The 65585-nt window shown below is 45.0% G+C and overlaps 1 protein-coding gene across 5 annotated transcripts; it reads left to right on the forward strand.

Annotated features, from left to right (window-relative positions):
* Positions 1-22259: 22259 nt before the first annotated feature.
* Positions 22260-60746, forward strand: CARHSP1 (calcium regulated heat stable protein 1). 5 transcript variants are annotated; one of them, XM_032230406.1, is made up of 6 exons: positions 22260-22351; positions 34438-34541; positions 36558-36650; positions 42560-42739; positions 47418-47540; positions 59551-60746. In XM_032230406.1, the coding sequence occupies exons 4-6, from the start codon at positions 42582-42584 to the stop codon at positions 59711-59713; spliced, it is 444 nt and encodes a 147-aa protein (XP_032086297.1). In that variant the 5' UTR covers positions 22260-22351; positions 34438-34541; positions 36558-36650; positions 42560-42581; the 3' UTR covers positions 59714-60746. The 5 variants fall into 5 exon arrangements, with proteins under 5 accessions (XP_032086297.1, XP_032086295.1, XP_032086296.1 ...); XM_032230404.1 differs by lacking the exon at positions 36558-36650; XM_032230405.1 differs by lacking the exons at positions 34438-34541; positions 36558-36650.
* Positions 60747-65585: the final 4839 nt, after the last annotated feature.

Below are 65585 nucleotides of genomic sequence, written 5' to 3' on the forward strand. Positions count from 1 at the left end.
GGTACTTGGTTCCTGTGGTCACCAGTAGTCAGGATTAATTTATGAGCCACAACAACAACAGGAGTGTGTTTGCTGTATTTTTCTATGCGTATCTGATTGTCCAAGATTATAAATGAAAATATTCCTTTTATTGGGTTGTGACACAGAAACTGAGAGTGCAGATTGGCCATTGCGCACTAAACCTGTTTGCCATCTCAAGCAGACTAGCTTTTTCGCAGCGCTTATGTCCATCTTAAGCTGCCACTTAATGAGTTTTTAAAATAAAAATTACTGGGATGTGTAGATTGCTGCTAATCTGCATCAATTCATTTCAACCGGATGCAAAGACTGTAATTGAATCATAGTTGATTCGTTCAACCCTTTTAGGGCAAAAATGTAATTCCAGTGGAGTTGATTTCTTTCTCCATTCAAGTTCCTTCCTTCCTTCCTTCCTTCCTTCCTTCCTTCCTTCTTCTTCCTTCCTTCCTTCCTTCCTTTCTGGCCAATGGCTAGAATGCAGGATTGCAGGCTAATTCTGACAACTTCCAGCAGTTCGATCCTGACCAGCTCAAGGTTGACACAGCCTTCCATCCTTCATAGGTGGGCAAAATGAGGACTCAGATTGTGGGAGGCAAGAGGCGGACTCTATAAACTGCTTAGAGAAGGCTGTAAAAGCACCGTGAAGCAGTAGATAAGTCTAAGTGCATTTCCTTCCTTCCCTTCCTTCCTTCCTTCCTTCCTTCCTTCCTTCCTTCCTTCCTTCCTCCTTCCTAGTGATTAAAATGCAGTTATTGCAGGCTAATTCTGCCCAGTGCCAGTGGTTCAATCCTGAGCTCAAGGTTGACTCAGCCATTTGTCCTTCCAAGGTGGCAAAATGAGGACCCAGATTGTTTGGGGGTAAGAGGCTGACTCTGTAAACCGCTTAGAGAGGGCTATAAAACACTGTGAAGCTGTATAAGTCTAAGTGCTATTGCTATTCTTGTGGTCACAGGATCAAAATTCAGGGACTTGGCATGTATTTGTGATAGATGTAGCATCTGGGGCTCACATGAATATCATTTGCAACATTCTGAAAAGCCAATTCAATGTCGGAAGCTGCTTAACCACCCCATGATTCACAACAACTGCAGCAGGGGTGGGTTTCTGCCAGCATTACTGCCGGTTCGGCACGCAAAAACTTTTGCGCATGTGCTGTTGCTTCGCTCATGCACATGGCAAACATGTGCTCTGTGCACATGCACATTTGCATCTAAAATTGTCTGCGCATGTGCAAAACATTAAAACAGGGGTAAAATACCTTTCTGCTATGAAAATTGTTTTGCGCATGCACAGAACCAAAAATCAAGATGGTGGCACTGTAGGAGAAGCAGTTTGGGGGTGTTGCAGGTCTAAGTCGCTACCGGTTCCAGCGACCCAGGCCGCCAAGTTACTACCTATTTGGCCGAACTGGTAGGAACCCACCTCTGAACTGCAGTGATTCACTTAGCAACAGCACTATGAAAGAGATTTGGGGAGACTCACTTAACAACGGCCTTGCTTAACAATGACAATTGTAGTCATAAATCAAGGATTACTTGTATTGGATTTGAACATCATCATCTTCTTTTAATGACCCCCATAATATCTTGCAAAGTGGAGTCTGGGCAACTGAATGAATCTGTGGGTTTACTGGCCAGATGCCCTTCTTGTTGCCATTGCGGAGTTTTGTTCAGCAGACATATTCTCATTGTGCTCAGAGAGGGAAATATCTGCCTCTACCTAGGATCAAACTCACAGCCTCCTGATCTTATTGGATTTGATGCTGAGCCAAACCAGTTCAGAAAGTCTCTCACTTGGAGAGAGTTGATTGACCTGTCTTTGAACGGCTTCACCTGAATGAAACCATCATCAATTCTGGGCAGGTTCAGGGCTGAGAGTGGGAGCCCTGAAGGGCTGATCACTCACCTCTCTATGTTTAAATAGCCTGAATCACCTCTGTCTGCTCCGGCCGATCTTTCTGAGCGGTGATGAATCTCAGCCTCTAATATATCAGCCTCCTCTGGATTATGAATTGGCCCTTCGAATCTAACCAGGCCATACATGTGATTTGTGTCTTTGCCATTCATTTTTGGAAAGGGTAAGCGCAATAGAGAGCCAGCCCTTCTTGGTCACTATCTGTTCTGACTGAGGCTTCCCGAGAGCATGAAACAAACTCCTTGTCCCGAAAAAAAACTTTTATTAATTTGCTGCTCAGCCAAGGTGGCGCAGTGGTTAAATGCAGCACTGCAGGCTACTGCTAGATCAGCAGTTCAGCGGTTCAAATCTCACCGGCTCACGGTTGACTCAGCCTTCCATCCTTCCGAGGTGGGTAAAATGAGGACCCAGATTGTTGGGGGCAATATGCTGACTCTCTGTAAACCGCTTAGAGAGGCCTGAAAGGCCTATGAAGTGGTATATAAGTCTACTGCTATTGCTATTGCTATTGCTATTTACATCCAGCAAAGTCTTTCAAGGGAGGATTTACAGTCACAGACCTTCTCTGGCTTGGAGAGCTGCCAGCCCGATATCTGCAAAACTTGTCAAGGAGTCTCGGAGAGTCACAAACCAATTAAGCGAACTAATTGTCTCCTGCAAGCTCCACTCCCCTTTCACTCCTCTTTTTTCCCTATGGGAGGGGCCATTCATCGTCCACCTGTGGCCTTACTCCCAAGTTGATCCCTCTTCTTTAGCTGTTCCCTTCGCCTGGCCACTCTGTGCATGTGCACACTGGGAACAGGCTCCAGCTGTTCTTCTGCCTCACTGATCTCTGACTCTGAAGGTAGCTGATAACTGGCATATGGCCTTGTCCCCCTCTCTGCCTCCGACACAGAGCCCTCATCAGAGCCTTCTCCAGTCTCCGGGACTGGCCCATGTTCCTCCCCAACCTCCTCACTGTCCGAATCTTGCAGGCCACCACACTATCTTTGCAGAGAGGGAGGCAGAACCAGGTTGAGGGGATAGCAAGAAAGGAGAAGAAATTCAATGAATCTCAGTCTGAAAATCTAGCCTTCTCCAATGTGAGATTCTATCCCACGTGACCTCTGAAAACCAGCCTGAAAGAAAAATACATTACAAAATACAAAGTACAGAGGAAAAATGGCTCCCGTGTAAAACAAGGGTTGGAAGGCCATTGGGACTTGGGAGTTAGGACACAAACCAGGAGGAGTCACCAACGGTTCCAATATCTTTTATATATAAATAGGGCTTGTTCTTAAAACACAGAAGTTTGTTAGAACTCTTTTCTTATGGCTTCCTGGCTTTTCTCCAATAAAGGTTCCTTATCAGGAGTCCCTGTTTTGTATTCTTGTGGATTTATTGAGTGGGTCTGGCCCTGCCTGTTGTGTTGGGTGCCTCCTGACACCCAAACTAGTTATTGCCAAATGTCCATATTCATTAACTAATCGGAGCTGTAATCCAACAATTTTTGGAAGATCAGGTTGGGGAAAGCTGGTTTTGTTTCTTTTAAACCAGAACCAGGAAACATTTAGCGTTTTACACAAGCAAACAATAGCAGATGGTTTTCCTTATAATAGATGGCATTCCTCTAATTCCTCTCTTATGTAGGCTGCCCAAGCCCACACACATGCCTTCATCTTTACTAGTAAACTGATCGGCATTTTACTGATAATTTATGGAATCACCTGGACTGCTTGTTGTTAAAAATGTTTCTGACAAAACTGTTTCTAACATTACGCCTTTCTTCTTACACCTCAAAGATAAATTCATTTACATTCTTCAATCGCCCAGCTCCCTCACAGAGGGACTTATGGCGGTGTACAATTAGATTGTATTTACTTAGAGACGGAGTAAAACAAGTCCTAACTAACTTAAAGAACTCTTTAACCTATGATTCAGGGCATCTAGAAGACATCACATTGCTTTCGCTTGGCTGAAAGACAGGTAGTCCTCGACTTACAACCGTTCAGTTACTGACCATTCAAAGTTACAACGGAACTGAAAAAAGTGACTTATGACCATTGTTCACACTTACGACCATTATGTAATTCCCATGGTCATGTAATTAAAATTCAGACCAGAGGTGGGTTGCTCCCGGTTCGACCCGGTTTGGCCAAATCGGTAGTGATAATCTGGCCGGGGTTGCAGAACCGGCAGCAACCCAGGCTGGCCATGCCCCTGAATTGGTTCCCCGGTGTCCATTGGCATTGGTGGCATCTTCTTTATTAGCTTTTAGTAGTCTTCACGCATGCACACAGCCATTTACAGTGAATTGCACATGGGCAAGCAATGCACGGCCGGCGAGCGAGCGAACTGGTATTGGTTTGCATAGGAACCTGCCCCTGATTCAAACCCTTGGAAATTGATTCATATTTATGACGATTGCAATGTAAGTATGATCAAATTGTAAATTGGGGCAAAACTCACTTAACAAATGTCTCACTTAGTGAAATAAATTTTGGGCTCAATTGTGGTCATCCGTACTACAGAAATCATTCAGTTCAAGTGCTACCTAAGTAGGTTCAGAATCTCTCCCCTCCCTTGCCTTTACAGGTAGTCCTTGACTTACAACCACAATTGAGTCCAACAATTCTGTTGTTAAGTGAGTTTTCCCTCATGTTATGACCTTTCTTGCCACAGTTGTTAAGTGAATCCCTGCAGTTGATAAATTAGTAACCTGGTTGTTAAGTGAATCCAGCTTCCCCATTGACTTCGCTGGTCAGAAGGTTGCAAAAGGGGATCCCAGGACTCTGGGACATAGCAATGGTCATAAATATGAGTCAGTTGCCAAGCATCTTAATTTTGATTATGTGACCATGGGGATGCTGTAAAGGTCGTAACTGTGAAAAATGGCCATAAGTCACATTTTTCAGGGCTGTTGTAACTTTGAACTGTTGTAAATCAAGAAGCTGAAATACACCAAGTAAATGAGATGAAGAGTGTGAAGTAGAGGAGAGACATAAGGGAAGAAGAGGGACAGGAGAGAGGGCAGGGAAGGGGAAGAGGAGGAGAGAAGAGAAGGATGACAGAGGGAAGAAAGGAGGGGGGGGGAGGAGAGAGGGAGAAGAAAGTGATGGACAAGGTACAAATAGGGTAGCATTCCAAATATCATCCAGAATTAAATCAGAGTTCAAGGCATAGCTTTCATAAAAGTTCCATGACATGTTGGTACAATCTGTGGGAACCCGAATCTGAAAGCTTCCTGGGTTTCCACCCAGTTGAAAGTTCAAAACCTTGCCCCCACACCCACAAGTCCATCACATGGTCCAATCTTCCTCTGCCACGCTGGCATTTCCACCCATCTAGTTCCCATCAAATGCAGAGGTGCGGAGACAAAGAACGACCTTGGGCTTCTAAAAAGGATTTTTTTATTTCGAAAACATACATTCTCCTATTCTACTCCTTACTATCCCCCCTCCCAATTACCCACTAATGAAACAGCATAGTAAAATAATAGAGAGAGTGTGACAGGCCAAAGATCCGAAAAAGGAATATGACTGCAGGCCTGACATATGGCTTATGGAGAGCAGAAAAGCCAATAATTGTTTTCGGGAGTTGATGGTAAGACAAATTGATGTAAACATTTAATAATACAATACAATGTTGGCTATGTAATAGTATACATGTGGTATTTGTTATGAAATGAAAAATAAAAAACTTTAGAAAAAATGAACTGTTGTAAATCAAGGGCTACCTGCACTTCTCAGAGAACGAGGGAAAGATGTTTTCTCCAGCCCTTTTGGTTTGGGGCTGAGATCTCCCTTCTATGACCATTTCTAGGCCAGTGATGGTGAACCTTTTTGTAAAGGCGTGCCAAAATTGTGCATGTGCGTGCATGCACCCCACCCACCTGCGCATGTGTGCACAACACCCCACCCTCCCTTGGAAGTCAGAAAATCAGTTGGATGGCGCACACATGCCTTCTGGAGCTGACGGTTACATGCCAGCAAATATGGCTCTGGGTGCCAACACGCATCTAGGGCACGGGTGTCAAACTGAAGGGGGAGCCGGATCTGACCCATGGGGTGCTTAGATCTGGCCTGTGGGGGTGCTCTGGAAACAGGGAAGGATCGGCCCATGGTGCCTCTGCCAATAAAAACGGAGTTCAGGAGGGCCGTGTACAGCCCTTCCAAGCTCCATTTAGACTGGCAGAGGACTGCAGGAGGCTGTTACAGCTGAAAATGGATGCCCCTGACACAAGCTGCCCACATCCACCATCACCACCCCGAGGTCAAACATGACCCTGATGCGATCCTCAATGAAATCGATGTCAGTGTTCCAAATATCATGCAGAATTAAATTAGAGTCCAAGGCAAAACTTTCATCAAAGTTCCAATTTAATAAGACAGACATTTTGGCACATCTGTGGAAATCCCAATTCTAAAAGCTTCCTGGGATTCCACCCAGTTGAAAGTTCATGATCTTATGCCCACACCCACAAATCCATCACATGGTCCAATCTTCTTCGACCATGCTGGCATCTCCACCCAGCTGGTTCTGGTCAGATGCAGAGGTGCGGAGACAAAAGATGACCTTGGGCTTCTAGAAAGGAATGACAACAACAAATTCCACAATTCTACTCCTTTCTGTTCCCCCTCCCAACTACTACACTAATGAAACAGCATAATGAAATAATAGAGAGTGTGCCAGGCCAAAGATCCTAAAAAGGAATATAACTGCAGGCCCGACATCGAGTTTGACACCTCTGATGTAGGCTGCAGCTCTTCCTCCTACTCTCAAGGTCCTTCTCCCAGGCCATTAAAGCAGAACTGTTGCTGGAATGTGGAGAGTTGCCTGAGAGAAATTAAGATGGCAGACATCTGTTCCTGAAGTCATTTGTACACTTACATTTGTTTTGACTGAATTAGCCAGGCTAATGACAGAACAGGCAAAGCAAGGACACATCAAAGGGTAGATGAAATCAACGCTAAGGGCTTTTGCTGTTTGCTTGTGCATGCCAAGCAACAAAGGGCAACACCTAGATAAGCGCCTGAAGAAAGGATACGAAGAGAAAGGCAGCTGTTTGTTTGGGGATTGGGAGGACCCTTTAGCACAGGCCTACAGTCATACGACAAGCTAAATCATTACAGATTACAGATTACCAGAGTTAGAAGGGGCCTTGTAGGTCATGTAGTCCAACCCTCACCCAAGCAGGAGACCATACACTGTTTCTGAGAGATGACAGTGCAGTTTCTTCTTGAAAGTGGTGAAGCTCCCACAACTTCTGAAGGCGGTTTTGATTGATTGTTCTGTCAGAAAATTCCTCCTTATTTTTAGGTTGAATCTCTCCTTGGCCAGTTTCCATCCATTATTTCTTGTCTGGCCTTCAGATGCTTTGGAAAAAAGATTGACCCCCCTCCTCTCTGTGGCAGCCCCTCAAATATTGGAAGATTCTCTCATGTCTCCCCTGGTCCTTCTCTTCACTAGACTAGCCAGGCCCAGTTCCTGCAACCGTTCCTTGTATGTTTTAGCCTCCAGTCCCCTCACCATCTTCCTTGCTCTTCTCTGCACTCTTTCTAGAGTCTCAAAATCACAATCTGGTTGGCTTCCTTGTGGCTTAGTATGTTGTGTGAACTCAGTCGTCATGATTTATTTTGGGAATCCAGATATCATTCAACCAAAGGAACACAGTGAAGGAATCCATGGTTTCATGAGTTGAATGAATGAAGTTGGCCAATCCCAGTACTTTGTAGCTTCTTCTGAGCAAGAAAATGATTTATAGTGAAATTCTGTTTTTTAATCAGTTAGCAAAAGGGAGAGGGGACATGAATTCCTTCTATTCCAACAGTCATAGGAGGAGGGGATGGGCGAGCATTTGAGCGAAAAATGTTAGGCTGTTTTTAAAATTGAATAGATGCTTAATTCGGTCTAATGTTTCCTTTGCATGCTTTGGTCCTTACAAGTCATCCTTTCACCTGGCAAAAGAGGAACGATGTTGCACAGAGATGTTTGAGCCGAGGTGGCGCAGTGGTTAGGGTGCAGTACTGCAGGCCACTTCAGCTGACTGTTATCTGCAGTTCAGCGGTTCTAATCTCACCGGCTCAAGGTTGACTCAGCCTTCCATCCTTCCAAGGGGGTAAAATGAGGACCTGGATTGTTGGGGGCGAAATGCTGACTCTGTAAACCACTTAGAGAGGGCTGAAAGCCCTATGAAGCGGTATATAAGTCTAACTGCTATTGCTATTGCTATGTTTGTACCCAGACGACACACTGCATAAGGAAAGATGGAATGTATATTTTTGTAAGAAAAAAATAATAAAACACTTTTTAAAAAGTCATCCTTTCACATTCTGATTCTGGAGGCATCTCCAAGGCTTGGGAAGGATCACCGAGAAGACCGTCTTCCTTCTTCCTGTGAGTGGGAGAATCAGCCAGGTGACTGTTGACCAAAAACCGGCCCTGTTGGGGAAGAGGCAGATGCTCTCAGCCAGACGGCTCCACAGCTCGTCTGATGTTTCTCCAGCTTGCCATGACTCAGCTGGGAGCTCCAAAGGATCCTGTCCCAATCAGGAATCCTCCGCAGTGAGCTCAGACACCTGGCGTGAGTCAGTCTTTGTGCCAGTGGGATGAATCAACCTTCTATGACCAAACAGGATCTGTTTCACAAACAGATCCAGATAAGCCAGCAGCAGCCAGGTGGGCCTCCTTGTCCCTTCTAGCCAGGGAGATCATGGTCAGACATCAAGATGGGGATCAGCAGAAGTCAGGCAAGGAGGTTAGGGTGTTGTCCTCAAATTACTTTGGGAAGCCCCCACCCCCAAATGTTCTGCTGAAATGGTAGCACTGGTTCATAGCAACAGGCACGATGGTGAACCTATGGCATGCCATATCTGGCATGCGCAGATATGAGCCATATGATCTGCCAGCATGCGAGCCATCAGCTTCAGCACGCATGCATGTGCTGGTCAACTGATTTTCGGCCTTCTAGAGGGCCAGGGTAAGCTGTTTCGGCCTTCCCCAAGTTCCAGGAAAGCCTCCAGAGCTTGGGGGGGGGTGGAAAACAGGCACAACAGGCCTACCCAAACTTCCAGTAGGCCCCCTTGGGCCCATTTTTTGCCCTCCCCAGGCTCTGGAGGCTTTCCTGGAGCTTGGGGAGGGTGAAAACAACCTACCCCGCCCCCCCGGAGGTAATACCAAGCTCAGCTTGGAGGCGAGCAGTGCCGCATGCATGGTGGGGGGAGGGGGTTGTGCATGCATGCACATGTGATGGCGTGCTTTGCATTATGGGTTTCGGCACATGCTATCGTGTGTGCGCGCTTGTACTTTTGGCACCCAACAACAAAAAGGTTAGCCATCACTGGTCTAGGCTTTGTCTTTTTTTGCCCAACCATCTAATTTCCTGAGTTATAGTTTCATATATAGCCCAGGTTCAAATCCCAGTAAGGGTATGGCTAGCTGATGAGAGCTAAATAGCTTGAAATAGATCTATACTAGTCTCCCTTTATTTATTTATCAGCACAAATAACACACACACACACACACACACACACACACACATATATATACACACATACATATATATATATATATATATATATATATATATATATATATATATATATATATATATATATATATATGTTATACGTGTGTTCATGTTAATAAATGTTAAATATTTACAACAGTATTAATAGAATCATAGAGCCTCAAGGGACCTTGGAGATCTTCTAGTCCAGCCATTTGCCAAGGACATATTACATGACACATTATAATTTGAATTTATTATATTAGTGCATCATAAAACACAAGGAAAGGATGAGATAAGGATTGAGGTAAATATGAAGACACATTTTAATGTTTTCTTCCTGCTCCCTAATGCACACTCCTTGCACACTCCTGGGGTGCAGCAGGCATCCCATTTTGGAGACCATTGAGGTTAAAAGCCATTGTTGGAAGAAATGTCCTCTGGGTTCAGCGCCAAGTGGGAAAAAGACACTGGAAACATGGAGACTGCTTGGAAAGATGGCTTAATGCTGGGTAGGATCACATGGCTTGAGCTCCTGAGCAGAAAAGGGGGATTACATGCTTCCAGATGTCGGGTGAAGAAAGAAAAGAGAGAGAAGAAGGGGCTTGCTGGGTTTTTATACTCTGTTTGGCCCCACCTCTCCGTTTCCTGTTCCTGTGTAAGAAATGTATTCTGATTGGTTGTCAGACTCCCAAGGGGCCATGCAGGGGCAACTCTCTAGGCTGTGTTTGAGTCCAAGTTTGGTTGAGTTCCCAGATGCCATGTGGTGAGTTTCTCTAGACGGCTAATCCTATCTCTGTTATATAGAATAGATTGGCTCAGGCCTTTTAATGGCCCATTAACAAAGGTGGGGGCTATTAAGGGTGAGTCTGTTTCCTGCCTAAACACATGTTTCTCCATTTCTGATCCAGGGAAATATAACATTCTGCCTTTTCAGTAATTCGTAGGATATTTCATTTTTCTAGGAGATGGGGTGGGTGGGTGCTACCTTTCTACACCAAAACCCCGTGTTACAAGCCATAAGAGCTGAGGCTGCCCTGAGCAAAACCAACCATCTGCTACATGGTTTCACAGACTGTAGGATCACAACCAAGTGAAACGGGGGCCATGGCTATGGCAAGGCCTAGGCTGGAGGGAGGGGGATCGGGTGGGTGGGGAAGCATATCATAGCAGAGGCCATGGGTTTATGTTTATAATGTCCCTGTGCTATTCGGTCACGCCCAAGGTGCAGCTAATCCCTCTAAGACTTTTTATTGTGCCCCAATAAAAAGGAAGGAATTGTTTTAATGGGGAAGATTAGATCAGGTGACTCACAATCCGGTGATTCCTTCCGGTCTGATACACAACAGGGCTTGTGTCACCAATTTATATGTGTGTGTTTGTGTGTGCGTATGTACGTAGACTGTGGGATTCAAACCTCTTTCTGCCTCCAGCTCCTTCTGCTCTTCCTGTTCAACAATGATCTCTTCTTGGTTTCTGATTTATAAGAAGCCAATGACCAGAATCAGATTAACATATTAACAGAGTTGGAAGTGACCTTGTAGGTCATCTAGTCCAACCCCCTGCCCAAGCAGAAGACCCTACACTATTTCTGACAGATGGCAGTCCAGTCTCTTCTTGAAAGCTTCAAGTGATGAAGCTCCCACAACTTCCCAAGGCAACTTCTGTTCCACAGGTTGAATCTCTCCTTGGTCAGTTTCCATCCATTATTCCTTGCCTGGCCTTCAAGGGGCTTGGAGAATAGCTTGCCCCTCCTCTCTGTGGCAGCTCCTCAAATGCTGGAAGACTGCTCTCATGTCTCCCCTGGTCCTTCTCTTCACTAGACTAGCTGTGCCCAGTTCCTGCAACCATCCATCGTATGTTTTAGCCTCCAGTCCCCTCATCATCCTGGTTGCTCTTCTCTGGACTCTTTCTATTGCCTCAACATTTTTTATAGTGTGTTAGTGTTAGTGCCAGGAAAAATTTGGGCACAATGATTTTGTGATTTCTGTTCTGGAGTTGTCCAGGAAAGAGTCTGATCACAACTCAGCAAGTGAAGACATCTAAGTCACTATGAAGTCCTGGTAGGCTAGATAGGGAAGTATAAAGAACAATTCCCAGAGAAAGTGTGGGCAGGTCACTTCTATGCTGTATAGGAGGACAACCTAAGCAGGGGGTTAGACTAGAAGACCTCCAAGGTCCCTTCCAACTCTGTTCTTCTATTGTATTCAATAGAAGAGAATATTTGTTGTCAGGGTTGAACTGCACAGCTGAGCACTGCTCCAGGGAGACCTTAGCTACTCTGAAAATATGCAAGGGGGGGGGGCTTCTCTGGACTTTTGAGCTGGCGAGCAAACCATCATGCTCAGAAGATACCAAGAACTCCACAGTTCAACCCGGAGCTGCAGATATTCTCTTCTGTTGGGACCGTCTTTATTATTCTCTGTTGAACCTTAGCACTGAAGACCATTTATCTTTCCACCAGAAAGGTGAACGGGCCGGGCTGCATTTTGCTGCCATCTACAGATCTTGGGAAATGTCTTCATCTGATTTAAGGAGCCAGCACAAGAGTGTCCAGAAGAGGGCAGAGCTCAGGAGGAGGGGAGGGGGGGCTGAGAGGGCTTATTCTGCCCCACCTGACTGACAATTGGCCATTCATAATTTCTCAGTATTTAATATATGGGTGGGATACACAGATATTATGCAAAGTCTAAAATTAAATGCTGAATATGTTTGCAAGTGTCTCTCTCATCCATTTCTCTATATATCTATATACGAGATATAGATATAGATATATCCCTCTTTTAGTGTTCTGGAGCCTACTAAAGATGAAGCTTTTCTTAGGGGGGGCGGAGCCTGTTGCCGAGGAGGGCTCAATCGAGCTCCTCTCAGAGATCTGGTCTGTATATCTAAATAAGATCATAGATATCACCCCTTTTTGGCTAAGAAAGGGGCAGGGAGTAGCTCTGTGTGCTAGGGTCTATTCGTAATCCACAGCCCTTCTCTTTTTTTTTGGCTGTGGACAGAGATTAGACCCAGCGTGAGCGGAGCTTTTATCTCCAGCCAGTTTTCTCAGCTGCCTTTTTTGCAGCCCCAGACAGGCGAGCCCCCCACCCCCAGGACAAAGCAAAGTTGTTTGAAGCTAGGATTAATACGGGCGGGTCCCACTCCTGTGAGATTTATGCTTTTATTACTATCTTAAATACCAGCACCATTTGTCTTAGAGGCTTCTTTGTTTAAACGGACTTCAAAATGGCGATTTCTCTCCGTTGGTGACTGATAGGGGATGTACTTAGCCGGTTTTACCTTCCTGCAGACCGCTCCTTAACAAAATAATTTTTTTTTTTTTTTTTTGGAAACAGAGGGGAGCGAAAGCGCTGTTTATTTGTTTATTTATAATGGCACCTAGGTCAAAATCGAAGCGTCTCTCTGCAAATGTGCCTAAAGAATCTAAAGAATCTATACTGGAATCGCAGCCCTTGTCTCCTACGCCCTCTACTGGAGAATTTTTAACACAGGAATTTTTCTTTCAAATGCTTAATGATTTTAAACAAGACATTAAGGAATTTGTATTGGAGCTATATGATGATTTAAAGTCTAAAATTGACCAAATGAAGGCGAATACGTTTGCAGCCGTGTCTGCCCTGTCAGATTATTCTGCTGAAATAGAGAATAAATTGGAAAGCTTGGAGGAGGCTAATTTTAATTTGACTACTAATATTCAAATATTACAACAAAAAATTAGAGACACTCAAGAACAGCTCGTGATGATAAATTTTAATAAGAAGGCATTCGCAATAAGAGTCAGAGGATTCCGCGAAAAGGAGCGAGAGAATCTGAAACAGACCTTTGTTGAAGCCTTCAGCCATGCGGTGGGGAGCCCGGGACTTAACTTTGATTGGCAGATTCGGAAAATCTATCGCCAGAACTCATTGGTAGCGGAACAGCGACAGCTCCCGAGGGACATAATTATATATTTTTCCACAAAAGAATCCAGAAACGCGATTATGCAAAAGTTTCATAATAACAGTCTGCGAGTTGATGACCAGGACTTGATTGTCTTCAAAGAAATACCTTTCCAGATGTTGAGAGCAAGAAGAGACTATGCATTTTTAACAAAAGAGCTTAGAAATCAACAGATTCAATATAGATGGGAGGCCCCAGCCGGCATTACGGTCACATTTGAGAATCAAAGACTTCGTCTTAACTCTGTTTCGGAGGCTCGAGATTTCTATTACAAGACTTTGAAGGCGGGACTTCCTGATTCACTTGGGAAAGAGGAGAGACAAGCTGAAGGAGAAGGCAAGCAACAGACCACATGGCTGCAAGATGGAGGGGGTAGCCTTTCCTCCCTCGGAGAAGCAGAAAAGCGGAGATCGAGGATTTAGACATTTTAAAATATTTGCCAAAGTTGTGGACTGAATGGGGGTTTGCGACCTCTCTCCGGTAGAAAAAGCGGAACTTATTGGTGGGGTGATACTGATTGTATATATGTAAAATGAATGCGGAATGATCTATGTTGTTTAAATTCTGTTAGAAGGGATTACTTTAAAACAGAAGGTAAACTGATTCTTGTTGAAAGTATTATTTGAATAGTGGAATGATCCATGCTATTTAATTTTTATTAGAAGGGAAAGCTTGGTGAAATTATTTTGAGTTAGATTTTAAATTAATGTCTGCATAAATTTGATAGTGGTAAATATCAGAGAAGCAAGGGAGGAGGGTAAAATGCATGCGGAATGATTTACGTATATTGGTGGGGTGATATTGAATGTATATATGTAAAAGGATGCAAAATGATTTATGTTGTTTAAATTCTGTTAGAAGGGAAAGCTGGACGAGATTATTTTTTTAAAACAGAAGGTTAACTGATTCTTGTTGAAAGTATTATTTGAATATGTGGAATGATCCATGCTATTTAATTCTTATTAGAAGGGAAAGTTTGGTGAAATTATTTTGAGCTAGATCTTAAACTAATGTCTGCATAAATTTGATAGTGGTAAATATCAGACAAGCAAGGGATGAGGGTAAAATGCATGCGGAATGATTTACGTTGTTTAAATCCTATTAGAAGGGAAAGCCGGTCGGGATCATCTTAAGATAGAATGTAAACTGATTTTTGTGTAAAGTAATACTTGATCCACGCTGCTTAAATTTACTAAGAAGGGAAGGTTTGGTTAGATTATTTTGAATTACTGTTTGAAAATAAGGTTAAGAAAGATTATTTACGCTGTTTAAATCCTATTAGAAGGGAAAGTTTGATTATTCTTCTGTAAAGTAATATTTGAATAGTGGAATGATCCACGCTGCTTAAATTTTACTGGTAGGGATTACTTTTGAGTTAGACTGTATATTGATGCCTATACAATTTGTATAAATGTTTATCTGAATACAAGGTTAAGGAAGAGGAACGGGAGAGTCTACAGGAGGTTGGGGTAAATAACAAAGAAGCAAGAGACGAGAATAAAATATAGATAGAATGACTTACACTATTTAAGCATAGATAAAGATGGGGGGCTGAGCTTAACACAAAGAGTTCTTTTTCTTTTTTTTTTTTTTCTTTTTTCTTTTTTTTTTTTTTTTTCTTTTTTTTTCTTGTTTTTCTTTCCTTTAATATATTACTTTTATTTTTAATCCATACGAACACAAGATACTTTAGATAGAAGGCAGTGCCAGGTGTGGGCCCTGGGAAGTCGGGAGGATTAGGGATGGGGATTTATGGGGGGTGGGTGGGGGGTGTTAACATAGTCTCAAGAACAAGAATGCACTTATATACGGTTGTTGTTTTTTTCCTGTTTTTTTCTCTTTTCTTTCTTTATATTTTTTCCTTGGTTTATTTTACTTTTTATCAGATTAAACAACACTTGAATAAAGGCATACACCAAGGAGGGAGGTAGAGGGAAAGAAGAGGGAGGAGTAAGGAAGGAGTAAGGGAATGTAAGGAGGGCGTGTTGGATAAGGGGAAGGAAGAGTTTGAGGGGAAAGGGTAGAGGGGAGTGTTAGAGGGAGGAAAGGAAGTTGGAGGGGTAGATGGGGTGTATGGAGGATGGAAGTGTCAGGTGGGTTGTGAATGATGAGTTGTGTTTTCTTTTATTTTGTTTTATTTTTTTTATTTTTTTTTATCTTTCTTTTTTTTCTTATAGCAAATACCCTGTATATAAGTGATTGTAAAATGGAATGTGAAATGAATAAAATTATTTAAAAAATAAAAAAATAAATAAATGAAGCTTTTCTTGAGAGCTTCTGGCTTTCTAGAATTTTACTTTGAATTCCTTACATTCGTTTAATTGTTGATATTGTTTTACTTGGTCTTGTTCTGACCCCCCTCCCTTTTTCCTTATTGCTTTTATTACAAGTTCACCTTGTTGCAAGACTGATTAGCTAAAAATTTCTATTTGCTATGGATGTTGTAACTGTTAGGGATGTTTGGGAAGGAAGGAAGGAAGGAAGGAAGGAAGGAAGGAAGGAAGGAGATGAGACTTAGAGGGAGGGAGGGAGGGAAGGTAAGATGGAGGAAAATAAAATAAAAAAAAGGGAACACATAACATTTTGAGTGACTTTTGCATGTAATAAAATGAAGACTAAATGTATCAATGAAAATAGAGTACTCTCAACTGCATGACTGTGGGTCCATCTTCAGCCTGGAAACGGATGCTCTCAATATGACCTCTCAGCCCGGCCTACCTTGCAAGATGCTTGTTGTGTAGGAAGTTGGACAATGAGCTGGAGTAGAAGCTGGGAGGCCATCAGGGCCGTCTTGTCTATGAGCCAATGATAATCTTGGCCCAATCCTCCTCTTGGGAAGAAGGTGTTGGCCAGCATTTCCAGACACTTTGCCAAGGAAACTGCATTCCTGTAGCTGCCAGAATCAGGGTGACCAGATGGACTTTTCCCAACAACAATGCAAGGAAATACCACTGGCCACCCTAAGTAGCAAAGGATGCTGGGCAGTCTGTCCCTTTTGCTGCAGGACGTTCTTAATCTTCAGTCTGCAGGCTTGGACAGAACCAATCAGCACAAGGGGAACAATTAGAGGATACCGACAAACAAAGCAAAACCACACTGATGTCACTGGGAGCAAGTGAAGCAAGGCTATCTCCTGTTTGTACTGACCCCCTCCCTGGAAACAGGTTTTAGGGGAGGGGGCACACAGGAGACACAGGGACATCCGGTGGGTTTTGGGGATTAGTACATGGAGGGCTGGTCCATGAAATGGACAAAACAAAAAAACAAGAGCCCCACATTTAATGAATAAAAGATTGGAAGGGACCTTGGAGGTCTTCTAGTCCAACCCCCTGCTCGAGCAGGAAACCCTGGCCTGAACCACTCCAGACAAACGGCTGCCCAAGTTAGTTTTAAAAACCTCCAGTGAAGGAGCGCCCACAAGTTCTGAAGGAAACCCCTTCTTCCACCGATTAATTTAAGAGATCAACAGAGTTGGAAGGGACCGTGTGCATGGATGCACACCAACCAGCTGTCTTTGGGTTTCCAGCACACTTGGGTGCACATGTGCGCGCGCGCACGCGCACCCGCACACACACACATGCATTACAGTTTGGGCACTCAGTGCTGAAAAGGTTGGCCATCACTGCTCCAGGTCCTTTGGCTCTCATTGGCCCCTCGAACCAGATCTGAAAAAAATCTGCTTTTATGCAGAATTTTATTTCCTCCCCTTTCCCTTCCATTCCATAGAAGCCCCATTAATTTAACCTGGCCGCCTTTTACCCTCTTGCATGGCATCTGGCACTCTGTCTGGGCTCTTTCGAAAACCATGGGCTTCTTTGTTTTCCCTGGCAGACGGCAGCCCTGCTTTGGATCATTCAGGCCTTCTTCCTAGAATTTGCTCCTAAAGCCGCCTGGGAAAGCCCTGCAAACAAACAGCAGAGATATTAAAAACAATGTTTTTTTTCCCTTTCTTCCTGCAAAAGGGACAGACGTTTAGCGTCTGGAACTGGCCTGAATTGGCCCCACTGGCTGTTAAGACCTGCGAATTCACAACCAGAACTGGATTCTGAGCAGTGATAAGACTCCAGATGAAAGGTTTAGTTGCATGGAAACATTTGGAGGATAGAACCAAAAGCTCTGATTCCTTGCACTGCTAATTTCGTTCTGATGGATAAATTAAAGAGCACAACACAGTTGTCTAGTAAACCGTCCCTAGCTGCACGTTGCAGGTTCAGTCTGTTTTTAAAAAGTAGATGTTCCTGGAAGCCCTTTTAAGGAATCCTTCTGAAGAATTAAGCCTTCTTTTATCAAGCTCATGATGGACCTTCCTTCCTTCTGTCCCATTTCCTTCCTTCTGTCCCATTTCCTTCTCTCCCTTCCCCTTCCTTCCTTCTTTCCTTCCTTCCCCTTTCTTACTTCCATCCTATTTCCTTCCTTTCTCTCTTCCTTTTTTCTTCTGTCCCATTCCTTCCTTCCTTCTCCCCTTCCTTCTTTCTCTTCCTCCCTTGCTTCCCCCTCTTCCTTCTCCCCTTCTCCTTCCTTCCTTCCCCTTCCTTCCTTCTCTCTCTCCCCTTCCCTGCCTTTCCTTCTTCCCTTCCTCCTCTCCCTTCCCTCCTCTTCCCTTCCCCTTCCTTCTCCCCCTCCCCTTCCCCTTCCTTCTCTCCCTTCCCTTCCTCTCCTTCCCCCTCCCCTTCCTTCTCTCCCTTCCCCTTCGTTTCCTCTTTTCCCTTCCTTCTCTCCCTCTTCCTTCCTCCCTTCTCCCCTTCCTTCCCTTCCTTTCTCTCTCCCTCCCTTCCTTCCTTCACCTATCTTCTCTCCCTTCCCCTCCCTCCCTCCCCCCTCCCTCCCTCCCTTCCTTCCTTTCTTTCCTCCACTGTTCCTACTGCTTCTCCTCCCAAGTGAAGTATCTAACAACTAACATGCTGCTTTTCCATCCATTATGTGGAATTCAGTGATAGGCTGCCTTTGAACGAAGCTCCACTTAACCCAGGACTATTATTAATCCAGCTTTTCAGTTCACAAACGTGCCGTTTCCCCTTTGATGTCTCTCTAAGTGGTTGCAACCACATCTTTCAGCGGGTATGAATTATGAACAGCGAAACAAACCCAACAGTTTCATCTGACTCTTTTGTCAAGACAGTTTCACAGCCGGGTGGAGAGCACAGAGAAAAACCTTTCTCTCTGCTTTTCCAATATAATGTATATTCTATTTTTAAACAAAATTCCTGAAATGCCATTCCTTGTATAGAAAATACAAAGAGAAGAGGAACCGGGCTAAACAAAGTGGCCTGCGATCCATCAGGGCTGATGTGAGGATGATAATCTGTTTTTAGCACCAGAAACACAACTGGATTAGCTTTTCTGCCTGACCCTCTGTGCTTTCGCCAGCAAATTCAGGATGGTGTTTTGGTATCTCAACAACCTGTGAAGCAAGATGGGGATAAACCTCTGAGAGATCCGTTGGAAGGAATGTCCATCTAGGTTCAGTTCCAAGTAGGGAGAAAGACACTGGATTCATGGAGGCTGATTGGAAAGATGGTTTAATGGTGGACAGGATCCCATGCCTTGAAGATCTTGGGTGAAGAAAAAAGGGAAGAGATGCTGAGAGTGCCTGGGTTTTATGTCCTCTCTGGGCTTTTGAATTTGAGCTTGTGTTCTGATTGGTTGTCAGACTCCCATGGGGCAGTTCTGTAGGCTGTCCTGAGTCCCAGGCTTGGTTGAGCCTTGCTGGGTGATGGAATCTTCCCAGGTGGTGAGATGGATAGAGGGCTAATCCTACCTTTGTTGGATCTTGGGTGAGGACATTGCCTATGAATAGACCTAGCTATCTCTTTTCCTCTTAAGTGCAGACATCTGCTGTGGGCTATTGAGGAGGTGGGGGCTATTAAGAGTGAGTCTGTTTCGAGGAGAGAAGAAAGATAGGAAGAGAGGGATAGGAGAGAGGTAAGGGGGGAAGATGAGGAGGATAAGGAGGTGGAATGAAGAGAGAGAAGGAGAAAGGAAGGGGAAGTAGAGTAGAAAAGGATGATGGAGGGAAGAAAGGAGGTAGGAGAGAGGTAGAAGAAAGAGGTGTATGGAGAGCAGAAGAGCTAATAATGGGTTTTTATCTTTCTGGGCGTTGATGACAAGAGGAACTGATGAAATTACTACTTAATACAATAGGATAGTGGCTATGTAATACATGTGATTATGTTATGAAAATGGAAAATAAATATATTTTTTTTAAAAAAAGAGTGAGTCTGTTTCCTGCCTAAAAACATTTTTCTGCATTTCTCATCCAGGGAAATATAATATTCTGCCTTTTTAAATATTTCCTAGAATATTTTCATTTTTCTAGGAGAGGGGTAGGTGCTAATTTCCTACAGATCCATGCCATAATCCAGGACCAATTAGGGTTATTATTTGGGTTGATTTGAGATTAAACAAATGACAAATAACAAATAACAGTCTATTAACAGAAGGTTTTGGAATTTCAGTCTTGTCTTTCTTTGATTATTGACAATTTTATTACTTTTATGCTTTTATATAATATGTTCATAATTGCTATTTTTTGTTAACTATTTTGTTATTAATATAGTTTATAGATGACTGGCTAACAATTTGTAGGTAGATTTAGTAGCTTAACAGTTTAAAATTCTTTTGGTCTGTTTCGCAAGGGGTGGGAAACTAACATTGGTGTATAAAATCAAACAGCATTCAGCTGGGTAGCTGTTATGTGTGATGTGTTCTTCTTTTTTTTAAGACACTTTTTCTTTTTAATGTTTTTTGTTGGGTCTTTTTTTACTCTTTTGTCCTTTCTGAATATTTTGGCATTTTGTGCTTTAACCTTCTTCGAAAAACTAAAAATCTAAATTTAAAGAAAAAGAGAGAACCGCTCCATGGAAAAAGTTATTCAAAAGGCTGGTGAAAACCTAACTTCTGTCTGCATCATGAGTTATGCTGAGTGACTGCAAAAGGATCTGGAAATGTTCTTTGTTTGCTAGGCTGACCCTGCTAATCGGGTGACCACTGAATGTTTTCAACCCCTTTGGACTAACAAAGACAGCTTCACTTTGCAGACTAAGGTTTATGCAACATGCTGACCTATCAATCGTGCTTTAGAAATCAGGTTCAGACACAATGTTGTATAAACAGAGGCACAAAATCAAGATCATGTGAAGTATTAGTGCCGCTTTACAAAACCTCCAGTAAGAATACTGCTTACTGGAATACTGCAACCGATTTTGGCCACCACACTACAAAAAATGTTGAGACTTTGGAAAAATTTCAGAGAAGAGCGACGAAGATGATCAATGGTCTGGAGACTAAACATATGAAGAATGGCTGCAGGATTTGGGTCTGGCTAGTCTAAAGAAAAGAAGAATTTAGGGGGTTGGACTAGAAGACCTCTAATGTGCCCTCCAACTCAGTTATTGTTATTCTGATGAAGTTAGGAAAATGTATATGCCAGATACAGACTACAACCCTCAAGGTTTCCAAGGAAGCAAAATCTATCTATTCTGGGGTGAATTCTAGAATCTGGAGTCCCAAACACATTTGAAGGGAGATAAGAGGTCTACCTGCAATGAACAACTGCTAGGGGGAATGGCCAGATCTATTTGCAAAAGGACAGAGGGCCACTTGGCGATAGCAGAGAAAGAGGATATGTTTGCTTCCTGCCATCTAGAGGTCATGAAGTGCACTGCGGGTCTGAGAAGTACATGGCCCATTTTTCTCAGGGCATTTAGCAGTGAGTAACGAAGGAATAACTCTGTGGTTAGTAAGGGTTCTTGATTGGAGAATGAGCTTATTTTGCCATTTCACCAGCGGGAACACATGTAGCAAACATTCTGCTTGCAAGTATTATGTTGAAAAGAAGCGAGTGCTAAGAAGATCCCCACCGTCCTTAAAAAAAGATCCTTCTGAACTCAGAACAAGCGTTCATTCAACAGCCAAAATAAATCACTCGGCTGTTGGGGAATTCAGCCGATCCTGAACCTCCAAACCAAAAGAGCAAAGAAAAAAAAGTTGAAGCAAAACCCAAAATTTCCAGGATTCCAGGATGGCTTAAAGCAGCCAAAAAAGCTAATACTGTACAAACCTGTATTATGAAGACATAAAATGAAAATCATGTCAAGTATTAGTGCCGCTTTATAAATCCTAGTAAGGCCACACCTGGAATACTGCATTCAGTTTTGGTCACCACATTACAAAAAAAATGTTGAGACTTTGGAAAAAGTTCAGAGAAGAGCAATGGCCTGGAGACTAAAACATATGAAGAACGGCTGCAGGATTTACGTTTGGCTAGTCTAAAGGAAAGAAGAATAAGGGTGACATGATAGCAGTATTTCAGTATTTGAGGGGCTGCCACAAAGAAGAGAGGGTCAAATTCTCCAAAGCACCAGAGAGCAGGACAAGACACAATGGATGGAAACTGGTCAAAGAAAGAAGCAGCCTGGAATTAAGGAGAAACTTCCTAACAGTGAGGACAATTAAGCAATGGAACAGAAGCCTCCAGAAATCATGGGTGCTCCATCACTGGGGGCTTTTAAGAAGACTGGACAGTCACTTGTCTGGAATGGTATAGGTTCTCCTGTTTTGAGTAGGGGGCTGGACTAGAAGACCTCCAAGGTCCCTTCCAGCCCTATGCTATTCCATTCCATTCCGAGAAGCAGCTCTGTCCTTGTGCACAGGCACTTTTAACCTTCCCAGCCTGGGCATGCTTTACTGCCCAACCCTTCCTCTGCCAACACCCCCTCTCCCCTGCCCCTAGGGATAATTGAACCCGCGAAGCCGTTTCGCTTTGCAACCGCGATGGCTCCAGAGACCTTGCAACGTCTTGGGGGCTGAGCCTTTTCTCAACCGCCTCGAGGGCGCTCTCTGCCGGCCGAGCCCGGGGCCGCAAAGGGGGCTGGATTTTCCCTGCAAGCTCCACCCACTGACGGTGAGGGGAGGGCCTGAGCAGCGGCAGAGGGAGTCGTCTGGCAGAGGGAGCCGCGTTGACCTGGGAGCCTCTTGGACGGGGACTCGGTGAGTGGTCGGGGCTTCTTGCTCGCCCCGGGGAACCAGCTGTCGGGGTGCAGCAGCTGGAGAGGAAAGAGGGCGGGGAGGGGAGAGGAAAGGGGCCCGCTCCTCTTGCTGGGAAACTGGACTCGGAATTTGGGGGGGGGGGGATTTGTGTCCAGGCAAACTTGCAAGAGCAAGGGGAGGGGGAAGAGCAAGTGGGAGGGGAACAAACTTGCGAGAGCAAGTGGAAGGGGGGGGAAAGTGGGAGGGGGCGATAAAGAGCAAGTGGGAGGGGAACAAACTTGCGAGAGCAAGTGGGGGGGTTGTACGGGGGAGGGGGTAAAGTTTGCCGAAGGGAAAAAGGGGAGGGGGCGAGAAGACCAACTCAAGAATCGAGAGACACAGAGATCAGGGCGACGTGCTTGGGTGTGTGTGTGAAATTCTTCTGGGGGCTTTTGGGAGACCCTCCCCAATGCCCTTGGTAGGGAGGGGCTCCGTTCGCTTTGCCCCCCCCCCGTTCCCTTTCTTGCGGGGGGGGGACTGGGCTGGTTTGGCTTTCTCTGAACCCCCCCCCGGAAAAGAGGGGGAAATGTGGGCGGGGGGAGGGCTCGGGGTGGAGACCCCGGCTGGTTCAGTGGGGAGGGGGGTCCCTGGCCTTTGCAAAATCGGAGCACCGCCTAGAAATGGGGAGCGGGGCACACCAAAGTTATTCCTTTGCAGAGCCTAGTGAGTCTCTTGGGCAGCCCTGAGGTCTGGCCACCACAACAGCCCTGCCAGGTAGGCTGGCAAAGGGAGAGGAGTCGCCTGTTAAGGTCCCTGGAGGTTAAGGTGGACTGGGAGGTGGCCTCCCCAGGGCAGCAGGCGCCTTCTCTGCTATGCCAGAGAGGCTGATAAGCGTCATTCATCCTTACAGGTAGACTTATAGCCATTCGCTTAGTGACCATTCATAGTTACAACGGAGCGGAAAAAAGTGACTTGTAACCTTTTTTCACCCTTGCAACTGTGCCAGCATCCCCACAGCCAAGCCAAGCCAGGGTTTATTGCAAAGAGCAGAGCAAGTTAAAAACACTCAAGGAATATCTAGTTAAAAAGTCTAGAATAAAATAAGTAAAGGTAAAGGTTCCCCTCACACATATGTGCTAGTCGTTTCCGACTCTGGGGAGCGCTGTTCATCTCCGTTTCAAAGCTGAAGAACCAGACCTGTCTGAAGACTCTGGGGTCATGTGGCCAGCATGACTCAACGCCAAATGCGAATGGAACACTGTTCCCTTCCCACCAAAGGTGGTTCCTATTTTTCTACTTTCATTTTTAAGTGCTTTCGAACTGCTAGGTTGGCAGAAGCTTAGACAAGTAACAGGAGCTCACTCCATTACGCGGTGCTAGGGATTCGAACTGCCGACCTTTCTGATCGACAAGCTCAGCCTCTTAGCCACTGAGCCACCGCGTTCCTGGATTAAAATAATAAACAGCACATAGAATCTACATGAAATCACAATTTGGCATCCAATCTTCCAGTTGCGCGTGATCAAAATTTGGACTCTTTGACAATGGTCCACCTTTATGACGGTCGCAGTGTGTGTGTGATGTGATCCCCTTTTGTGACGTTCTGACAAGCAAAGTCCATGGGGAAGCCGGATTCACTTAACGTCCGTGTGACTCGTGATTCCCTTAAACAACTCCGGCAAGAAAGGTTGTAAAATGGGGCAAAACTCACTTAACAACTGCATCGCTTAGCAACAGAAATGTTGGGCTCACTTGTGGCTGGAAAGTTAAGGACTACCTGTATTATCCTTATATGTAATCATTATTATTATTTAAGGCAGCAGGTGGCAAATATCAAGAGAAAGGACAGATGTCTTGGATTTAAACCACCTGTGAGGTTGGGGGGGGGGGGTGGAAGCTGGGCTTACTTAACAAAACCTCTTGAGGGGGGGAGTTTGTTTTGTGATAAGAGCCCCCCTCCCGTTTGCCCAGCAGATGGCAAAATGTGCTGAGCTTTTATTTATGGCAGGTCTGCCCAACTTTGGCAACTTTAAGACCCGTGGACTTCAACTCCCAGAATTCCCCAGCCAACATGGAATTCTGGGAGTTGAAGTCTACAGGTCTTAAAGTTGCCAAAGTTGGACAGACCAGGTTTATGAGCTTCTTGTTGAAGCGCCTATTCTCTCCATTCATGGTGGGGCTCCAAACAGCCTAGCAGAGCTGCCCCCTCCCCCTCTACAAAGCGCAGAGAGGCTCCCTTGGGAAGAACCTGGGGGGGGGGGTTCAAACAGGAACCCCCAGAGACAAAGCTCTTCTTCTAAGGCGCCTTATAGACCTGGGCAAGAAGTAAGAAGGAGTCGGTCAACCCTTGGGTTCTTCTCCTCTGCTTCTGGGCTGGTGGAGTCTCAGCCCTCTGGAGCTCCATAGGAGACTTTGGTTCCCATATGGCTGGGCTGGCCCGTGAATTGTGAGCCTTGGCTTCCACCAAGCTGATTTTCAGGTCTCTGCCGCACATGTGGGACACGTGTGCGCATACACGGGGGAGGGGGGGTCACATGTGCATGCGCAGGGAGGAGGAAAAATGAGACCTGCTAGGCCCAAAACGGGGCATGGGGGTTCATGCGCACATGCATGGGGGAGTAGGAGGGGTCGCAGCGGGCTCACATGTGCATGCACAGATGGGTGCCGTGCGGGACCCATTGGGTGTGGGCACACATGTGCGTGCTGTTGCATGCGTGTGCATGTTTTTGGCACGTGAGGACAAAAAGGTTAGCCATCACTGGTTAGGGTCTCCTGCCTAGGTGGGGGGGGGGGTTGGACTAGATGACCTACAAGGTCTCTTCCAACTCTTTTACTCTGATAAGGAGGGAAGCAGGGAAGTTGGCTTTCCAGCTGGCAGACAAGTTGCTTTTTAAGGGGCAGGGTTCCCCCCTCCCCTCCCTTTCTTGCCTGGCTGTCTGGTCTGGCTCCATGCATAGGGGGCGGGTGGGGGAAATGGGGGGGAGGAATTTTCTGGATTGCAGCTGGCAGACGGAGGGGGTGGAGTTGCAATGGCTCTTTGGAGGAACAGCGCAGGATCTTGGCTTGGCTCCTCCGTGGGAGGAAAAGGACTCTTCCCTCACCAACTTTATTTCTCCCCAGAGGTTTATTATGTGGGGCTGGGAGTTATTTTGGTGTGTGGGAAGTTTAACTTTTCCCTGGCCGGAATGGTCCAGCTTGGAGAGGGCTGTAAAGCACTGGGAAAGCGGCATGTAAGTCCAAGTGCTTTTGCTATTGCCAGAGCTTGGCAGGTCCTTCTGCTGCCTTTCTGCCTTGCGTGGGGTGGGGGGGGGTGGGGGGGGGGGGGGGGGGGGGGGGGGGTGGGGGGGGGAAGCCCAACATTACTGTTGCTCAGGGAAGCAGGTGTTAAGTGAGTTTCATCCAGAGGTGGGATTCAGCAGTATAAGGTTCCAGCAGTTTCCCCGAGCGACTGAATGCCCAAGAGAGTGAAACTCCAACAAGGCTTGCAAAAAATATCAGCTTTTATTTATGGCCGTAGCAAAAGCTGGGTGACAAAACTATATCAAAACATACAAACAAATGCATGCAAGGAAGAGCCGCCCCTGCAAGAGGAACTCAGAGTATTATATACCTCTTAGGCAGATAGAAACAAAGTTTGTCCAATCAGAGACAAAGATTCGTTACCAACATTGATGTTTAAAGTGTTCTTTTGTTCCTGTCTCTGTCTTCCTTATCTGTGGAGGATTCCTATAGCCTTGTGTAGGGAGTGGCAGCACCCATTTGCCAAGTTATTTTTCGGCAGAACACTTTCAGGATTTATGAGCCAGGAAAACTCCCTAGTTTGGTTCCTTTATCTATGGGGCCTGATATTGCCGTGTAATAATTTCTTTTATGTTTTCAATAACGTGCCTAGTTTTGAAGCCAAGAATAGAAGCGAGACGCAGTAGGGAGATAACATTTGCAGCAATGCCATCCAGTATTAAGGTTACAATTTGCTAGGCTAGAAAACAACTAATTTCTGACAGTATTCAATATAATAAGCAGAAGCCAATAACAAAGCTGAATTCTTAATAAATGATTTCTAGCACTATATCATATCAGAAGCAAACATTGGTTTAATCAGTAACAATTACATAGTAACATATTCATAATAAAAGCAAATAGGCAATATTAATTCATATTAATTCATATACTCTGACCAGTTCTGGAGAACCAGTAGCATAAATTTTGAGTAGTTCGCGGGAAAAAGGCGGGGCTTAGCAGTGAGAAGATGGAGTTTCAGGCTATTCCTGAAGTTTCTCTATTCCGAAGGATTTTGGACGAGTCGTTGGACTCTAGCTGTCCCGTAGAAGACAGTGAAAGGTGAGGGGAGATCCAGTGACCTCAGAGACGATCGCAAAGTCTCTGGGGGGTGTGGAATTAACCCCTCTTGCCAATTCCTTTTGGATTAGCTGCATGCTAACCGAAACTGCAGGTGCCCCTAAGAATGGTTTGAGTGGATTCACCTGGTAAGCTGATTTTATTACTCAAAGAGAGACAGTCCGCACTAAAATCTAAGCTAATTGAAACCAAAGAACAGAAGAATCCAGCGGCGAATCGGCTTTTTTTTTAATGGATTTATGGCTGGTGGTTACTCTACTTCTTAAATGTTTTGAATGCTGTTTATGTGGATAAAGGAAAGTTTACTTCAATACTTCCTCACGGTTCTCCTTAAGTGGGCTGTAAACCAATTTATTATAATTTGGCTTCTTACAACCTGACACTTTTATTGCTTGGCTGTGTTAGTTTAAGACCAGATAAGACTGCATAGCTCCCAGCGTGTCCTTAAATTTCATCTGCGTCACATCATGGCGTCTCTACTTGCTCCAAGTAATTCATTCCAAAAGATTTTCTCCGTTTTTCAGAAGTTGTTTGATACTTATGAAAAATCTGAAAAAATATCTGGGAAAAAACTGGACTATTTGTTATCTTTAACACTAAAATATGAAGGAAAGAGTCAGAATGTTGAATGTTTGAGTGCTCCTGAAATTCAAATGAAGAATGTCAGAAAGGAAGTTTCTCAACTTGCTGACACGCCAGGCGTCTGTTCTACTTCGGAGGCAGAAAGAGAAAGAGATGCAACGTTTGAAAGAAGAAGAGCCACACAGAAAACTTCGGAGGCAGAAAGAGGAGGGGGAACCATACAGAAAATTTATTTCAAAAGACAGAGCGTAGAAGGAATGAGAAACATTAAAGAATCTGTACTTTATGAAACATTATCTGCAGAATTTTTGACACCACCTTTGAAAATTCAGGACAAATTGAATGGAATATACGAAGGACAACATTATTACATCAGAGGCATCCTAAGCAAAAAGGTGCGAAGATATTTCTGTTTGGACTTGCCTATAAAAACGTTTGGGGAATTTGTTTTAAGAATGGTAAGAGGACTTTGCTATTGGAGAGACATAGGCTGATAGATTGAAGAATACAATTGAAAACTAGCTAAATCTAATTACTCTTATTTGTAATAGATATAGCTGAATAATAATTGATATTGATAGTAATGTATATAATGTGGAGTTGATATGATAATAATTGGATATGAGACAGGAAGGTTGGAAATATTTTGGATTATATATAAAGGGTTTTAATTATAATAATTATTACTATTATAAATAAAATATATACAGTTAAATGTTAACTAATATGGGGAAAATGTTATGATATATGATATAACTATATAAAGAAGGGAGAATGATAATAAATTATACTGTATGGAAGATGGAATCTTTGGTATTAAATACTATGGATGTTCAGCTAAAATAGGATATGAGGATTTGATGTTAATAGAGGATTTTACAAACGTAATGAAATGTCAGCATGTGTCTATGGATTAATTCTTTGGCATAGTTAAGGATGAAGGATGTTTAAACAACTATAGTCAACTAAAAGTGGAGGTATAATGATGTTACTATGGTAAACATTTGAGTTAAGATATTTGAATTAATATGAAATAATGGAAGAGATGCACCAAAACATGTTGTAACCAGCTGATATACTTTTTTTTTTATGATATATACCTGTGTTCGTTTTTTCCCCCTCTTTTTTTTTTTTTTTAATTCACTGCCTTGTCTCTTTTTTTTCTTTTTTTTGCTCTCTTTTTTTGGTGTTTTTTTTATTTTCCCACTGGTGTGGGTATGTATTGTTTAAGAATATTATTATTATTAATATCTTTAAATAGTAATTACAGTCAAATGAAAATGGATATGATGATGATATGTATGAATATCAGAGTCAAAATGCTTGAGTTATGTTTGTTGACTGTGGAGGAGATGTACCAAAGTCTATTTGTGATCGACTGATACGCTTTTTATAGCATGTAAAGAAAGATGTTGTACCTGTTTCAAATTAAAAATTAAATTTTTAATAAAAAAAAATTTGAGTAGTTCGGAGAACCGGCAAATGCCACCTCTGGCTGGCCCCACCCCCATTTATTCCGAGTCCCAGCTGATTGGGAGGAAATGGGGATTTTGCAGTAACCTTCCCCTGCCACGCCCACCAAGCCACGCCCACCGAACCAGTAGTAAAAATGTTTGAATCCCACCACTGGTTTCATCCCCTTTCATGACTTTTCTTTGCCACCGTTGTTAAGTGAATCACTGAAATAGTGAAGTTAGTCACACAGTTGTTAAGTGAATCTGGCTTCCCCCATTAACTTTGCTTGTCAAAAAGCCACAAGGGTGTGTGTGTCACGTGACCATGGGATACAGGAACCGTCATAAAAATGAACCCCTTGTTGAGCATCTGAATGTCTCTTGTGAATGCTGCAACAGTCGTAAGTGTGAAAAATGGCCACAAGTCACTTTCTTCCATCCTTTTGTAACGTTGTACAGTCACTAAAGGAACTATCTGTACTGCATTGATCTCTTTTCTGAGCCACCTCAGATGGCGTCCCCCCCCCCCGCCCCTCCAGGTCTGTCTGTTGTTTTGGCTGCAATGGCAAAATGTATTTATTTGTTAAATTTACCATATTTTTCAGATGCACCAAAATTTTGAAAAGGTAAAGTTAAAAAAAAAGTTTTTGCACTTTGCAGGCCTCGCAAACCCTTTGCACTCCTCGTTTTTTGTGGGAAAACAGGGCATGCAGAGAATTTGAGAGACCTGCAAAGTTTTTTGCTCATTTTTACTCTCCCCAGCCCCCAGGAGCACTTTGCAGTCCTTCCAAACCCTCTGCACCTCCATTTTTGCAAAGGGAGTGGGGTATTGGGAGGCCAAAAATGCTGTATTCGGTGTATAAGATGCACCCAGATTTTCACTCTCTTTTTGGGGGGGGAGAGGTACATCTTATACTCTGAAAAATATGGTATTTTTCACTCTGGGGTTACTTTAGGCTGCTTACAATATAGGTAGTTCTCTATTTACACCTGTTCATTTAGTGGCCATTCGAAGTTATGACATCATGGAAGGAAGTGACACTAATAACCATTGTAGCATCCCCACAGTCAGCTGATCAAAATTCAGACGCTTGGCAACTGACTCACATTTATCATGGTTCCTTAGTGTTCCCGGGATCACATGATTCCCCTTTTGCAACCTACTCCAAAGCAAAATCAATGAGGAAGTCAGATGCTCATTAACAGCCATGTTACTAGGTTAACAACGGCAGTGATTCACAGTTTTGCGGCAAGAAAAGTTGTAAAATGGGGTAAAATTCACTTCACAAAAGTCTCGCTCAGCAAAAGGAAGTTTGAGCTCAGTTGTTCATGGGTTGTGGACTATCTTAATAAAAGAAAACAAAAGGAGTAGGAACAGAAATAAAATAGTAGAATAAAATAATAATGAGAAAGAACACACAAAATGTTCATCATTCAGGTGTCCCCCCCCCCATGCCACTCACTCTGCTGAACACCTAATTCCCTTAGTCTTATGTTCCTATGTAGTAAGGCTGTATTACTATTATCCTTCTCATCTGTTCCGCTACCTTCTCTTATTGGTGTCATTATTATGATTATTATTACTTTGTTTGATATTATTGCTTTGCTGTTTTTGCATGTACATTGAGAGCTACTGCACGGAGACAAATTCTTTGTGTGTTCAATCACACTTGGCCAATAAAGCTGTTCTGTTCTATTCTATTCTATTCTATTCTATTCTATTCTCTCTATTCTCTACTATACTATACTCTATTCTCTATTCTATTTTATTCTCTTTTCTCTTTTCTCTATTCTCTACTATACTATATTATACTTTATTCTATTCCATCCATTCCATTCTATTCTATTCTATTTTCCATTCCATTCTATTCTATTCAATAGTTCTGTTCCGTTCTGTTCCACTCTACTCTATATTCTACTCTACTCTATTTTTCACTATCCATATCCACATTGATATGATAATCAAAAACATGTTGGGTAGAGAGCAGAGCAGGTTGGGGGAGGCGAAGTCTGCCATTAGTCTAACGTCCACCTCCAATGGGGCTTTGGAGACATGGAAGCAGACATGGGAATCCTGCTTCCTACTCTTTAAAGCAGCCATGTCTTATCCAGCAGGAAAAGTGGTAGCTGCTTTAAGGCGCTGCAGATGGACTAAGCCCATTGCCTGGGTGATTATGCCTTATGCTTGGGATCTCCACGGCTTCCCCAATTCCTGCAACAACCTTGAGTCCAGGACTTAGTCAGGTTTCCAAGAAGCTTGCAGTGTCGGCCAATATGATCACTTGTAGACTGGAGGAGATGTATGTGAGAGAGAAGAGAGAGCTTGCTTGAGAGTATTGACGTAGAGTAGGTTTAAAAAATAAAATAAATTGCTCTTAATATATACTGCAATTCTTTATTTCCTTGCAAGGATATAAGGATGGTTAGCAAAGTCTTTTTTTTTTCTTACTCCTTTGAATTCATTGTCACTTTTTCAATGCCATTGTAACTTTCTGCTTTCTGTAAACCTGGTTTGCTGTAAGAGCTTTTTGTTTTTGCATTTGCTGTGTAACTTTTTGCCAGAGACTTTATCTACATTTATTTTGGGCTCGCAGCCAGCTTGAGCCGGGACTGATAAATATTTCCTTTGAAGTTCTGTTTGGCTGTCGTCTGTGAACGAGCGAAGAGCGGGGTCAGAACAGATTGACTTCTGCCCGACAAACCTCCATTTAATTAATTATGGAGCAATTACTTGCTGAAAATAGGCAACTGGCCCAACGATAGCAGTATTGGCGGACCAAATTGCTCAGCTGCAGAGAGCTGCAAAAAAAACCCCAGCCAAGGAGGAAGTGTCCAGTAGCCATGCCAGATAAATTTGATGGGAGTCAGGCCATGTTTGCCGCGTTTCTGGGACAATGCCAGCTGTTCCTGAGTTTGAGAGCGGAGGACTTTCCCACTGACCGGCGAAGGTGGGATTTATTATCAGTTTGCTCTCAGGCACAGCTGTCCGTTGGGCTACCCCCTTGTTAACCCAGCCTAGTCCTTTGTTGAATGACTTCCAGGGTTTCTGTCAGCATTTTCGGTTGATGTTTGAGGATCCTATTAAGGGGGAAACATCACTAGACGTCTGAAGTCACTGCAGCAGGGGATGGTTCATTGCAAGACTATGTCAGTGAATTCAGGCTGCGTAGCCAGGATTCAACGTGGAATGAACCAGCTCTGATGGACACTTTCCAAGATGGATTGTCTGATGCCTTGCAAGATGAATTGGCAAGGGTGGACAGGCCACCGACGTTTGACGCGTTGGTCCACTTGTGCCTCCGGATAGAAGCCCGGCTACAGAGGCGAAGGCCTCGCCACGCATTCCAGGAGATGACCAGCATGCCGGTTCATCAAGAGACTGCAGTGGACTGGGAGCCCATGGAGTTGGGTGCTGTCAGACCTCGAGTGTCACGTACAGAGATGGACACGACGTGCTGAGGGATTGTGCTTCTGTTGTGAGGATCTTGGACACCTGGCGGGGAGTTGCCTCAAGAAGAATAGAAGGGTTGCGTGGACTGCGGCCATCCCTCAGCAACAAACTATCGTGTCAGACAACCGGCACGTTTGTGCAGCTGTGATACCCCGTTCGCACAATGTAGCGGGCATTCGTGAGGTGTGGAATCCCAGGGCGGATGCCCTGCCTATGAAATCGGAGAACTCTGACCCTGCGGACTCGCTTCCACCTCGGACTGTTCTACCCGTTGCATCCTGCGCTGCAGTTTATCATCCCGTGAGCATACAGTCTCTGATACGGGATGCGCAGTGGGGTGACGAATGGGTGGAGCGATGAAAGTCGGAAGTAGGGCTGGCTTACCCATGGACTATGGAAGGGGATCTTTTGAAGTATCGGGCTGGCTCTATGTTCCCGCAGGGCACATCCGTAGACAGGTGCTCTCTCAGGTTCATGGCGCTTCTGCATTGAGACATTGGGGTTTTTTCCGGACATTGCGCCTGGCATCCCGTCAGTTTTGGTGGCCCCATTTAAGAAACGACATGCGGAAGTGCGTGGCGTCATGTGTCCAGTGCCAATGGACCAGGTCTGCAAGGAGGGCTTCGTCCAGATTCCAGCCCTTGCCGACCCCGGTCCCCGCAGCACAGGACTTCGTTTCTAGGTTCCCCGGGGTACCAGTGTCTTGGACTGTGTACCGTGGAGGCTGTCACCAACCCTTCTGGGCCGCATTCCAAGCGTCAGAACAGGGGAAGGGCCCTGCGGTGGGGGATAGTGTGGTGGCCTGGTAGGAGCTGGTGGAGCTGCCGCCAGGCTCCGACGGCGAGGGGTCTTGTGGGTTGGCCTTGGAGGAGGTGGAGGACCCTGGACAGGGTGTTAGGGCTCGCCGGAGCTATTAGAGCCGCCACCAGTCTCCGATAGTACGGGGGCTGGTGGTTCAGCCTTGGAGAGGGTGGAGGACCCTGGACGGGGTGTCCACGCCGCGCAGGGTGGGAGGAGACGTGGTGGCCACCGGATACCTGGGGAGCATTGGATCAAGGGAATGTTCCTGCAGGTATTTGGGAATCACGAAGGAGGAAGCACAGGAGATGAGTGCGGGCCATCTTATGGACAATCCATTCCGACCGCATCCAGACCGTCAGACCCGGGGAAAGGGCCCTGCGTGGGGGATAGTGTTGTGACTCAGCAGAAGCTTGCTGTGAGTTGCATCAGGATGCAGGAATAATGAGCAGCTGTTGCTCGTTAGGGTCGTCTTCTGCAGATAAAAGATGGATGGTGCCACCCCTTAGTGGCAGAAGTCAACGTCGTTCGTCGTTCATCGTTTGTTTGTTCGTGAGTTCAGTTTCGTGATTCAAAGAGGCACTTGGATAAGTGATTTGCTTTCTGTAAACCTGATTCAAAGAGGCACTTGGATAAGTGATTTGCTTTCTGTAACCTGGTTTGTTGTAAGAGCTTTTTGTTTTTGCATTTGCTGTGTAACTTTTTGCCAAAGACTTTATCTACATTTATTTTGGGCTCACAGCCAGCTTGAGCCCGGACTGATAAAGTATTTCCTTTGAAGTTCTGTCTGGCTGTCGTCTGTGAACGAGCGAAGAGGGGGTCAGAACAGCCACCCATATCAATAAAGAATACAGGAAATGGGCATTGATTGGCTACATTGGGAATAGCAAAGCACTGGTGGCACAAGTGAAGGGAACAAGCCATGGATCTGAATTGCTTGTTGTATGCTAGACGTGGTGGCTCAGTGGCTAAGACACTGAGCTTGTCGATCAGAAAGATTGGCAGTTTGGTGGTTCGAATCCCTAGTGCTGCATAATGGAGTGAGCTCCCGTTTCTTGCTCCCGCATGCGTCCCTCCTGAGCTCTGTTTTCACTGGCAGAGGTTTGCAGGAGGCCGTTGCAGCCAGAAGCAGAACTCGGGAGCCCATTTTCACTGGCAGAAAGCATCATGGGCTGGTCCCTCACTGTTCCCAGGGTAGCCCCGCGGGCCAGATCTGGCTCGCGGGCTTTGAGTTTGACACCGCTGTCTTATATTATACTGCAATATACTGGCTGGGGAATTCCGGGAGTTGAAGTTCACACATCTTAATGTTGTCATGTTTGAGAAACACTGCTATACGGTCTATTTGCATTTTACAAGGTATGTAATATTGTGCAGGATATTGTACATCAGGCTTCAAGCTGTAGCTTGTTGAATGAAACAAGAAAAATCTGGTTGTAGTGAGATATTTTTTTTCATAACAGTTTTTACAAAGTGTAAAAGGAAGAGAGGAAGAGTAAAACTTTGGCCTGGTGATTGACCGACGTTGGAACTTGCATCATTATACTGGGACCATTTCTCTTCCTTTGTGAGTTTTTGTATTCTTATTGCTGTCATTAGTAAACTGTTTGCCCCAGCTCATAACTTTCAAAATTAACATTTTTTTAAAAAAAAACCATAATTAAATTTCAGATCAAATTCTTTATGCGAATCAACAAAGCAGACCAAATAAAATGGACTAAATAAAACAAAGTGGAGCTACAAAATAGAACACACAAATTAAAATAAGGTGTACAAGATTAATGATATGCCTACACCCACACAAACACACACCATATCATACTTGCATGATTTTGCAATCGTTAATATAGGAGCTCTGCAAGCTGCAAAAAACTATTTGCAGCCAAGCAATCATGATAGGCAGTGAGACAAGATTGATGGCAACTGAGAGCTTACTCAAAAGAAGCTGTTTTAAGAAATTTACTTCAGAGATTGAATCTTTGAGGAGTGTCTAATGCAGTTGGTGATTGGTACAGAAAAGGCCCAGTCCCAGTGGGAAATACCAGCATTCAGGTCTGCCTACTCCTGGCTGATCTTTTTTTTATTCTCTTATATAATTACAAGTATACATTCACATAGTTACTGTTCTTATTTATCTTTATCCCTTTTACCTGTTTGTTTTTCCATGTAAAAAGTTAAAATAAACATCCTGGATTGTTTTTCTTAACATCCTATAGACCTATTTTGTATTGTTACCACCCTAATTTTTCTTTTCACCCCTTCCTTCCTTCTCTACTTTCTTCCTTCCTCCCTTTCCCTTTCCCTCTTCCCTTACCTCTCCCCTACTCCTCTCTTTCTCTTCCCCCCCTTACCCTCTCTCCTTCTCTTTCTCTCCTTCCCTCCTTCCTCTCCTCTTTCTTCCTTCTCTCCCCTTTCCTCTCTTCTCCTGGGTGATCTTAGAGTTACAAAGAGCTGGAAGATTCTTAGAAGTCATGTAATCTAACCCGCTGCTCTGTGCTGGAAGCCTTCCTTGGGAGGGAGGGCAACCAGCCCCTGTTTGATATTCTCCGAAAACAGAGAGTCATCCCTGGTGCTCCTGACTCATTGTTCAGCCCTTTAAAGCTCTTTTCCCCCCTTTTTATTGTTTGATTGTTCAACCTTGCTTCTTAACAAGAGGCTCGAGATGTATTTGACATGAGCTGAATATCATTAAATATGTCTTAATTGTCAGGGGGAAAATCCCAGGACAGTTGCTTTGATTCGCTGTGGATGAATCAAAGATGTGCCATCTCCCGAAAGGCAGGGAACCGTGCCAAGATTGTTGTTTTGATGGAAAGAGGACCAAAACTAAGATTTTAGGCGGTGTGTTTTGGAGTCCGGGAATTGCCTTTTCTTGCAAGTAGAAAGCCAGGCTCTTAAGATAGCTTCGTGGAAAACGATGGAAGAAATTGTGAATGGGCAATATTTAATAATACATATCATAACGACAGCAAGAATAACATATGCACAAAATTAAATGATAAAATAACAACGTGGAATGTTATAATGAAAGGGTAGAGTATGCAGAGAGATGGACAAAATTTACAAAAGAAATAAAAGAAAAGGAGGAAACAGAATATTAAATGGTATGGAACATGTATAAATGGAAAGAAGGATTGTAAATTAAGGACTGTATATACCGTAATAGTATCATATGTATAGACAAAGAAACTGAAATAAGGGGGAGGCAGAGGTACATTTACAATGAATGTATACCGAGGTGGAAATGTTGTACAGAAGGAAATTGCAAATATAAATATATATAAATATATATATATATATTGTCTTATTTAAAAAAACTGTTCAAGAAAATATTTTTTAAAAAATCTGAATGGGAAACAAGAGAATCTTGAGTTTTTTCACTTTTCCCTCTCTGGAGAACTACAGTTCCCTGGTTTTGCCTGAGATCAAGATTGTCCAATGCCAGCCTACTGGAACCAGAGTGTTGGAAAATGATTGGGAAATCGAAAAGAGGATTGTAAGGTTAAGAAACACAAACACAAAACTCGAGCCTTGGCATGCCTGGTGTGACCTGCACAGTGACTTTTCCTTCCTTCTTGAACAGCCCCAAAAATTGAAATTGAAGGGTGGAGTTGGAAGATTAGAAGATCGGAGTATTAAATTAGGATTAGAGCGGTCTTCATAACAACCCTGTAAGGTAGGCCCGTGGAGGAAGAAGGGATGTGCTCTCGTTATGTCGGAGAAATACGCCGCTCTCTGCCCCAGACCATGTTCCTGGCTGCCCCATGCTTCCAGGCGGCATTCAGTGATACAAAGAATGTGATTACCTCGTCCCAAAATGGAAGAAGGATCGGGCTTGCTTATTAAGCTTATATACTATTTTTCTTCCCCCAAAACTGAGGCAACTTACAAAACTGCCCCTCGCTTTAATTCTCACAACATAGAATCCTAGGGCTGGAAGGCCTTGAAGGTCTTCTAGTCCAACCCACAGCTTAAGGCAGGAGACATTATACCATCCGGGTCAACTGGTTATCCAGTCTGTTTTTGAAAACTTCCTTGCTTGATGAACTTCACAGTTGAGGGAGATGTGAACTGGGCCCCTCATTTCTAATTTAGTACTTCAATTACTCTAGCGCCACATATTTAATCTGTATTTTTTTATCTTTGTATCTGTTCCCCATGCTGGCTGGGGAATTCTGGAGTTGAAGTCCACACATCTTAATGTTGTCATGTTTGAGAAACACCGCTATAGGTCTATTTGCATTTTACAAGGTATGTAATATTGTGCAGGATATTGCACATCAGGCTTCAAGCTGTAGCTTGTTGAATGAAACAAGAAAAATCTGGTTGTAATGAGATATTTTTCTTGTAACAGTTTTTACAAAGTGTAAAAGGAAGAGAGGAAGAGTAAAACTTTGGGCCTGGCGATTGACCGAGGTTGAACTTGCATCATTATTGGGACATATATATTTCTCTTCCTTTGTGAGTTTTTGTATTCTTACTACTGTCATTAGAAAAGTGTTTGCCCCAGCTCATAACTTTCAAAATTAACATTTTTTTAATGCTGGCTGGGGAATTCTGGGAGTTGAAGTCGACACCTCAAAGTAGCCAACGTTGAAAAACATAGCTTTATAGTGGTTTTCCAATGTTGGCAACTTTAAGACGTATGGCTTCAACTGATATAAATTATATCTTATCTATATCATTTGTATCTTGTCTATATCTAATCTATACCTTTCATCTCTCTGTCTCTATATAATATGCCGTCTCTATCCATTTCTATATATTTCTTTCTCTTTTCTCTTTCGTAGATATTAAAATTCTGGACCTGCGCAAAGTCCAACCAGGAGATGTTGGGTGAAGGAAAAAAGGGCAGAGATGCTGAGAGTGCCTGGGTTATATGTCCTCTCTGGGCTTTTGAATTTGAACTTGTATTCTGATTGGTTGTCATACTCCCATGGGGCCATGCAGGGGCAACTCTGTAGGCTGTCCTGAGTCCTAAGCTTGATTGACTCTTGCTGGGTGATGAGTAATGGAAGGGCTTTGGGCAATTCCTATTATGCTTCTGCCTGAAGGAGGTAGATCTTTGTTATGTAGTTATGTAGAATAGGCTGGCTCAGCCCTTAATGGCCCATTAACAAAGGTGGGGAGGGGGCTGAGTTTTTGTCTCCCTTTTAGGGGAAATATTCTATCCTTTAATAGTTCCTAAAATATCTCATTTTTCTAGGAGAGGGGTGGACGATAACTTCCTACAACCCCAAACACTGCAAAACACTAGTGTAAACTTTGCTATTCAGATCTCGCTCCATGTTGGGGGGTTTTGCGTCTGAAAAGAGGAAAAAACTAGAAAGCAAGCAAATGAGAAGACTGTGGTTTAATAAACCATAATTATGCCATGACTTTAACTGATGGCTAAAGCTGTTGTAATAGGCTTGTTTTCTCCTCTTTCCGGACAGAGGTGGATGCCAGCATTTATAGGCTTCTATTTCCATTCATCGAATAAATAAAGGGTGATGGTGGAATCATTTAACAAGGGAATTGTATTCCTTCCATGTAATTGATCCCTCCTGCAGCTCTCCTGCCGCCAGATTCTTATTTATTTAAATGAAACTCTTGAACTTCATGGAAACATCAACATTTTTGTTCAGGGGTGCCCCTGCTTGTCCTGATTTTTTGTTTTTAATAGAGACCGTAAGTAGTGTCAGCAAAGCAGAATAACCTGCTTAAAATAATTTTATGGTTACGTTTAGTTGGTTGTCATTATTTCTCAAATACTTTAGCTTTAGTTTAAGGGTTCACCCACAATTTAAACAACTTGTTTATTTAAATACCTATTGTTTTGCTTCCTGGCCTTTCCCAACAATTATAAACCAGCATAATTAAGGAGGTAGAATCAAATTGTTCTCTTTTTATTTTTTAAACATGAAATTAAGCTTCTAGATCTTACGGTTAGGCAAAATGCTGGAAAAATCTCTAGGAAAGACAAGAAAATGTTGAGTGAAAATTCCTCAAAGTAAAGAAAAAAAATGACTTCTTTAATATATTTTTCTGTACTCATTTGTTTTGGAAAAATCTCTAATTCTCCCAACTTTATCCAGGGTAAAATCTGGAATTTGTTGTCATTTTGAGACGCTGTCTGTTTTCTTCAGGGTTCAAGAAGCTAAGTTCTTTGCAATTTCCTTTTCCATTGCCGAGGGATCGATTGCAACATAAATTTGAGCCTGGAAGGCGCGGAAGACGGTGATGCCTGTCAGATTTTCCATGATAAAACTCTGCTCTCCGTTGCGCAGAGACCGTTGATTTGCCAGAAACCCCAAAGGGATTTGCGAGGCACATCAGCCTTCTCCAACCTTGCCTTTGCGTTATCTTCTGGGTAGATGAAGATCTTGGAGCAGTGAAATGAAGGCAGGTGATAGGCAAACTGATTCAGTGGAACAGCTTGTCTCCCAGAACATCGGACATAGAATAATAGAGTGGGAGGACCTTGGAGGTCTTCTAGTCTAGTCCAGCCCTCTGTTCAAGCTGGAGACTATATCATTTTAGACAAATGAGTGTCCAATCTCTTTTTGAAAGCCTCCAGTGATGGAGCACCCACAACCTCTGAAGGCAATTTGTTCCATTGGTTCATTGCTCTCAACGTTAGAAAATTTCTGCTTAGTTCTAGGTTGCTTCTCTCCTTGACTAGCTTCCATCCATTGTTTCCATCCATTGCCATCTGTCAGAAATGGTGTAGGGCAGGGGTGTCCAAACTTGGGAACTTTAAGATGTGTGGATTTCAACTGCTGGCTGGGGAATTCTGGGAGTTGAAGTCCATAAGTCTTAAAGTTCCCAAGTTTGGACACCCCTAGTGTAGCGTCTCCTGGTGGGTGGTGTTGGACTAGATGACCTACAAGGTCCCTTCCAACTCTGTTAATCTGTTCCTCATCTTTCTTTTGGTGATTTGGAAAATAGTTTGACTCCCCCCTCATCTTTTGGGAACCCTTCAAATGTTGGAAAACTGCTATCCTGTCTCCCCTGGTCCTTCTCTTCACTAGACTAGCTGTGTCCAGTTCCTGCAACTGTTCATATGTTTTAGCCTCCAGTCCCCTCATCATCCTGTTTGCTCTTCTCTGCACTCTAGTAGAGTCTCAGCAAGCGATGGGTGCATCATCATTTGAGGTTTTAAGGAAGAGACTGGGGAACCATTTTTCTGGGATTGTGTAAGGAACTCCTGCCTTGAGCAGGGGGTAGCAGTAGAAGACCTCCAAGGACCTCCCAAAGCTATGATCCCAGTATTCACCCTGGCTTAAAAGGTGTCAATAAAATCTAGAATCATAGGGAAGCTCTCTGCTTAAAATAGGGTGGGTGCATATATCGTTTTAGACCTCTGCACATCTTTTCAACGAATTCTGCTTGGTTTTTAAAAAAATATATAAAAAACACGTGAAAGGTTTCCTGTTTTAATAGGCTGTGTTTTTTCAAGGCACGGCCTCTGCTACAGACCTAGTACTATCGTATGCTTGTTTCCTGGCACGCCTCTTCCTCATGTGGTGCAATATTTTCTCGCCACAAGGTTTGTGAGAGTGGTGGGTGCACGTTTGCCTACCAGCCACGCTGCTTCCTGAATTAGGTGACCGGAATCTAATCGGGTTGGCTTTTCCGTTCAAAGTTCTCCTCTTTATGGTCCTGCTAGCACTGATAGCAGACTGAGATTCATCTCCCTGCAAGTAGAAAGCTAGCCCAGGAGAGAGAAGCAGGAGGGTTTTTCTCAGTGGTGAAAGATAAATTACTACCAGTTCGGTGGGCGTGATAGGGGAAGGATACTGCAAAATCTCCATTCCCTCCCCTCTCTGGGGCCAGCCAGAGGTGGCATTTGCCGGTTCTCTGAACTACTCAGAATTTCTGCTACTGGTTCTCCAGAACTTGTCAGAATCTTCTGGATTTCACCTCTGGGTTTTTTCCTTAAATGTTTTACTTGCAAGCGCACTTGGAAATATGTGTAATTGGTCTGTTTGCAATGTGTGCTTTAGGCAAACAACAACATTTGCCTAAAATACACCTTAACGCAATTTACGTTCCAAAATGCATGCGCGCTTCAGTTTGTAACGATGTCATCTGTTAGGACGGTTCGTTTAGCTGTCTCAAAGAGATCCACCAGCGGAAAATTTTGAAAGGTGATGGGGTGGAACCTTGGCAGGGAATGCAAATGACAGAGGGGCAATTTTATCTTGCAGGCCGATGCACTCCAGGAAAGCAGGCCTCTTTATTGTGCAGGCTGCCATTTGCTACATCTGCAAAGCTCCAGAAGGCTTGGGAGTGTATCCTAGAGAGGGCAGGGAGTCCTTGACTTATGACAGTTCATTTAGTGACCATTCAAAGTTATGACACCACCGGAAAAAGTGACCGGTGACCATTTTTCACACTGATGACCATTGCAGCCTCTCCACAGTCACCTGATCAGCATTCAGACACTGGAGAACTGACTCAGACTTATGACAGCCACAGTGTCATGTGATCCCTTTTTGCCACCTTCTGAGAAGCAGAATCAATGGGAAGACAGATTCATTTAACCACCGTATTACGAACTTAATAATGGCAATGATTCACTTAACAACGGTGGCAAGAAAGGTCACAAAGTGGAGCAGAATTCACTTAACAAATGTCTCACTTAGCAACACAATTTTTGGCTTTACTATGATTGTAAGTTGAGAACTAGAGACTGGCCTGGAGGCTAAAACATATGATGGACGGTTGCAAGAACTGGGCATGGCTAGTCTGGTGAAGAGAACAACCAGGGGAGACAGGATAGAAGCCTTCCAATAGCTGAGGGGCTGCCACAGAGAGGAGGGGGTCAAGCTATTCCCCAAAGCACCCGAGGCTAGATAAGGAATAATGGATGGAAACTGACCAAAGAGAGATTCAACCTGGAAATGAGGAGGAATTTTTCTGATAGTGAGAACATAACCCGTGGAACAGAAGTTGCCTTTGGAAGTTGTGGAAGCTTCAGCACTGTAGAGTGGGGGGTTGGACTAGATGACCTACAAGGTCCCTTCCAACTCTGTTAATCTGTTAAACTACCTGTATTTTCACTCTTGAAAACAGAATGGAAAATTCCCGCATTGCCACACGTCTCTCCTTCCTTTCTTCTCTTGACTTACTGAGATGCCAGGGAAAACATTACGTCAATAATGGGTTTCTGTACACATAATGGGGAGAATGGAGAGGGAGGAACACTTTTCTTTTGTGTGGATTTGACATTTTTTGATTGTCTTGACTCATGTTCAGTTTTAAACAGTTTCCCACCCACCCCCAAAAAATTAAGATTCCTGTAAGAGTCTTTCCTCTGTATGTTGATTTTTGAAGGAATGGATTGCATAACAAGTACAGGGAGTTCTTAACCTATGACCACAATTGGGCCCAAATTTCTCATTGCTAAGCAAGAATGAGTTTTGCCTCATTTTATGACTTTTCTTGCCATAGTTGTTAAGTGAATCACTTGTTGTTCAGTTAGTAACACATCTGCTGCAGAATACTGCTGGGGACCAAGCAACCTCAACAAGAGAGCCAAGTTTCCTGGAACGGATTTGATCCAGGTGGTCTGAAGTGCTTTCTCTTCTTTCTTTTTAGCTTCCTGCCGGCTGTGTCCAAAATGTCTTCGGAGTCATCTTCAGCCCACCAACGGTCTCCACCTCCCAGGGCTCTCCATCTGCCAGAAGGCCGCCGGACCAGAGACCGCTCTCCTTCCCCCATGAGAGGTTACCTGATCCCAAGCCCACTTCCGACTCGGAGGAACCGCACATTTTCAGCGTGAGTATGGAGGCGAGGAGGTGAGACCGTGAGTGGGAAGGAATGAGAAGGGGTCTAGGAGTCCTTCCCCATTGCAAAATTGTATAATTTGTCAGAAGAGTAATTTAGACCCAGCCTTAGCAGAAACAAGAAACAGACTCCTTGCCCCGAAAAAACTCTCTTTATTTATCTCCTGTGACTTAATGGCATTCACACACCGAAAAGTCCTGCAAAGAGTTAACTGCAGTAACAGACCTTATGAGTTCCTTGTGATAATTGCCAGGAAATCCGCAAAGCTGCAAATTAAGTTGTGGCAAGAAGTCTTTATAGCATGAAACACAATGAGCAAATTCTTCAGAAATCCGAACTGTTGTCTCCTACGACCACCACTCCCCATTTCCTTCTGTTTATTCCCCAGCCAGGGAAGGGCCATTCAGCGTCCACATATACTTTGCTTCCCGAGTCAACTCCTTGTCCTCCATTGTTCTCCTCTCCTAAATGCTCTGTGCATACATGCATCTGGAACAGGCTCCAGCTGTTCTTCCTCCTCACTCATTTCAGCCTCCAAAGGCAGCTGCCTCTCCGGTGGCTGGGAAATGCCAGACAGCTCTAGCTCTGCATCCGACACGGAGCATCCATCAGAGCCTTCCCCAAACTCCAGCACTGGCCCAAGTTCCTCCTCAACCTCCTCATTGTCCAAGTCTATTGCCTGCTCCACTGACAGCTGGTGGGCCACAGCAGAATAAATAAAAATGAAATCCAGACCGCTGTGAGGAAAGAAGAAACATTTATTCCAAAAAGCAACAGATTGCCATTAAGGGCAGCTGCAGAGAAGTGAGGTACAGCAGCAGGCTTTCATAGGGGGAGCTTGTCCAGGGTGTGGAGGTGTTTGCTGTTTTTACTTGATTAACTTAGTTTCAGCTTGACTGTCAACTATCTAGTGGAAACACTGATTCTCAGGCCATGGGGGAGTCTGTTAACGTTTTAAGGGAAGACGGAAACAGTATAAAGAATAAATATAGTTTGATATAGAGCTTCTCATAGGGCACCTTATTTTCCTAACAACTGAAGTGCACCTTGGATGCTCTTCTGTTGAAGGGCCCTGCAAATATGAGTTGCATTAAGGATGCATCTTTAAGAATGCTGAGTTTATGGTCAGGGGTTTGACATTACAAGTTTTTTTTTCATATCAACTGGACACCATCTAGAACAGGGGTCCCCAAACTTGGCAACTTTAAGACTTGTGGACTCCAACGCCCAGAATTCTGGGCATTGGAGTCCACAAAGCTTAAAGTTGCCAAGTTTGAAGACCTCTGATCTAAGTGGAGATTGCAGAGGAAGGGATTACAAGAGAATAATTTATGCTGGCCGGAGAATTCTTGGAGTTGAAGTCCACAAGTCTTAAAGTTGCCAAGTTTGAAGACCTCTGATCTAAGTGGAGAGATTGCAGAGGAAGGGATTACAAGATACTACACTTGATCCACTGCATGCGCAGTGGAGCTGCGCTGGGGTGATGGCTTGCATGCCCACCTCCCACTGGCCAGCTGGTTTTCAGTTTCTACTGTGCATGCATGGGGGTCGCCCATGCATGCGCGGGGTGGTAGTCAGGGGAGCGCAGGGGTCATGTGTGCATGCGTAGGGGTGGATCGCATGGGGGGGCATGCACACATTGCATTATGGGTGTGCATGTGTTTGTGCTGTTGCATGCGCACTTTCGGCCCGTAACAACAGAAAGGTTAGCCGTCACTAGTCCAGCTGATATTCTTCAGGTTGGGGCATTTCGAATATGACATTGCAGAATGGGTTTGGATAAAATTGGCAGCGAGTTTGGGGGTGGTGGTCAGTGAAGAATAGATAGGATGTGGTGTCAATAACAGCTGGCTTTGATGTCCATGTTCTTCCTGAAATGTCTCAAAACATAGACCAAAAATGCTGGTCCCCCTCCAACTCAATGCACTTGAAGAGAAGGAATCAGAAGGCAGCTGCTGCCTGGGGAATTCTGGGAGTTGAAGTCCACACATCTCACAGTGGCCAAGGTGGAGAAACAAGAGTGTAATCTCACATTTGCACTGTTTTGATTGGTCCAAATGAAGGCATCATCTTATGACCACACTCCCGTAGTTATGAGTCACTTGCTAGTTCTCCGAAAGGGATTTGCACCCCAGTAACCAGTGTGACATCAGACCAAGTGAGAAGCACACATGACTCAGCCATAGGTAGTGGTGTCACAATTGCATCCAGGCCAGAAGCTCAAAAGTTGTGCAAGGGAGGGAGGTGGTGAGCAGGAGAGAAGGAGAAGGACATGGGAGCCAAGCTGTTCCCAGCTTCTCCCACTCCTGGTTGGTAGGAAGGGTGTGCAACCACCCTGGCATCTCCATGGCATCAGAGCCACTTCGGTCCAGTAAGTCAAGGTGAGTGAGAACCTCAAAACTCTCAGCCAGGTGTAGCCACAAGTATGATCAAGAGTTCGTAGCTCAAAGTTCCTCCTGGTTTTCCCCTTAATCCGTGGAACAACTTGCTTCCTGAAGTTGTGGATGCTCCATCACTGGAGGTTTTAAAGAAGACCTTGGACAACCAGTCATCTGAAATGTTATAGGGTCTCCTGCTTGAGCAGGGGGTTAGACTAGATGACCTGTAAGGTCCCTCCCAGCTCTGTTATTCTGTTAATTCTGAATGATGAGCCATCAGTGGCCTTCCAGATTCTGTTTTTTTTTTTCTTTTTCTTTTCAAGCTGCATTGAGTTAGGTGGACCATAATTTGTGGTGCACGTTTGAGACATTTTATGAAGAACATGGAACTCAGTGGGCTTCAAAGCCAGATGTTAGTGAACAAGGATGGAATGGACAATTGATTCTGGGTTGTTTTCCCCCTTTTCATTTTCTGATCTTAATGCTTGATCTGGCCCAGTGATGGCAAAACTTTTTGGCACTGAGTGCCAAAAAGGGAGCATGCACATGCTTGTCTGGGCCGCAACCAGGAAGAGGAGCTGCCCAGGGGGACATGTGCGCGCCGGGAAAGGAACTTCCAGTTTCAGGCATAGATGCTGTTTTTCTGGATACTGGTGCACCTGTGTGTCTGATAATCGTCTGGCTGGCGCACATGCCGAAAAATGGAACACCTGCTCTTCCTGTTTCCGGCACTGCTGCCCGCACGAAGGCCAGCTGATCATTGTACACGCATGCCATAGCTTCTCCATCACGGGTCTAGCTGTACATTTAATTTGAGATTTTTTTTAAAAAAAAGATTGCAATAACATTTGCAGGCTTTTCTTCACGTTGCTGTTCTGTGTTTTGCTCAAGTTTTATTTATTTGTTTATTTTCTTATTTATTAAACAATTTTATAGAGCTGTCCAACTCATGGGCGGTTACTCCGGGTGGTTGTTCAGCGTTAAAACCCACTGTTAAAAATCCACAATTTAAAAGCCACCACACCTCTTTACTTCTAAAAACCAGCCCATGGCAGACAGTGGGTCCACTAAACAAACATGGTGTTCAGTTAATGACCGCCACAAAAAAGGTTGCAAAAATGACCAAACAGGAGTGACAATTATAACTGCCAGGCCTAGTTATAGCTGTAAATTGAGAATGTATGAGTTGGTCCTTGCTCTTCTATAGTTGCCATCCATGCAAACCCTCTTATAAAGTGCCTTAAAATCCCCAAACCCCAAATCTTCTCCTCTCTCTCTCTCTCTCTCTCCCTCCCTCCCTCCCTCCCTCCCTCCTTTCTCTCTCTCTCTCTCTCTCTCTCTATCTATCTATCTATCTATCTGTCTGTCTATCTATCTATCTATCTATCTATCTATCTATCTATCTATCTATCTCTTTCCATCATTATTCTGTTTCCTTGAAAATAAGACCTCCCTGGATAATAAGCCCAATTGAGCTTTTGAGCACATGTGCTAAAATAAGCCCTCCCTGAAAATATTGCAACACAGCACAGCCATGAGGTGACCACACTCGCTGCCTCCTGCACCTCAAAAATAATAAGACCTCCCTGAAAATAAGGCCAAGCGCTTATTTCAGGGTCAAAAGAAAATAAGACCCTGCCTTATTTTCAGGGAAACACACTTGCTCCATCCATCCATCCATCCATCCATCCCCATCCATCTATCTTATCTATCTATCTATCATCTCTTGTTTATCTCATATCTATCTCTTCCTCTCCTTTCTCCCCCCCTCCCTTCTCTCTCCCTGTAGGCCATATCAACGTACAGTTTCAAACCCATATTATCATCTCCTAATCATTGACTCCATTCCTGTCTCTTTTGATCTTCAGGGTTTCTGAGATCCATCAGGCCTTATTTACCCCTTTTCAAGCCCAAGGATGAGATCCTTGGCTTTTAAAAACAATTCCTGAGATATTTAGGAAGCCAACTCCTGCCCTTGCAAAACCCACGGAACAGGAATGGCTTTTATGTAAAAGTAAAGCTAAATTTTGAAAAGCAGAAGTCTCAAAAAAAGTAAATTAAACCTTTATTGTCAATACACAATGTGTGTACAATGAAATTGAATGAGACTCCCTTGGTGCAGTATTTCCCCCCCCCCAAAAAAAACCCCACAGAATACATCTCGGTAGGAAATCTTGCTAGCTTAGAACAAAACGAGGGAGCTAGAACTTCCTTTAAAGCGAAGATGGTTTTCCCCACCCAGGCTGGTTGCTCTTTTCCGATTTCCTGAAGAAGTCCGTCTTTTTCCGTAGGACGACACGAGCCGCTGAAGGGCCCACCTACAGTGGGGTGTGTAAATGCTTCTGCCGATCCAAGGGCCACGGCTTCATCACACCTGCTGACGGAGGCCCAGAGATCTTCGTCCATATTTCTGAGTAAGCAAACCTCCTTTTGGAAACTGGGCGCTAGTCCTCTTGCTTTCTGGCTGTTGCAGAATTCAAAATGCAAGTAGCTTTCAAGATGAAAGGTAAAGAAAGAGCTGTGGATTTTTACTCAATCGTTGCCAACTACAGGGAACGGTGCTCATCTCCATTTCAAAGCCATGGAAACAGCGCTGTCCAGAGACATTTCCGCCGTCAGACCAATGGTGGGTTCCGGATCCCGTCGTAACCAGTATGCTGCGACGGGGCTGGGCGTCCTCCTCGGCCCGCATGCTGTGCATGCTTGCACACACCACCGCCCTTCAATGCCCCAGCTGTTTGGCGGAGGTTGCGCAGGAACAATTGGCCCGTTTCCCTCAAAAAGTGGTAAGGAAGTGGGCAGACGGGTGGCCGAATGAGTCACCATTCCGGCATGGTGTCCCCTGCTCCCAGCTACCACCAGTACACCCATACCAGGCCGTACCTCCTGGAACCCACCACTGGGTCAAACATTTCCGCAGCATGATGTTACAGAGCTCTGTTATCTTCCCACCAAAATGGTGCCTACAGGTAGTCCTCGACATACAACTAATTCATTTAGTGACCATTCAAAGTTACAGCATCGCTGAAAAAAGTGACGTAAAACCCCTTTTCATACTTACAACCCCACGGTGTTGTGAACAAAATTTGGATGCTTCATGACAGTTTGCAGTGTCCAGGGGTCACGTGATTCCCCTTTTGCGACATCCTGACCAGCAAAGTCCATAGGGGAAGCCAGATTCACTTAACAACTGCGTTGCTAAATTAACAGCTGCAGCGATTTACTTAATAACTGTGGCAAGAAAGGTAGTAAAATGGGGCAAAATTCATTTAAGGACTGTGTCAGCAACAACAGCAAATTTGTGCTCCGTTGTGGTCGTAAGTCGAGGACTACCTGTATTTATCTGCTCACATTGGCATTCTTTTGAACTGCTAAGTGAAGCAGGAGTGCGGATGGGAAGTCATCCCATTTTGTGGAGCTTTGAACGTGGGCTACCAGCTTTTCTCCAATCCTAACTTTTCAACTTAGGACCATTTCTTTATCTCAAAGTTATGATGATGATTTAAAAAGTGAGCTACAGCTGCTCCTCACTGATACAACCCTTGAAGCATCTCGTGGTCACATGGCGGCCATTTGTGACTTCCCAGGGGGCTTCCAACAAGTGGGAGTCAATGGTGGGAGCCAGATTCACTTAACAACAATGGCCCCAAAAGCTTGTAAAATCGGGTGTGACTCATTTAATCACCATATTACTGAACAATATGGAAGTTTTGGTCCCAATTGTGGTCATACGTCCAGGAAACATACCTGTATTTTTCAGACTATAAGACGCACCGGAGTCTTAACCAAAATTTTGAAGAGGTAATTTAAAAAAAAAGAAGTTTTTGCACTCTACAGGCCTCCCAAACCCTCTGCAGGCCTCTTTTTTTTTTTTTTTTGCAAACAATAGGGCATGCAGAGAGTTTGAGAGGCCTGCAAAGGGCTCCTGGGGGCTGGGGGGGGGGAAGCAAAAACGGGCAAATAACGGCCAATTTTTCACTCGTTTTTGTCCTCCCTAGCCCCCAGAAGCACCTAGCAGGCCTCCCAAAGCCTATGCATGTCCAATTTTTGCAAAAGGGGCAGGGTTTCAGCAAGCCAAAATGCTGCATTCAGTGTATAAGACGCATCCAGATTTTCAGCCTCCTTTTTTGGGGGGAAGATGCATCTTATACACTAGTTGGAAATGAGCAACGATACCTGAGGGGCATGCTGGTGGGCTTCAAACTCAGTATGTTGTCATTTCATTGATGATATCTGAGCTGGTTGGAAACAATCAGGATTCAGTGCAGAGGTCAGCCAAGGGAAAGCTAGGAAGGAAAATAAACTGCCCTTCTCTAAACCTATCATCTGCCCCACAGAAGGAATACAACAGATCGTTTGGGTTCTCCCATCCTGCAAAACCAGATGGAAGGGAGACACAGAAACATTCAAAATAATAAGCAGGTTCAGAACAGATCGTCTGCAGAACGAAAAAAGGGCCCTGGTGCTTTGTAATTTAAATCAAAATCACGAGGGAGACAAAGATAAATAAATTCATGCACACAGTATGACACGTGGACAGAAATGGCTTCTCTCTTCTAACGTTAGTACAACTGGCTCGGCCACTGGAAATAATATTTTGGGGGTCATAAAAGGGTTTTTTTCTTTACAAGGGTCTCAGTCAAGAGAGGAATGTGTGGTCAGCAAGTGACGGATACCAAATTAGACGGTTTTTAAAAAGGTCAAGAAATGGGTAGGAAGAAAGCTTGGCAGCTGTTCCCTGTTAGCATGCAGGGGGCTTTAAGTGCCAGGTATGTTTTGCCAAGGGCAGCGATCGAGTGCCCAGCCAATTACTGTATTTTTCGGACTATAAGACACACTCTCTTCCCCCCCCCCCCCAACAAAACGTGGGTGGAAATGTCTGTGCACCTTATAGAGCAAATGTTGCCAAAGCCCCGCCTACCCTTTCCCATCCTTCGGCCTCTGCCTCCCAGCAATTTGCCTCCTTGCAGCAAACAGCAAACAGCCCGGTCACCTTCAGCACAGCCTGATTTAACATGAGCAGCTGATTGGCAGTTGGATCAGTCCACGCACCCCATTTCTGGACTCTGCACACTCCATTTTCAGCCTCCACACATATCCCATTTTTGGCCCATTCCAGGTGACAGGGATAAGTTGCAGCAGGGATCGGGCCAAAAGGACACACAGAGGCCAAAAATGGGGCACATGGTGGCGCCTGTGCTGCTGGGTGCCAGCAATCCCCGCAGCCTGCAACAGCTGATTGGTGATATTCCAAGAGGCAGATCAGCCTCCAATCAGCTGCTCATGCTAATTCAGGGTGTGCTGAAGCTGACCGGGCTGTTTGCTATTTGCTGCAAGGAGGCAAATTGCTGGGAGGTAGAGGCAGATTTTTTTTTCTTGTTTTCCTCCCCAAAATCTAGCTGCATCTCATAATTCGGAGCGTCTTATATTCTTAAATAGGGTGCCTCTTTTGTCTCCAGAGACAATGAAGACTCCAGTAAATAAAGGGATTTTCAACTTTACCATTAGCCAAAGCAAACCACTGAAAAGCGTAACATAACAAGTTTGCGTGCCAAGCAAGATGATACCCAAATCTCTTACAAGCTGCCAGGAACTCCTTAATAATGAAGGAGAAATGCCCCATAGGTGGTCAGTTTTCACAACACCTAATGCTAGGTTCCTCGTAGAAGCTCCCTAATAAAAACAACCCCACAATTTTTAAAAATAAAAACCTGGCACCAGGACTTCATGGTCCAAGGTCCGGTCAGCAGACTGCAAGATCTGAACTGACTGGCGCATCTTTGGAGTGGGAATGAAAAGTTTGAGATTTTCTTAGTGAGAAAAGCTTTGAAGCTATGCGAAGATGCTCCCCACCCCTTCTCTAAAGGAGGTAGATCTTTTCTCAAAAAGTGAACAACAAATAGAGTACCATATTTTTCGGTGTATAAGACGCACCTTTTTCCCTCAAAAAAGAGGGTGAGAATCTGGGTGCGTTTTATACACTGAATACAGCATTTTTGGCCTCCCGAAACCCCGCCCCTTCAACAAAATGGCCGTGCAGAGCCTTTGAGGCTTCCAGATATATAAAAATACTCATTGCGCATGTGTGAGATCCGCATGGCTGCCGGGCTTTCTCGCTCTGCAGAAAACCTGATGAGAAAGACCCTGGAGAGCCTTCGGAATCTGCTACAATATTACCAAAAAGTCCCCCGGGGAGGCCTGGAGCCCAGGGAATACGAGAGGACTGGGCATTTTGAAGATCTCGGGCGGTGAAATCCTCGGCGGCCCGGAATTACTCACACTGCGTGGAGGGGAAGATGGCGGCGCCGCGCTGCTCACGGCAGCGTTTTACTTTAATCTTCGGTGTTTTCGGGCTCTATTCAGCCGAGTGGTGAGCCTTGGGGACCCTATAAACGGACACTACTATCTTCCATCGCCCCGGAGAGGTGGGGATCTATCGGGGCTTGGCCGGGTGGATCGGGCGGCTGGCTGTGGTTGCCGCCGCCGTAGCCCTTCCCCCCCTCCATTTTGCTTGCCTTCTTCGCCGTCGCAGCCTCTCCCCTTCACCCTTCTGCGTGTCTGGGCGTTATTTCTTTCTGGCAAATCTCTCCTTCTGCCTGCCCTCGCTGCTGAGCCTCCGCCTGTTCCCTGCCTAGCACTGACTCTCCACTGCCTTGGCCTGCGACCATCTGTTTTGGCCTTGCAACATCCGTCCTCCTTCGACCGCTTGCCACCCGTCACTGCCCCTGGAACATCTACTTCGGGCAGCGCCCATCTGATATAACTCCTAGGACCTCATGGTCTACGCATCTATGGTGCATTCGGTCTGTGGAAGGAGCGATAGAGGATGGCAGAAAAAGGGGTGGGGACTTGGCGTCTTAACAACTGGCGCACCCCTCCTCCCCTCTGGATTTGTTCCAGCCACCCCCAGACTTTGGACCCCCAGACTTTGGACCCTCTCAGAACTATTGGAGAGGGGGAAGACAAGACATTCCCCTGCAAACTATCTACATATCCCCTATGGACCGTTATTGGTGTTTGTTTTGAACTACATCTTGATCTGGAGGGTGTGAGACTGCAAAGTTGCTGCTCGTTAACATCTGGCGTTTACGCCTTGTCCCCCTCCATCTACAACCACCTTACACAACACGGACTTTGGACCTTTGGCCTTGGGTGTCTTTCTGGGACTCAGAGGAAGGGAGAGGAGTGGAGCAAATTTTATGAATGTGGTGTGGATGGTGTGCCTGTTGATGTCTGTACCCACTTTTTTTTAAATTATTTACTTTATTTGTATGCCGCTCTTTTCCCTGAGGGGACTCAGGGCGGCTCACAATTCAGGGGGAGGGGAGGACAAAACAAATTACACACATGAAGACAATACATCGTTAAAAGCGCAACAGTCATACTATTCGGGTGGGGTTGAAGTCTTTAGCCCCAGGCCTGTCGGGACAGCCAGGTTTTAAGGGCTACGCGGAAGGTCTGGAGGGTGGTGAGGGTACGAATCTCCACGGGGAGTTCGTTCCAGAGGGTCGGAGCAGCCACCGAGAAGGCCCTCCTCCGGGTAGTTGCCAGTCGACATTGACCGGCTGATGGAATTCGGAGGAGGCCTAATCTATGGGATCTTATTGGCTTAGTGGAGGTAATTGGCAGTAGGCGGTCTCTCAAGTACCCAGATCCAATACCATGAAGGGCTTTGTAGGTGACAACTAGCATCTTGAAGCGCACCCGGAGATCAACAGGCAGCCAGTGCAGCTCGCGGAGGATAAGTGTTACATGGGTGAAACGAGGTGCACCTACGATCGCTCGCGCGGCTGCATTCTGGACCAGCTGAAGTCGCCGAATACTCTTCAAGGGCAGCCCCATGTAGAGCACATTGCAGTACTCCAGCCTAGAGGTCACAAGGGCACGAGTGACTGTTGTGAGAGCCTCCCGGTTCAGGTAGGGACGCAACTGGTGCACCAGGCGAACCTGGGCAAATGCCCCCCTGGTCACAGCTGACAAATGATGTTCAAAAGTCAGCTGTGGGTCCAGGAGGACTCCCAAGTTGTGGACCCTATCTGAGGGGTGTAGTATTTGACCCCCCAGCCTGAGAGATGGAACACTTGGCCAATTAGTGGGAGGGAAGCACACAGCCACTCGGTCTTATCTGGATTGAGTACAAGCTTGTTAACCCCCATCCAGTCTCTAACAGCCTCAAGGCCCTGGCTCATCACGTCCATCGCTTCATTGAGTTGGCACGGGGCGGACAGATACAACTGTGTATCGTCCGCATACTGGTGGTATTTTATCCCGTGCCGTCGAATGATCTCGCCCAGTGGTTTCATGTAGATATTAAAAAGTAGGGGGACAGGACCGAACCCTGCGGCACCCCATATGTTAGGGGCCTAGGGGTCGATCTCTGCCCTCCGACTAACACCGACTGCGACCTGTCCGAGAGGTAAGAGGAGAACCACCGTAAGACAGTGCCTCCCACCCCCACCTCCCGCAGTCGTCGCAGAAGGATACCATGGTCGATGGTATCGAAAGCCGCAGAGAGGTCAAGGAGTACCAGGATGGAGGCATGGCCTCCATCCCTGGCTCTCCAGAGATCATCGGTCAATGCGACCAAAGCGGTTTGTGCTGTAGCCAGGCCTGAAGCCAGACTGGAATGGATCAAGATAACTGGCTTCCTCCAAGGACCGCTGGAGCTGAAAGGCCACCACCTTCTCAACAACCTTCCCCACAAAGGGGAGGTTGGAGATTGGACGATAGTTGTTTAGAACGGCTGGATCCAGATGGTTTCTTCAGGAGGGGTCTCACCACCGCCGCCTTTAAAGCGGGGGGAAAGATCCCCTCCCGAAGGGAGGCGGCAACAACCGCCTGGATCCAGCCCCGTGTCACCTCCCTGCTGTTAACAACCAGCCAGGAGGGGCATGGGTCCAGCACGCATGTGGAGGCACCTACAGCTCTCAGTAAATCTTATTACTGTTGTATTTTCTGTGTTTTTAACTGACTTATGTGGGGACTGTATGGGTGAGTGGTTGTGTACGTATGTGAGGATTGGGAGTATAACCGGGTGCCTCCTCCACTGAGTGCTATTGCAGAAGTGGTAGGGGGGCCCAGGCCTATCTCCCATCTCCCATCCTAGAATGACTGATATAAATCGCCTGCCGGAAGGAACGGAGGCTGTGAAATGAGGCCCACGGTTGCGGGGGTGGGCCGGAGCATTACGGTCATTACGGGGAGGGGCAGGTACGATGGGAACTTCAAGGCTAGCCATTACCAGGGAAGGAGGGTTCGCTACGTCACAGCAATCCCCCCTTCCGGCCCTGTTAGTTCCACTCCAGGGCCAGATGGCGAGAGTTGTCAGGACCCTGGTCTCAGGCTGTTGTTGCTAAATGCCAGGTCTGTGGTTCACAAAGCTCCCCTCGTCTGGGACCTGATATTAGACGAGGGGGCAGACCTGGCATGTATTACTGAAACCTGGCTGGGCCCGGAGGGAGGAGTCCCCCTCACTGAAATGTGCCCAGAAGGGTTTCAGGTGCTTCATCAGCCGTGACCCCAGAGAAGGGGTGGGGGAGTGGCTGTCATCGTCCAAAGGTCTTTAGTTCCTTGTAGGATCCCTGCTCCAGAGCTTGTCGGGTGTGAGTCCCTGTTGGTGAAGTTGGACCTTGGGGGTCAAGTGGGCTTGTTGTTAACGTACCTACCTCCCAACAGCGTTGCAACAGCCCTCCCCTCGCTCCTCGAGTCAGTAGCCGAGCTGGCAGTAGAGTTCCCCAGGCTTATGGTGCTGGGGGATTTCAACCTGCCTACGCTCGGCGAACGCTCTGATGGGGCGCAGGAGTTCATGGCTTCCATGACAGCCATGGACTTGACCCAAGTAATTCGGGGTTCGACTCACTCAGCGGGTCACACACTTGACCTCGTATTCCTCTCGGAGCAGTGGAGACGTGATCTAGAGTTGAGGGGTATTAAGATCTTGCCCTTGTCATGGTCTGATCACTTCTTACTGAGGCTTGACTTTTGGAAACCAATCCTCCACTGTAGGGAGGAAGAAACGATTAGGTGGTTCCGCCCCAGACTCCTGATGGACCCTTTGGGATTTCAGATGGCGCTTGGAGTGATACCTGACACTCTCGTCCACAGTCCGGTGGAGTCCTTAGTCGCTGCCTGGAATACACCGGGGGAAGGTCTTGAGTGGAGTTTATGGAGCGAGTTTCAACTTGTCTCTCCTGAGGAAGTGGACAAGGCCATGGGAGCAGTGAGTGCCTCCACCTGTATACTGGACCCGTGCCCCTCGTGGCTGGTTTCGACCAGCAGGGAGGTGACACGTGGTTGGATCCAGACGATAGTTAACACCTCTCTCTGGGAGGGAACCTTCCCGCTCCTCTTAAAGGATGCGGTGGTTAGACCCCTCCTGAAGAAACCTTCTCTGGACCCAGCCATTTTGAGCAACTATCGTCCAGTCTCCAACCTTCCCTTCATAGGGAAGGTTGTTGAGAAAGTGGTGGCCTTTCAACTCCGACGGTCCTTGGATGAAACCGATTATCTGGATTCCTTTCAGTCTGGTTTCAGGCCTGGTTACAGCACGGAAACTGCTTTGGTAGCGTTGATAGATTATCTCTGGCGAGCCAGGGATAGGGGTCACCCCTCTATCCTTGTGCTCCTTGACCTCTCAGCGGCCTTCGATACCATCAACCATGGTATCCTTCTGCGACGGTTACGGGAGGTGGGAGTGGGAGGCACCGTTCTTCAGTGGTTCTCCTCCTACCTCTCAGACAGGTCGCAGTCGGTGTTGGTCGGAGGGCAGAGGTCGACCCCTAGGCCCCTCAATTATGGGGTGCCGCAGGTTTCGGTCCTGTCCCCCCTCCTATTTAACATCTACATGAAGCCGCTGGGTGAGATCATGTGCCGGTACGGGATTAAATACCATCAATATGCGGACGATACGCAATTGTATCTGTCCGCCCCGTGCCAACTCAGTGAAGTGGTAGAAGTGATGTGCCAGTGCCTGGAGGCTGCGACCCTACTGGACCGGGAGGCCCTTCAGATAGTCACTCACGCCCTCGTGACCTCAAGACTGGATTACTGTAACTCGCTCTACATGGGCTGCCCTTGAAGAGTGTTCGAAGACTTTACTTAGTCCAGAACGCAGCCGCGCGCGCGATTGTGGGTGTACCTAGGTACACCCACGTTACACCTATCCTCCCCGAGCTGCACTGGCTGCCCATTGGTCTCTGGACACGCTTCAAGGTGCTAGTCGTTACTTATAAAGCCCTACATGGCATCGGACCTGGGTACCTAGAGACCGCCTCCTGCCAATTACCTCCCAAAGACCGATTCGATCGCACAGACTAGGCCTTCTCCGGATTCCATCTGCCAGCCAATGTCGGCTGGCGACCCCCCGGTGGAGAGCCTTCTCTGTTGCAGCTCCGGCCCTCTGGAACGAGCTCCCCGTGGAGATCCGGACTCTTACTACCCTCTCGGCCTTCCGTAAAGCCACTAAGTCCTGGCTGCTCCAGCAGGCCGGGGGGCTGTTGAAGTATCCAGCCCCTCGGTAACTATGAATGTTGTTGTATTTTAAATTGTTGTTTGTCTTATTTATCCCCTTTCCCTTTTTATTGTAAGCCGCCTGGAGTCCTCTGGGAGTGGGCGGCATACAAGACTAATAAATTCAACTCAACTCAAACTCAACTCAGATTGCTCCTGGGGGCTGGAAAGGGCAGAAATGAGTGAAAAATTGGCCGGTTTTTGCTTGTTTCCCCCTCCCCAAGCCCCTAAGAGCACTCTATAAGCCTCCTAAAGGCTATGGATGCCCTTTTTTTGACTAAAAACGGGCCATTTTTGGGAGGTCTGCAGAGTGCAAAAACTTTTTTTAAAAATTTGCCTCCTCAAAATCTTGGTGCACCTTATACTCCGAAAAATACGGTAGCTCAAAATGTAAACTCTAGATTCCAACCTGAGCTTAGTGCACAAGATATCTGCCATAACATCCTACCTGTTAATGACTATTTTCACTTCAACTGCAATAACACAAGGGCTATCAATAGATACAAACTAAATGTTATCCGTTCTAATCTTGATTGCAGGAAAAATGATTTCAGCAACAGAGTAGTAAATGTGTGGAACACCCTACCTGATCCTGTTGTTAGGTCCTCTAACCCCCCTACCTTTGACCTTAAGCTGTCTACCATGGACCTTATGCGTTTCTCAAGAGGTCCCTAAGGGGGCGAGCATAAGCGCACCAGCATGCCTTCCGTCCCTGTCCACCGTCCCCTCTTGTTATGTGTGCATGGCTATGTTTTGCTTATTTTTATCCATTTATTTCTGCAATTTTTGATGTATTCTCCCACTTGATTCTTTGTACTTGTTAACAAATTAAAATAAATACATTAAATAAATCAAATAAATAAATAAATAAACAAACTTCTAGACCTGGAGTGTCAAATTCAAGGTCTGGGGCGGATCAAACCCGCAGGGTGCTTAGTTCCTCAACCTGAAAAAAAAAGTCGTGGGGCCTCTGTCAGAGAAAACGGAGCTCGGGAAGGCCGTGCCTGGCCCGCCTGGGCTCTGTTTTTGGTCATGATGGCCGCAGATGGCCTCTGCCAAGGAAAATGGAGCTCCGTTTTTGCTGGCAGAGGGCTGCAGGAGGCCGTCCTAACCAAAAACGGAACCTTGATGAATGACACTGAGCTGTCGATGCCCACCCTGGCCATGCCCCCCTCCCCGAGGTCAAACACAACCCTAATGCGGCCCTCAATGAATCGAGTTTGACACCCCTTTTCTAGACTATGCTCTTTGAAATAACAATAGTCTTCCATATTGCCAATACGGGGACACTATGGCTCAGTGGCTAAGACGCTGAGCCTGTCGATCAAAAAGGTCCCTAGTGCCGCATAAAGGAGTGAGCTCCCGTTACTTGTCCCAGCTTCTGCCAACCTAGCAGTTCGAAAGCAGGTCAAAAATGCAAGTAGAAAAATAGAAACCACCTTTGGTGGGAAGGTAACAGCGTTCCGTGCACCTTTGGTGTTGAGTCATGCTGGCCACATGACCACAGAGACGTCTTCGGACAGCGCTGGCTCTTTGGCTTTGAAACAGACATGAGCACTGCCCCCTAGAGTCAGGAACGACTAGCACAGATGTTCGAGGGGAACTTTTACCTTTACCTTTATTGCCAATACAGGGCAACAGTGAAAAAAATAACCGTATTTCTATCCATGTTTGTGAGGATTCTGAATAACCCTGGTTGACCACTTCAAAGGCAAAGAATTTGGATGGACGAGGCATAGGCTATTTTGGATCCTCCAGATGTTTGACTCTTCCACACTTTTTTGGCATTGCTGGCTTGGCTGGCTGGGAAAATCCAGAACTTCTGTGGACACCAAGTTGCCTATCCTTGGAGGAGTTGGGCTCATGGCCTTAATCCAGCTGCAAGCTCTTTTCATATACTGGTGTTCAGATTAGACCAGACAATTGATCTTAGTTTTCTGGTACATGGTGTGGGTTGGTTGGTAGATGAGAAGAAGCTAAGCTTTGGTGGAGGCGTCCCAAAGGTGATTTTTCAAGAGGCAACTGGACTTTCTTAGTTTTTCCTTGAAGATGTTTCGCTTCTCATTTAAGAAGCTTCTTCATTCAGAACCTGAAGAAGCTTCTTGGATGAGAAGGGAAATATTGTGGTCCACCAACAGCCTGCGGAGTTGGCAGCAGAGTCGGACAGTGAGGAAGTTGGGGTGGAACATGGGCCAGTCCTGGAGTCTGAGGAAGGCTCTGACGACGGCTCTGCATCCGAGGCAGAGCCCTGGAAGTTATGTGCTGCCTCCAGAGCCAGACATCAGTGAGGCAGAGGAACAGGGGGAGCCTGTTCCCAGTGTGCGCATGTGCAGAGCTGCCTGAAGGCAAGAACAGTTAAGACAAAAGGGACAACTCGGAAATAAGGCTTGGAGGTGATTGGCTCCTCCCATAGGACATAAAAGAGGAGCAAAGGCACGTGAGCCTTTGCAGGAAGCAACTTTGTTCGTTCTGATCAGTTTAAATTCTGAAGCTCCTTTTTGACTCTGCTCCATGTGGCCTTGCAAACTAATTGCCAATCAGGTCTTTGGCAGTGTTTCAAGGGAGATAAAGGTGGGTGCTTATCAGCCTTATCCCGAAAGACTTTGGCAGACTACTGTCGGACTCTTTACAAACTATTTGTGACTCATTACAGGCTGCGAATGAACATAATTCACAGCCCTTGAAATAAAAAGATGGTTTTGGGGCTAAAGGTGTGTTTTTTACTGTATCAGGAAGCCTAGGTCAGAACAGGAAACGTCTTCAAGGAAAAACCAAGAAAGTCCAGATGCCCCTTGAAAAAGCACCTTTGGGGCAACCATGACTGAGAATCCCCATAGTCCTGATGGGAGGTGGTGCATTGGGACAGCCGATTCCCTTCCATTAACGTTATCGTGGTCTCCTTCCCTTCTCTTACAGCATTGAAGGAGAGTATGTTCCGGTAGCTGGTGATGAGGTCACCTACAAGGTGTGCACCATTCCACCAAAGAACGAGAAACTTCAAGCTGTAGAAGTCAACATCACCCACCTAGCTCCGGGCACGAAACATGAGACGTGGTCAGGACACGTGGTCAACTCCTAGAGGGAGTTCTGAAGCCATGTTGATTGAAGAGGACTATTGGATTGTGTTCAACAACTTAGAGTAGCCAAGCCCGATGAGTTTTCTGCAGATTGTGTAATTGAAAGCAGGGTTCCAAAGGTAGCCAGATTAAACCCTTTTTTAATAAAATAAAAAGAAATAGCACCATGATTTTCAAAGTATATAAATTAAAAAGTGGAAAAAGTCAGTAGTGTTTATGCTGGCAGGAAAGCAAATGTTTAGCTTTTGCTTTACAATTTGAATGTGTGTGTGTGTGTGTGTGTGTGTTTTCCCCATTGAGCAGGATACCCAAAAGATCTTAGAAAGATCTCATCGGAAGAGGAAAAGTTGGAACCGATCCATATGTTCAAAAGATGATCCCTCTGGGTGGTCCTTCCTCAATCTGATACCTTTCAAAACACAAACTTCCCACTCGGAAGGCCAGGCTGGCTGTGCAGCGTAGTGGTTGAAGTCCCAACACATCTGAATAGATCAGATTGAAGAAGGCTAAGGTCAAGAGGTTTCCTGCTTTGGTGGTAGTTTAGGAGCAAACAATGTAAGAGAATGCTTCTTCGCTTTATAGCAGAAAATTACTGATTTTACTGGGTTTTTTCTTTCTTTTTGGATTAGGGAAACCAAGGTTAATAGCTTGAGGAAATACCTACAAAGGGTTTGTGTTCCTATAATTTGATGTTCTTGAATGTTTTAGGACAGCTAAAAAAGCAACCAAAAGCTGCCTTTTTGCCATGCAAACTTTTTTTCACCTAGCGTTTTGGTTGAATATTTGTATGTTAGTTCCTTTTATTTTTATTTTTATTTTTCTCAAAAATACACATCAGCTTTATGGCAGCGGCTTGCTACATGTACCCCCCCCCCACACCCTTACCTGATTCAAACTTTGAAATCATTTTTTGGCTTCTTCAGGTGACAATCTCTGCGATCACAGCTGTTGTGTGCACATATTTAAAGGTTTGAGGTTTGTAGTTTGTAGTTCATCTTCGTTTCAAAACGCCTTTTCTCTTTGTCCAGCGGGAAATAAAAAAAAGGCCTGAACAGTATTTAACTTTTAGGAGGGTGTGGAGGAAAATGAGATGTTTGGAATGAGTTCCCTTTGGGGTAGGAATTGTATGGAAGTATTAACAGTCACTGACCAATGAGAGATAAAATATTACAAATAAAATACTTGCAGTTTGAGGAAACCTGGAACTTTCTGTGCTGTTTCTTAAACAAAACACCTTCCATTCCGTGCTGTGTTGCAAAATTATCTCTTTTTTTTTTTTGAAAAAAAATATTGTTTGCAATTTCCTTCTGTATATTTCCACCTCAGTGTACATCCATTGTAAACGTACTTCTCCCCCTTATTTCAGTTTCTTTGTCTATACATAGGATACTATTATACAGTCCTTAATTTACAATCCTTCAGACACAGGAGTTAGAAATTAACAATATATTGGTAGGGATGAACGAACATGTATAAATAGAAAGAAGGATTGCAACATTATCTCTTGATTTTCTCCTGCCTGTTCTCAGTTTGATGGGGGGAAAAAATTCCTTCCAGATTTTCTTTCAAAGTTAAAAGAGCATTTGGGCCTGGGTGGGTTTAACAGAGGGTGGATGGTGTGGGGTACAGGTGGCCCTCAACTTACAACTGTTTGTTTACTGACCTTTCAAAGATAAAATGGCACTGAAAAGGTGAATAGTCCTCCCACTTACGTCCATCGCAGTATACCAAGTCATGGGATCAAAGTTGGGCTTTTGGCAGCAGCATGGTACAGGTACTCCTCGACTTACAACAGTTCATTTTTCACATTTACGACCATTGCCGCATCCCCATGATCACATGATCAAATTCAGACACTGGCAACTGACTCATATTTATGACAGTCGCAGTGTCTGAGGTTCTGTGAGCCCACTTTTGCGACTTTTCTGACAAGTTCAGTGGGGAAGCCAGGATCACTAACAACTGTGTACTAACTTAATACCCTGCAATGATTCACTAACAGCTGTGAAGAAAGATTGTAAATTGGGGCAAAAACTCACTGAACAAATGTCTCATTTAACAGAAAATTTGGGCTCAGTTCTGGTCATAGGTTGAGGACTATCTGTATTTACCACAGATGTAGGATCCAGGGTCGTAGTGATCACCATTTGCGACCTTAGGACAAGCAGAATTAGTGAAGAGAAATAGAGTCACCTAATGACCATATGATTCACTATTGGATTACCTGTGATGCACTCTAAAAGTGTGACAAAAAAACCCTTAAAATTAGATGCAAATCATTTAAGCTGCAGCGTAATTCACCTTAACACCCTCATTCCCTTGTTTAGCCATGGAAATTCTGATTTCAATTGTTATATTGCAATCCAGTTTTGATTGCCACAATGTTAAAAAAGATGTTGAGACTCTGGAAAGAGTCCAGAGAAGAGCAACCAGGATGATGAGGGGACTGGAGGCTAAAAACATAGGAAGAACGTGCAGGAAACTGGGCCCTGGCTAGTCTAGGGAAGAGAAGGATTGCGGGACACACGATAGCTGTATTCCAGTACTTGAGGGGCTTGCCACAAAGAAGAGGGAGTCAAATTATTCTCCAAAGCACCAGAGGGCAGGACGATAATGGTTGGAAACTAATTAAGGGAGAAGCAACCAGGAATTACGGAGAAACTTACTCACCAAATAATTAACCAGTGGAACTGCTTGCCACTAGAAGTTGTAGGGTACTTCTTCACTGGATGTTTTTAAGAAATGACTGGACAGTCAGTTGTCTGGAATGGTTCGGGGTCTCTGCTTGAGCAAGGGGGGGACTAGAGACCTCCAAGGTCACTTCCAAATCTTATTCTGTCACCAGTCACAGGTTAAGTTTTCTGATTTTCAGTCTCCCTTGAACTGAACCTCAAGGAAAGGCATTAAAGTCTTAAAGAAAAAAATTAGGGAGTGTGGTACCCAGTAGGAATGCAAAGTTGATCACAGGAAACACAACAGTTACGCCCTCAGCCTCTCCAACGAAGTCTGGTTTAAAAAAATGCCAAGAGAAATTTCCAAACACCCTGAGAAGGTAGAAAACTGAAGCTCTTGTCGCAAAGCACTACAGGGTTAATAAATTGCCCCAGTGGATTTGGGCATGGCTTTCCTTGCAGCTGATCATGACCAGCTGAATTAGCAGTCAAATCCCATGGATGCCAAGCACGGTGCTCCTGGGCAGGGAGGGGCAGTGGGATCTAGACTGGGCACACATTTACACACTTTTGCAATTTGTGATAAGGAACCCACACATGACACGGGTGACTTTGTCCATCTTGTTATTCCTGAATCTTTTGCTGGGGTGATTCAGGTTCTGTTCAGTAATTTCCAGGGTAGCTTGCATGAAAAACACTGCTTAAAAGGGCACCACCCAAAACCAGATTAATTTTGTATTTGTATGTATAGTGTGAGAGAATAGTGAGAGAGAGAGGAGTGAGGGAAGGGACCAGAGGGGGGGGGGAGGAGAGAGAGAAGAGAGGAAAGGGAGAGGGGGATGAGAGAGAGGGAGAAAGGGGGGGAAAGGGAGGAGAGAGGAGAAGGGAGTGGGGAAAGGGAGAGAAGGAAAGAGAGAAAGAGGGAAAGGAGAGAGAGAGGAGAAGGGAGTGGGGAAAGGGAGAAAGGGAAAGAAAAAGAGGAAAAGAGAGAGAAGAGGGGCGGGTGGGGGAAAGGGAGGGGGGAGAGGGAGAGAGAGGGAAAAGTGAGAAAAGAGAGGGGGAGGGGAGGGAGGAAAGGGAGGAGGAAAAGTGGGGGCAAGGGAAAGAGAGAGAGAAAGAAAGAATTCTTTAAACTGAGTCAATTAATAGAAGTCTGAAAGGATAGTGGGGGCTGTGAAAATCAAAGTAAAAAGCACTTTATGAATTCAGCATCCTGGCTACCTCCTGCTGCTCATCCAGATCCGGAAGCCTAAATCTTGCAAAGCCAAGCCACAAGTTTTCAAGGTAGTTGTTTTTTTTTCTTCCCATGGAGATTGTATCCAGTTGTTTTAATAATTTACTAAATCTTATCAGTCCTGCCTGCCTTTGCAGCCCTCTGGTAACTCTGCTGTGTTTACTTTCATGCCTAGATATATATTCCTACTGCAACCCAGCAAGCTGCCCAGAATCAGTGAGTGAGTTAGGCAACAGAGAAATTGCAGCATAGAAATTTAATAAATTATTACAATGGATGGTCACACAGTCAGCCAGATGTTTAGACTGGATTTGGCATCTTCAACTTTTGTGTCTTCAAAAGGTGAAGATGCCAAATCCAGTCTAAACATCTGGGACAGGATGATCTTGTTGTTTGATGGTGTTTCAGATATTGTCACAGATGTAAGTTGTTCCAAGTGAAATGTACTTTTCAATTGACTGTGTGGATTTTGCCAATGCTAATGGTGTTTGTGATATTTGTGCACTCAAAGCACCTGTGACCATTGATACTACCTGTGCTTTCTTTTGCCACAATCGTTCTATTCTATTTGCAGGATTTTGTATTTTGTCATTTTCTCTAGTTTTTTCTCTTTGCTAACATTCTAACACGACTGTTAGAATGTTAGCAAAGCTTCCTGCTAAAAAATGGCTCATTTAGTCATCAGCAAATATGCAGAGGTATCAACCTGAAGACCCTCCCAGTTTTAAAATCTCAGCAACTGGCCTTACATGGCAGGAAATGTATCAGTATTAATAATAACCGATAAGCAATAATTGATAATAATAATTAATAATTAATAATAATGATGCCACCTAATTGCAAACAAGATGACACTGCAAGATTAAAAGAACATGCCGGACCAGGAAGAACAGAATAGAAATAGCAAGGCAGCACCTGGGAAATACTAAACGCTTTACGTCTTCCGTAGATTCACCAATGGGAAATGGTTTTGCACCTTAGTCTGGAAGCCATCAGGCTGGCATGACTTACAACCATTTGTTTTTGGCCATTTGAAGTAACAACTGGACTGAAAAAAGCAATTGTCAGGCTTCCGATGGATGCCCTAATTAAACCATGAGACAATCTTCAAAAGAAATCCAGTTCTTATTAGGAGCAACATGTCTGGCACTACCCAAGTGAAGCCAACTCTGACTCAAGTGATTTATGGCCCAATTATGACCCTGTTCCCCCCTCCCTCCAGGGTATGTCATAAATCACATATCCAATGGAGCACTTTCCCGGGCTGTAGAGATAATGCCCCTCCCTTCCGGCTGTTGTGGATAACATGGGAGACAGCCTTGAGAAGATATTCCTGGAATGTTCTTCTGTTTGTGGCTGCTGTGCTTCTACGTAGCTTCCCATCCCTTGCCTATGGCAACTCGAGAGCAGGCAGGGATGCTTTGTGAGTTGACAGCGATCTAGAAGCTTGGCAACGGGCTCATAGTTATGACGGTGAAGATACCTTGACTCATGTTTATAACAGTTGATGTGTCCCAGGATCATGGGATCCCCTTTTGCGACCTTGTGACAATGTAATAGGGAAGCCAGGTTCACTTAACAATCACATTACACATTAACAACTACAACAATTCACTTAAAAACTGTGGGTAACAAAGGTCATAAAATGGGGCAAACTCATTGTTAAACTGTCCTTAGCATGGGAAATTGGGGGTCAATTGCCGTATGTCGAGGACTGCATGTAATGAAAAGTTGTGTTTTTTTAAAGTCCTCTTTAACATCTGAGCAACTTCAGAGATTAATTAGTGGAAGAACAATTCCATATTTCTGGTAACTGTGCTATTTATTCCTCTTTTGCCTTTCCTCCCCTTTAATTGGCAGGAAACACATTCCATGGAATTGCTGGCTGGTTTTAAGAAACCAACTGTGGAAGTTCACAACTTCCCACTTGTCTTTTTGCAATGCTGAAATATATTAGTTATGGTATTT

The sequence above is a fragment of the Thamnophis elegans genome, chromosome 14 (assembly GCF_009769535.1).
Source record: "Thamnophis elegans isolate rThaEle1 chromosome 14, rThaEle1.pri, whole genome shotgun sequence".
Taxonomy (NCBI): domain Eukaryota; kingdom Metazoa; phylum Chordata; class Lepidosauria; order Squamata; family Colubridae; genus Thamnophis; species Thamnophis elegans.

What these genes read in the sequence shown, in the direction of transcription:
- CARHSP1 (XM_032230402.1), top strand. Translation starts at nt 25,460, where the DNA reads ATGTGGGGCTGGGAGTTATTTTGGTGTGTGGGAAGTTTAACTTTTCCC. An exon ending in AAGCACTGGGAAAGCGGCAT is followed by an intron (nt 25,561 to 42,559) that starts GTAAGTCCAAGT and finishes CTTTCTTTTTAG; the next exon opens with CTTCCTGCCGGCTGTGTCCA. An exon ending in ATCTTCGTCCATATTTCTGA is followed by an intron (nt 47,541 to 59,550) that starts GTAAGCAAACCT and finishes CTTCTCTTACAG; the next exon opens with CATTGAAGGAGAGTATGTTC.